Source organism: Notolepis coatsorum, assembly GCF_963971535.1.
Source record: "Notolepis coatsorum genome assembly, chromosome: 1".
NCBI classification, from domain to species: domain Eukaryota; kingdom Metazoa; phylum Chordata; class Actinopteri; order Aulopiformes; family Paralepididae; genus Notolepis; species Notolepis coatsorum.
The window spans coordinates 286,083,794-286,155,882 of record NC_140165.1 but is presented as its reverse complement, the minus strand read 5'-3'; the positions used below and the strand labels follow the sequence as shown (position 1 = coordinate 286,155,882).

Below are 72,089 nucleotides of genomic sequence, written 5' to 3'. Positions count from 1 at the left end.
GACAACTCTTTTGTGGACAGAGGCTTTTTTGCTACATATGAAGCCATCGACCTCAAAGACCGTGAGTGGGAAACATTGTCTTTGCCCGAAAGAAAATAAAACTACAGGAATACTATTGTGAAGCTGAACCTTTACAAAATATTCCACTATGGAAATACTATGGTGAATCTACAGTGTGTATGAAAAAAACAGCGAATACTATAAATCACTACAGTATTTCTGAGGTAAATTTACAGTGTGTATGAAAAAAAACAGGGAATACTATAACTCATTACAGTATTTCTGTGGTAAATCTTTACAGTGTGTACAGAAAGAAAACCCAGAGGAATACTAGAGGTTTAATTTTCCTAAATATCTTTTAGGAGCTATAGACCCTTTACAGTTTGTAGGCGATGGTGACAAAAAAGTGATGTATGCAGGCATTTTGGCAACAGGAAGACTGACCAGGGTATTATTAACCACTAAAGATCGGGAATACATCAACGGGAAGGGCGTGGAACACCAAATGAACATTGTCAAATGGTGACGACTTCCAGATCCTTGCAGTTAGTGAGTGTGTAAACCACATTATTAATCACTAATATTAGCATATTGATTCTTATCAGTGTCCTTGCAAAAAATCATGGTATTTCCATATTTTTTTGGTCGCTACAATGGTGATAAGTGACCAGAAATTATGGAAATACCATATTATTACCATTGGTATTATGGTTTAAATAGGATAATACCATGGTTTTATTTATGTGCAAAAGTGTTATCATAAATGTATGACTATCATAGCAAATTATTTATACAGTGGCCAGTACCACGGTAAAACTATAATAATTACTATCAAACTACCATGATACTTTTTAGTAAGGGTGACCAGGAATCTCCTACAGATTGGATGGGGCAAAGCGTTACTTCTGTTGCCAAAACGTGTGCAGATTTCTGTGATGACTTATTTGTGTAATATTAACTGATCTCAGTTTAAATCTGTTTGTCCTCTATGTCCACAGCCTGTCCACAGAAATTCCAGTGCAAGAATAAGCGCTGCATTGATAACAAGCTGAAGTGTGACGGCTGGAATGACTGTGGAGACATGAGCGATGAGTTGCAGTGCAGTAAGTAAACCCTCAGACCTCTTTCTTTACTGGAGTTAACACTAAGTACAAAGTCCATCAACCCTCAGACCTTTCTTTACTGGAGTTAACACTAAGTACAAAGTCCATCAACCCTCAGACCTTTCTTTACTGGAGTTAACAGTAAGTACAGAGTCCATCAACCCTCAGACCTTTCTTTACTGGAGTTAACACTATATAGCCTGTCTTTAGGGCTGGGGGGTATACTGAATATGAAGGTATACCGTCATGGATCCATGCAAATGTATGAATCTTTACTACCATATATTGCATATCATTAAACAAATATATATATACCGGTATATGTATATATATATACTATATTTTTAAGTGAACCAAAAAAAATATTGCTCACAGCAGTATTAAAATTACCAAGATAAAGATGTCATATCACATTGTAATTTTTACTGGAAAACTATACCATCAACTACCGTTATACCATCAAAACTCTGAAACACATGACAACAGTAATGTGTTTGTGATGTTTCAATGAGTCTGTTCCATGGTGAGAAGGAAATCTAATTCAGATTTGGGTCCCTGACTTGAAAGGGTTAAGAAATGCTCCATAGCCATTATTAGGGCTGGGATCATAGGATATCATATAATATCATATTTTCAGATTTCTGATGGTATAATGATATTTGACTATTTATTTATTTATTTTTCTCAGCACTAATTACTTCTTGTAACAATATTGTCATGATGTGACATTCATTTAAATGCTGGACTCTCGCTAAAATGTATTTTGTCTTTATAATACTAATGCAAAAATTAAAAAGCACTGAAATATTACTGACAATGGTATTGTAAAAATGCATGTGTTTGTACTTCTTGACAGTATACTGTAAAATACCTTTTATCTATAGTAGGGATGCACGATAATTATCGGGTCGATAATTATCGGGCCGATATCAGCAATTATGACGTCATCCCGATAAACCTGATAAGTATTGATAGCTCCGATAATAAAAAAAATAAAAAAAGATTGTCAACGTTCACACGCACAATATATGCTTACCGGTACTTAGGATTTGACTTGATTCAACAACAAAGCAGTCGGGGCAATGGCATGCCGAAAACGGTCAAATGTGGTTATTTGAAGTTTGGATATTTTTTTTCACAACTGAGGTAGGTAGATTACATTTTTAGAGACTAAAGTACCGGGGGAAAAAAGTACCGTTGGGTACCGGTATCGATTCACAGGTACCGGTACCGTATCGGTTCAAATGTGAATGGTACCCATCCCTACTGACAAAGCACAATACCTGTTGGTTTTTAGTTCACTCATTGCCCTCCACAGCCTGCCCCCCCCCCTACCTGACTGATCTCCTTCTTCCCTACCGCCCCACCCGTTCCCTCCGGTCCTGCTCCACTGCCTCCCTCACTGTCCCGACATCCAAGCTTAAAAACTTCGGAGATCGGGCCTTCTCTCGTACTGCACCCCGACTCTGGAACTCCCTCCCCCAGTCCATCAGAGACTCCCCTACACTCTCCACCTTCAAAGCTCGCCTCAAAACCCACCTGTTCTCCCTTGCCTTCAACCCCCCCTACCAATAACCCCCCCCCCCTCCAACCTGATTGATGTCTATCTCCAGTCTTTTTTGTGCTATCATGCGGTCTTCCCTGTTCCCCCCATGGTCTCATGTTCCTTTTGTTTTTGTTTCTTTGTTGTTTCTTTGTTTTTGTTTCTTTGCTTTTGTTTCTTTGTTTGTACTCTTGCTCCCGACTATTGTCAGCGACTTCGGGTTATTGAGAAGCGCTATATAAATTAAATGAATTATTATTATTATTATTGTTCAGGGAAACACATTGTTAATGACATTGACGGATTGTGAATTTTGTGATTGACTAAAATTATATTTATTTGGAAAAATAAATATAGTCACTTTATTTGAAGAGTCAAAACTGTTCTCTTGGCTTTGTTTTGTTCATGGTAGTAACGCTCATGTCATGATAAATCTGGTTAGGTCAAAACTACAGGAATATACATAAAAAAAAAATTATAATACAATAAATATATATAGTTATCGGTATCGACCTTGAGGAGCAGAAAGTTATCGGTATCGATATCTGGGTAAAAAAATATATCGTGCACCCCTAATCTATAGCCACTATAACACAAATTAAAGTAATCGTTTTGTATAGCTAAACTCTGTTATTGTATGTCCTTCTAGCATGCAAGGCAACGGACATTCAGTGCAAGAATGGATTTTGCAAGCCCATGTTCTGGCAGTGTGATGGAGTGGATGACTGTGGAGACAACTCGGATGAAAAGAACTGTGGTAAGACTTATGCTATTGATAAACTGAGGCTGTTATTGATGGACTGATACTGTTATTAATAAACGAGACTGTTATTGATAGACTGAGACAGTATTATTGATAGAAGACTGAGATTGTGTTATGTCTCTGATGTCTGGCTCGTCTTTCCAGGTGTGTGTAAGTCTGGAGACCTGACGTGTCGTAATGACAAATGTGTGTCTGAGAAGAAGCGCTGCGATGGCAGGGACGACTGTGGTGATGGATCAGATGAGCTGGACTGTGGGAGAGGAGGTGAGAATCCACTGATTGATTGGTTGATCATCATACAGCTGTCAGATAGATATATATTAAGAATTAAGACAAAACAAGTAAGTGACGTAACACTACACAAACAGCATGGTAAAACACTGCACATTCAAGGACTCTCCTCTCTAGCTTCTGATCTGAGACATCTTGGTCAGTGACTGTTTTCTCTAGCTTCTGATGTGAGGCGTCTTGGTCGGTGACTCTTCTCTCTTCTCTAGCTTCTGATGTGAGGCGTCTGGGACGGTGACTCTTCTTTCTTCTCTAGCTTCTGGTGTGCAGCGTCTTGGTTGGTGACTCTTCTCTAGCTTCTGATGTGAGGCGTCTGGGACAGTGACTCTTCTCTCTTCTCTAGCTTCTGATGTGAGGCGTCTGGGACGGTGACTCTTCTTTCTTCTCTAGCTTCTGGTGTGCAGCGTCTTGGTTGGTGACTCTTCTCTAGCTTCTGATGTGAGGCGTCTGGGACAGTGACTCTTCTCTCTTCTCTAGCTTCTGATGTGAGGCGTCTGGGACGGTGACTCTTCTTTCTTCTCTAGCTTCTGGTGTGCAGCGTCTTGGTTGGTGACTCTTCTCTAGCTTCTGATGTGAGGCGTCTGGGACAGTGACTCTTCTCTCTTCTCTAGCTTCTGATGTGAGGCGTCTGGGACAGTGACTCTTCTTTCTTCTCTAGCTTCTGGTGTGCAGCGTCTTGGTCGATGACTCTTCTAGCTTCTGATGTGAGGCGTCTTGGTCGATGACTCTCTTCTACCTTCTGATGTGAGGTGTCTTGGTCGATGACTCTCTTCTAGCTTCTGATGTGAGGTGTCTTGATCGATGACTCTCTTCTCTCCTAGCTTCTGATGTGAAGTGCACAGAGGTTTCATATATATGCAAAAACAAGAAGTGCGTCAACAAAGTGAACCCAGACTGTGACGGAACGTCGGACTGCGAGGATGGATCTGACGAAGCCAACTGTGGTATGTTTACAGATTGTAACTTAACATGTTGCCATAGGATCCAGAAATGTTGTGCATTGGCCTGTTAAAGCGCATACATTCTTAGGTGTGGGGGGGAATAATTGAGATTATATCTACTAAGATTAAAAATCCATTCGTTCTTTTGTTATGGTTTCAACTTTCTCATGACATAGATCTATAAATCGTTAGCTCTTTAAATCCTACAAATTGCAAAGATTAGCCAAGCACAAGGACTCGCAGTATACAGCCTTTGGGGGGGTGGCGAGCTGAGCTCAAATGAGCCTATTCAGTGACAGATCATCTTGTGCGTCTCACAGATTGCGGGAGAAGCATGTTCAAGACGTCGCGCATCGTGGGCGGTCAGGCTGCCGAGGACGGGGAGTTCCCCTGGCAGGTCAGCCTCCACATCAAGGGTTATGGTCATGTGTGTGGAGCCTCCCTCATCAGCCCCACGTGGCTGGTCACCGCTGCTCACTGTGTGCAGGACGACGGCAAGACAAGGTAGAGTCAATGTCTCCCCCTCAGCATACCCTATCCAGTGTCGAGCTATCACTATGTTGTCACTATCACTAGTTACGCTGCTGACCATACTGTCTTTATACCTTTATCACACTGTACATATTGGTATTACGACTCTGTACATACATCTGATTAGCAGTAGTTAGTACTCATTTATATATTTTATACCCAGTTTAATTACCTGTACATTCTATATTATTATTGCACTTTACTGTTACATTTGCACTCTGGTTGGATGCCAAACCTCTTCGTTGTACGGTACTTGCTGTATAATGACAATACAGTTGAATCTAATCTAATAATCCAATTCCTGGTAAGTATAGAGAAAATGTATTATTTATTCTGCGTGCAGATGCATTGGAGAGAAAAAAAAGATATGACATAATTTTGTGGCCGTTTTGTAAAAAAAATCTTCAAAGCATAAAACTTGCTGGCTGTTGATGCACTGTTCCAGTTGGGTTGTACTCCGGCAAAAAAAATCTTCAAAACATAAAACTTGCTGGCTGTTGATGCACTGTTTCAGTTGGGTTGTACTCCGGCTATTGAGTTGAGTTTATTGAATTTATTAGGATCCCCATTAGCTGTTGCATGACAACAACTAGTCTTCCTGGGGTCCACACAAAACATAAAACATTACATTCGACAAGACTTTTACAGAACAGTAAATGCATACCAAAAAAAATGTTTTAATAAAAGAAAATTGAGGAGTCCAATGTCCAAATTCACATGTTGGTTGGTTTATTTTCCAGTTCAACAGCAAACAAATACATCCATGGGTTTAGTGCTTGGTCTCTGGTGCTTAGTGCCCCTTGTATCTACAAAATAACAAACAAATGCTGAAATAATAAATGATAATAATGAAACTATTGAAGGGCGGTTAGGTGGTCGAGCGGAGATTGCGTTCGTCACCACCCCCGGAGCTGTGAGCTTGGTTCGCCTGTTCGAATCCAGCTCACAGCTCCGGGGTTGTCACCAGCTTGGCTGGCCGTCTGCACTGATACAATTGGCTGTATCAGAGGGTGGGAGAAGCTGGCGGGGTGGGTCCGGGTCGTTGTAAACAGCGACTCCTACAGTTCGGTCGGGGCGCCTGCTAAGCGCGGATTGGACGTGAGGGGGATAGTGTGGTCCTCCCACACGCTACGCCCTCTCAATGAGAATCCGCGCTGCCAGGTGAAAAGAAGCGGTGATTGGCTGGACGTGTGTCGGAGGAAGCACGTGGTAGCCTCCACTCTCCCAAATGATCTGACTGTGGGGGGTAAAGCGCAGCGACCAGGAAGGGACTGGGAATTGGCATACGACTAACATTGGGATGGGAGAAAATCGGAGGAAAATGGAGGGGGAAAAAGACCAATAAAAAAAAAATAATAATAATGAAACTATTGAAATGGCTCCTACACATAATAATGTCACAACAACAAGGAGGCTATGTAGGTGTATGTATGTTTGCATGTGAAGGCATGTATGGGAATTGTATTTGAACAATTTGGCTCTCCTGGCACATTACTGTTTTACTGATCTGATCCGCTTCAAATGCCTGGTGGAAATCTTGTCTTAAATTTTTTATATGTATAAAAAAAAATATAAACTAAGCTAAAAGCGCTTCTCAGGCCAACAATGACCTTTTAGGATACTGTCTACCTGTTTTCCACAGATACTCCCAGCCTGGCACGTGGGAAGCATTCCTGGGGCTTCACACCCAGCGACAGAACACCGAAAACGTAGTGAAGAGGAACCTGAAGAGAGTCCTCTCCCACCCGTATTACAACGCATACAGCTACGTCAACGACATCGCTGTGATGGAGCTGGACAGCCCAGTGACCTACACCGACTACATCCGGCCTATCTGTGTACCGGCGAAACAACACGTCTTCTCCCCCGGGAACTCTGTGTGGATCACCGGATGGGGCGCCACTCGAGAGGGCGGTGAGTTCCCGATGAACATGCATCTTTTAATTTTTTTTTTGTTTTTTGCCGCGTAGCCACGACACTAACGTTTTTTCCATTTTGGATGTCAAAGGGATATGGCGGCTAGCGAGTTTATTTAAGGCTAGCTGCTTCATTTATCACTAGATAAGATCATGGTTGGTTATGTACTCTAGTTCATACCTGCCAGCATTAGACTGTGAAAAATAGGGCAATTTTCTGGTAAATGGCAAAGAAGTACATAAAAATTACAAAATTAAATTATGCATAAAAATGATAAAGAAGGGAAGCGATAGACTTTGGAGTGGGCTATGGCCAAAATAACAAACAAACAATCTGACCTGTTAAAAAAAAACGTAAGAAATAAACCATGGAAAGAAAATACAATGATCTAAACCTAACTCTGCCTAAACACAAGAGAAACCAATCGCAAATAAAAAGGCTACAGCTCCCAAACTAACGGTGCAAAATGACCACAAACAAAACACAAGTTAAATCAAGAGGTCGGGTTTGGAAAGGCGAGAGGAAGATGCTGACAACATAGTGATAGCTCGACACTGGATAGGGTATGCTGAGGGGGAGACATTGACTCTACCTTGTCTTGCCATCATCCTGCACACAGTGAGCAGCGGTGACCAGCCACGTGGGGCAGATGAGGGAGGCTCTACATGACCATAACCACAGCAATCACTCAGCCAATTGTCCTAATAAGAGAAAGGCGCACTCAGCCACACACACACTCAAGACACACCCGGGAAGGAAAACCAATGGATTACAGAACAGAATAAATACACAATATAGAATATCAATATCGATCCCTTACGACCCAGGGTTGTAAACGGGTTTCAAACTTGACTTATTCAGAAGCATTTAATATTGTCAGTTACCCCCCTGCAATAAAACTGCAGACTTTGAGTGCTCCAGTGTTTTATTCTTGGTAGTCTATTTTGAAATGACCTGGTGAAAAGTTTCCTTGTTTTATTTTTATTTTTATTGATCTTTTCCCCCCTCCTTTTTCCTCCGATTTTCTCCCATCCCAATGTTAGTCGTTATGCCAATTCCCAATCCCCTTCCTGGTCGCTGCGCACTTACGATGTGATAGAATCCTATAAAAATGTGGAACTATAACACTCACCCCGGAGTTGTTCAGATGGTCCAATTCAAAATTTGTAAAATTGATTATTTGCATTCCAAGTCGAAATTCTATTCGCCGTGGCAGCGCCCCGTAAACATCTATTGAGATTTTGAAAAATTGGACCATTTCAACAACTCCAGGGTAAGTGTTTGACAAACAAGTGGCCCATACTTTAAGTTTAGGTGAAAATGCTTCTGAGTAAGTCAAATTAAATTACATGACATGCCATCACCCGGGAGATCAAATGTATCTTCCCCCCCAAGGGGATCAATAAAGGAATATCTTATCTTATCTTAATTTCAGTCTATGTTCATTTCCCTGACCGTGAAATAAGCTAGCGAAGCATAGCGGTACATACCGGTATACAGCCGGGAACCAGCAAGCTAGTGGCTAACTAAATAGCCACTTGGCTCCAATTGTATTCATGCTGCAAGTCCTGACCTGCTGATAATAACGTTGTAAAAGTTTGAGATCCACAAGACAACTCTGTGTACTATAGCTTTTATTTTAAGATGTTCATATTTTCAGATGGGCTACTAAGTTAGCAATTATTTAATGATAAGTATAGTAGTATTTAATGTACGCTATAGCCTATAGCAGGGCTATTCAACTAAATTGTTCAGGGGGCCACATTGTCAGAAACCCAAGGGGCCAGGGGCCGGACTGCCACGGCGCCTCCCCGTGCTATGAATATATGTACACTTGACACAACACGCAACCACATTTTCACAACTTTTATTTAACTACATTGCAAAAGTAGTATACTTTTCAAAAAAAGTGCTTCATTTATGTGCCACATCTGCAACATCTCCTGCAGAAAGTGCTTCATTTATGACTGTGCAACAACTGCAACATCTCCTCTTCAACATTTCAATATAAAAATAAAATAAAAAACAAACAAGTGCATGATGTGCATCTGAACATTCTAACATCAACACTTGAACAAAAAAACACATTTATAGTGCAGCTGAGCTTATGAAAAAGTGCTTCATGTCTGTGCAACAACAGCAAATCACAGCATCTTATTAGCACTTATTGTCCACTCTTAACTCTCAAACATCAGGGGGGTGGGGGGCAGACAGGCCTAGCCTACATACACACAGGGGTGTAGCTCCAGATTCTGGGCCCCATGAAAGAATTTATTTGTAGGCCCCCAGTGAATGCGAGCGTGCGTAAGCGCGTGAGCGGAATTTTCTTTGGCCATTTTTTTATTGATGAAAACGCATAATATGGTTTTTACCTATACATTCGGATCAGCAGTTCAGCACCTGCACTGTTGGTAGGTGAGCCTAGTGAAGGATGTCGCATTGCGTTCATCTTCAATGAATGGACCAATGCAATAGTCTACCAAAGCCCCCCCTCTCTCTCTATATACACACACACACACACACACACACACACACTTCAGAAACAAACATAGTATCAATGAGAGCATCAATAATACACGTGAGTGATGTCTAGTAAAAAAAAAAAAAAATTGGGCCCCCCCCCCCAGCCCTTGGAATCATCCTAAGCTACCCCCCCCCCCCCAGCTACGCCCCTGCATACACACATCTAATGAGAGCGATTGCACTTATTTGACTGGGCAATGGCAGAGAAAGAGGGTTCATAGGAAGTGAGGGCTACCCGCAAACAGTGATGCAAATGCTCATTTGTCAAGGAGGCACGGTTGCTTGTTTTAATGGCATTCATGTGAGAGAAACTGGATTCACAGGTGTATGTTGAGCCAAACATTGTTAGCACAGATATTGCCAGCGTTTTTATTTTGGGGAATGTCTTGACATGAATACACTTTATCCAAAATGTTGTGGTGGATTCATTCTCAAGTGCCTGCTTCAGAGCAGATGATGCTTGCATGTCAATTATTTCAAGTTGCAGGAGACCTTCATCAATGTGAAGTGATGCAAGGAACTCTTGTCCTTTTGTGGAAATAGCAGCTACATTGGCAAATGGGTTGCTCACAAAATGCATCAATTCTCTGGACATGTCAAATTCATCAAATCGACTTGCAAAGTTTTCCCTCAATTTATCAATGAAATCTGTCATTAATTGAGTGACTTTTAGCTAAATTGTGCGTGTTAACGTTGACATGAAAAGAAAAAAGTAAAAAAAAAAAAAATATTAAAAAAAAAAAATATATATTATTTATTATCATGTAATCTTTGGCGGGCCGGTCAGAATCATCCTGCGGGCCGGAACATTTGCTGTAATTCAGTTTAGCAGCACACGCCATTGTCCTCAAGAGAATAAGCTACATGTCAAATAAATTTGATGACTAAATAGTGATTTTGTGTAAGCTTCAATTAATTTTACACTTACTGTGCTTCGAGCGCCCTCTGCTGGCAAGATTAGAGTTGGTCTTCTTGATATAATAGCTAGGACTATATACTGGCTAGCTAGATACAGAATACTACAGATATTGTCAGGTTTTCATTACACGTGTAGGTAATTTGTAAGGTATACAGTGAAATACAATAGAGGGGGATTAATGGTTTAGAATTGCATGGCACTGAGTGAAAGTGCTGTCAAAGGTCCATTTCATTCATTGATTGCTGGCTGGCTATGTCACTTTTTGTTTTTTAAACGATGCAAATTAGTAGAGGAACGCTGCATGGGCTTCAAACATGTTCCACGGTGGCGGTGCTCATTGGAAATGTGGGCTATCTATATTGACGAATTAGAAACACTAAATGGTCTCTATCCCGGGTCCTATCCAAGCCCCGGGAGGGTCATCAAAGAGATGCCGCCTATTCTCAGTCCTTGCCCCACAATGGTGGAATGAACTACCCACCCCAGTTAGGACAGCCGAAACCCGTCCAATCTTCCGCCGTCGACTTAAGACTCCTTCTTCAACCATTATCTGAAATGATAATAAAAAAATATTAAATAAAAACTCTAACCCTAACTAACCTTACTGTCATGCACTTGTCCTAATAAACTAACCTACACTGTAACATGCAACACTTTGATGAACATTGTTACTCAGCTGATAGAGTTGTACCCTTCCTGATGACTTGTCGTACAGAACTTGTAAGTCGCTTTGGATAAAAGCGTCAGCCAAATTACTAAATGTAAAATGTAATGTATTTGTTTGGCTAATTCTATAATAGCCTTTATTATACATTACATATACATATTAGACACATTTTTGAGCTTGTCAAATATAATACATGTGTTTTTATGTTTTTGTAAATCACTAATATGGTTTGGCAATACCATATGAACTGAGACATTATCACATCACAGTAGCAAAGCGATAACCAGCAGGTTTGATCATGTTTTGAATCCAGGCTACGCTGCCGCCGTGCTACAGAAGGCTCAGGTCCGTATCATAAACAGCACGGTGTGCAACCGGCTGATGGGCGGGCAAATCACCTCCGCAATGATGTGTGCCGGAGTGCTGAGTGGAGGCGTGGACGCATGTCAGGTACTTATGCCCCCCTTCACTTTCCCTCTCTTTCTCGGTCTCTCTGATCAGACTATCACTCTTGCATGTCTATATATACTGTATGGTAAATGGCTGCTTTTTTATATAGCGCTTTTATCCAAAGCGCTTTACAATTTGTTACTCACATTTGACCCATTCACTCACACATTCACACACCGACGGCGGAGGCAACCATGCAAGGTGCCAACCTGCTCATCGGGAGCAATTAGGGGTTAAGTGTCTTGCTCAAGGACACATCGACACGCTGCCCGGGAGGAGCTGGAATCGAACCGGGAACCTCCGGATTGCCAGACGACTGCTCTACCTCCTGAGCCACTGTCGCCCCTATATTTGTTTATTTAAACGGATCCCCATTAGCTGATGCCTTAGCGGCAGCTAGTCTTCCTGGGGTCCAACAACATACATATACACAAGATAACATACACCAATAGAACATAAGAAAGCATATATCACAAAGAAAATTAATCATAGAATAGAGAAAAAACATATATCATAGAATAAAAAGAAATGTAAAACAGGAGATGAAAAACAAGAGATAAAAAACAAGAGATAAAATCCAGTTAGAACCAAATAAAACAATTTATCAGGGTGTGCATGTATTCAAGCTGTGCTGTATCATAAATTGAAAATGGGGGACCCCGATGCAAACAAGACGAAAGTCCCCCTCCGGTCCGCATCCCCCCCAACAACCGCGCGCACCGAGCCGCACTGCACTGTACCCACCCTGCAATCCACCAACGACATCCTCAATCAATCAATCAATCAGACTAAATTGTATTGTGTGAGTGTAAATAGTGTTTAAGATTTCTTTTAAAACTTTTAAAACTAGCCTTTTCTTTGATGTTTCGAACATAGCTGGGAAGACAGTTCCAGGATACCATCTCCCCACAAAATTCAAAATACCGCCCCATCCACAAAACCAGACTTAGGTAGAGGTAATTTTATGAAAAGGGTGGTACTCTACAGGGCGATAGCTCTACAGCTGAATTTCTGTTGTTGTTTTGACTTACATTTCAGTGACTTTTTCCTGTCAGATTTTTCCATTGACTTCCATAGTAAAATGGGACAGTCACCATCTGTACTTCTAGTGACAGGAGGGCGATGATTGATATACATAACACTCAGAAGTCAACTATATATCCCATACTGTGTTTGAGTATTCTGATGGATTGTCCACTGTACACCTAAAATCCCATTTTTAAGTCTCATTCAAATGTATTGAGGGGTCTTAGTCTCTGCTTTGTTTGCAGAAAGACTACTAAATCATTTAACAAATTACCATTTAAGGTTTGCATACTTCAGGCAATTATTGATTGCAAATAAGTTTATGTTAATTTGTACAATTACTTTTGGTTCCTCTAAAACGGGGGAGTATGTATAAAATTCTACAATTCCTACAAAGTTGCATCCGATATGGATGTAAACACTCAAATTAAAGCTGAACGTCTGCACTTTAACCTCATAGTCATTGTTCCATTTCAAATCCAAAGTACAGGGCCAAAAAAACATCTATGTATAAGATATTCCTTTATTGATCCCCTTAGAGGAATTCTGGAGTCATAGCAGCATGGAGGAGGGGGGAGGGGGGATACAGGTATTGGCAGGGTAATGGTAGAAAGACATAAAATATAGGCAATAAAATTTGATCTGAATATAAAAATCTGAGAAAAATAAACGTGTAAACAATATAATTAACTCTGAATATAAAGTGAGAAAAATAAACGGTGTAGATGAGGGTCTGTATGCCCCTCTATTATATTATACGTTACAGTATAACATTTTAATCTGAATATATATATATATATATATATTTATATATTAGAGGTGGGCATGGCGGCTACGTGGCGTAGTGGGCAAGGCGCTCACCACGAATGACGGAGATGCTGGGCTTGCCTGTTCGAGCCCAGCGCTCCACATTGCTTTCAGTTTAGCTGGTCGTTCATACTAATACACATTGGCCGTATTAGGGGGTGGGAAACTGATTGGTGGGGATCGGGCGTTGTGGACAGCGACTCCTACAGGTCGGTTGGTGCGCCTGCGCAGTAGAATCAGGAAGTGTCGGGGGCAGCGTGAGCCTCCCATGCGTTACTCCTCGCCGCTGAGAGATCGAGCTGCGCAGGTGAAAAGATGCGACTGCTGTTACCTCAAGTACCGGAGGGGACTTGTGCTATGTATGACTTAGTCCACATTGCAGTCGGCTTGTGGGAGGCAAGAAACAGCGTTCGTGACAGGGGAGGGTTGAATTGGATGATACGAAATTGGGATGGGAGAAAATATAGAAAATGGGAGAAAAAATATTAGAGGTGGGCATAGATTCATTTTTGTAATCTAGATTAAAATGGCTCAAAAAAAATAAAAATAAATCTGCCGAAGGCATTCAAAATATGTATGTTCTACCCAAATAATGACCAGAAGTAAGTCCTTACTTTTTCTTTCCTCCTTATGTTTCTCAGGCCAGGTGGCCCATTACACCATGAGCCCATCTCCCGTTTCCAAAATGCATTACAGACTGTTTGAAAAAGCTGTTTTGCTATGATAATTGGTAATGAAATATCAAAATAATGTTCAATAAGATGTACTTGTGTTTAATAAGTTGTTTTATTCAGAAGTTAACACAAATAAATAATATTACCAGTACAGTACAGTATCTAGCACACTCTCGGGAGCAAAACAGAAAGAAGCATTTCAAATTTGAACTATGTGACATGGCTTGACTCAATCAGTCCAATCTCTATTTCTCCTTCTTCCACCAGTCACTCAGGCAGACCAGCTTGTTTTATGTAGCGGTGTCTACTTATAGTGCCTATAATATTTTTCCCGTTGGGTGCCAGACAGGGCCAAACCCTGCCAATGCAAATCAACTGCTCCAGTGGAGTTGCTCAGTGGCCAATGGTGTCAACTGTGGTTGTACTGGGAAGCTCCCAGGTGTGAATGGAACTGTGTGAATGTGAAGCAGGGCGTTCCTGAAAAAGAGCATCTGCTCAGCGAACCTACCCTGGGTAAATAAAGGTAAAAAAAAAAATTTAGATTAACTGCGTCAATTATATTATCGCAACGCAGCACGTTAACGCCGTTAACGGCCCAGCTCTAATATATATATATATACATACATACTATGAGTAAAAGTAAACGGTATACACAAGGTGCAGTATACACAATGTACCCTAACTGGCATGATATATGTCATACATTGTAGTCCGTGCAGGTTTTGGTGGTTAAGGTGGTATATCCATTTATCGATGTGTCTTTCTGTCTTACCTACACTAACACACTTTCTCTGTGATGTCCGTTAGGGGGATTCTGGTGGCCCTCTGTCCAGCCCCTCCCCTGGAGGTCGTATGTTCCTAGCTGGGGTGGTCAGCTGGGGCGATGGATGTGCCCGCAGGAACAAGCCTGGCATCTATTCAACGGTCGCCATGTTCCGTGGCTGGATCAAGGAAAACACAGGAGTGTAAAAGCATTAGGGAAATGGCTGCCGACGTGGAATGACATGGACATGAGGATGACATGTGCTGAATACAAGATTGTTTCATTCAAGGAACGCCAACACTTTTCAGTTGATGGACTGTTTGCTTTGAAAGCGTTTGCAACAAATGTTATGTCCAATGCAATTTTATGATGGGAGATTTCTGGGTTTTGGTTGAATGTTTTTTTAATGTAAATAAATGTAATTTTGTGTTTTTAGTTATTGTGTTTTTATTTTTATTTTATTTTTTAAAGAGTAAATATGTACCACATGTGAGAAGCACATTTTAGGTAAAATCTTTTTGGAAATGTGTTACTTGAACAACAGTAATCATGACTCATTCTGCTGTCCTTGACCACTGGTCATGACTCACTGCTGTCCTTGATCACTGGTCTTAATGTGAACCGACTCCCCCGTGTCTTTTGATAATTTATCTTGTCGTGAGTTTTCTTGAGGATGGCAACATGACTGCAAGCTCCTCTTCTTCCTACCTCCCTATGGTTTATCATATGCCTTCAGATTATAATGTTCAGATATGGTCAATCAAAGAACTCTTGACACCAAGAATGGAAACGTGTGCCTTTTGCTGTCCATCTGTGATGTAATTGTTTGCGTGTGAGTGGCTCTGCTTCTGTCTTTCTTCAGGGAACCACATTTCAGTTTCAATTAACAGTTTCAATTTCAAATAATTTGATATCGGAATCAAACATGCAGAGTAAAATATCTCGTTTGATTGTTTTAGTTATATGTTAAACTTATATGGTACCCTTATGCACTAAAACCAACAGCATATATGGTGTAGATTGGCGATATAGGATCGTTTCCCTGATCTCCTGTGTAAATATGTATGTTACTGTGTTTTTAAATAAAATATGAATACTCTTAACAAATCTTTCATGATTATTTACATGAAGTACATGTACACAACTTTGCTTTGAAATGGTGTGTATACTATTACTTGAGTAAGTTCAAACAAGAATGAATGTGAATCTAGTGCTGTACAATATTTGCATTTCAAATAACTGAAGTCTCTCCACCAGGTCTTATCAGAGTGTTATAACAAAAAGCTCCGGTAGAAGAGGGAAGAATGTTCTAACAAAAAGCTCCGGTAGGAGAGAAGAAGAGTGTTATAACAAAAGGCCCAGCTAGGAGAAGAATCCTAAATGATCTGCACTGGTAGGGAAAAGCATGATATTACTCTTCTACTGTGACTTATATAGAAGACACATAGAAAATAGGGAAACAATTCCAGGTTTTTCAAATTTATTGGCAGCCTGAAATCATGATGTTTCGGTGAACACACCTTCAGAAAATGGCTTGCAAAACCTGGAGTGCGTGCCTGGAATTGTTTTTATATAGAAGACACCAAATTGTTTTTGTTTATATATTTCTCATATATCAACACGTAGCGAAATGCTGTTTTGCACATAGCAACCATTGTCTCTTCCAATGCCATAATAATAATAATAACTTACTTTTATATAGCGCCATTCATGAGACCCAAGGTCGCTTTACATAGGGCAATAACCGACAAGAGACAAACATGGTAGACAACAGGGTTAGAAATAAAAATAAAAATCCAGGGCTTTTTTTGCCTTTGAAAACAATATGTAAAGATATATAAGATGGGATATATATATATATATATATATATATATATATATATATATATATATATATATATACATATTGTTCACACTATGGTGAGGCATAAGACATGGTGTGTTTACACATTCAAGTGGTTTCGATTTTTTTTATTTTTTATTTATTTTTTTAAACAAAGTTAAAACACAAATATATACATCCTCTCCTCAAGTAGATAATGTTTTTTTTCGGTTATCAATTAATTAAAAAAATTACATGTATTAACTCTAGAATTGCCACAGTTATCTACAATAGCAACAATAAAGGAGTGCCAACCACATATTATTATAATAATTCATCCAGTTTTCTTTTAAGTGTTTTGGTTAATCGGAGTGTTTACCAATCGTATATTATCGTTTATTTTTGTTCCAAGTGTTATTTTTGATTACATCAATAACAAAATAATAAAAGAAAAAAAGACTAATTTAATCAGATTAATCACTTTATTCAAATTGAAGATTTAGTTTGAGGATATAATAAAAAAAAAATTATTTACATTTTTTTAATTAAAAAAGAAGGTTCGAACGTCCGTTTGAAGAACCCTGACGAAGTTTGAATCACAAAAACAGGCTTCAGGGACAGCCTTACGAAACATATTATTTATATTATTCAAATGGACTTAAACATGTTCCGTTGTGATGTCACAGTATGATGATATAATAGCACATACTAGAACATTTGTGATGTCACAGTATGATGTCCTAATAGAACATTTGTGATGTCACAGTATGATGTCATAATAGACAATTATATAACATTTGTGATGTCACAGTATGATGTCATAATCAAACATTCTAGAACATTTGTGATGTCACAGTATGATGTCATAATAGTACATTCTAGAACATTTGTGATGTCACAGTATGATGTCATAATCAAACATTCTAGAACATTTGTGTATCTATATTATTCTCTCAGAATATCTCATTGTGCATCTTGAAACAGCTGAACAGTACTGTTTTGCTGTGGAAAGGTGAGTGTCCACAACGGCTAGCTAGCTGTTCTACTTGAATACTGAATGTTAATATTGAATCAGACAATATTGAATACTGAATGTTAATTCAGGTTGACAGTTGACATCATTTGACAGTTGACAGAGGACCGGAAAGTTGATTTAATAAAAGAAAAAAGACTAATTTAATCAGATTAATCACTTTATTCAAATTGAGGATTTAGTTTGAGGATATATATAAAAAAAATGAATTTATAAAAGAAAATGAGAATAATTTTCTTTTATTATTTTTTTTTAATTAAAAACAAAGGTTTGAACGTCCGTTCGAAAAACCCTGACGAAGTTTGAATCACTTTATTCAAATTGAGGATTTAGTTTGAGGATATAAAAAAGAAAAAATAATTATAAATTTTCTTTTAATTTTCAAACATGAAACAACACAATTCACAACATAATAACAATAATACATAAAAAATACACCAAAAGAGCTAGAGCATCATGCCTCTTTAACACCCTGACCCGCCGAGGGCCCGAAATAAGGCCCTAGCCTGTGACACTCCGACACAATCAAAAGGGGCCCAGAACACAAACATAATGGGTTTCCTGAGCCCCCTCCATCTACAGGCCCGGCAGCTGCGAACCCCGACCTCGGAGGACCCGCAGTCCGGCGCCCCCACGAGCCAAAGCATCACGCCTCTTTAATGCCTCGACCCGCAGAGACCCCGAACCACGGCCCCCCCCAGTCCGAGCCCACAACCTCCAAACCCACATCTAAAGGGGCTCAGAATATATACATAATTAAAAATACAAACAACAAAAAGAAAAGACAAGTGGACAATGGTCTTCGCTCGCTCTTCACCCACCCCCCACACACACTCGCCCCAGGACGCCTATTGCTTAATAACAGCGGAGCAGTGCTGCCGTTGCTTCCGCGTTTTCCCTGATTGGCTGCGACACGCCCCGCGGCAGGCGCGGCAACCGCAGAGCGGAGCTCTGCCGCGGAGCGGAGCGGCAGAGCTTGCGGAATTATGTAACCGCCCTAATCCGCCATGATTTTCATTCGGCGCTCAGCTCACCTGGCAGCGCAGCGGTCCTGCGGTCCGTTGTTGACGAGTTCGAATCCCATGAAAAAAAATTTTTAACATGATTTTTTTTTTAGCGTGTATTCTTTCGCCGGTTAAGGTTAGGCATGGTTAAGGTTAAGGTTAGGCATTGTTTCGGAGTTGGTTAAGGTTAGAACGGTTAAGTTTAGGCGCTGTTAATGAATGGTTAAGGTTAGAGTTTGTCTTAGAGACAGCCTATTTCCGCACTGCCGCTCTCCCGCGTTGCCGCGGTCACATGGTCAAATTGTCACATTCTTGCACTGCTCCGCTGTTAAAAAGCAACACGCCCCCAGGACCCCAACGTGAGTTAAATACATAATATATGGTAGATTATCTAACAATTGACCGTTATATGCGCTCTTTAAGTTTTGCAACCGCTGCCAACCAGATAGCAATATTCGCTTCGTTAACCCCTAAAACTTGTGCAGTGGATATCTCCAGATATATCACATCGAGGTAGGTAAGAATCCATACCTTCGGGGCATAGCTTGTCTGGGTGTATCCATCGTGAGGCAATCAATTTATTGGTGGCTGTGAGGCCGGCTAAAATGAGTCTCTTCACATGTGTAGAGGTCGGTAATTGGGAAACCTCATTCAATAATAATACAGAAGGCAGGACAGGTATAGTCAGAGAAAATATCTGATAGCTGGTTGGCAATCTCTTCCCAGAAAAGCTCAACAGGAGGATATTCTAGTACATATGCAGAAATGTTCCGATGGCCCCGTTTGGACATAAGGTACATCGAGAGTCAGGTCTGAGACCCATTAGATTCAATCGTCTAGGGGTCAAATAAGTCCTATGAATAAAATGTAGATGAATCTGTTGGTGATCTGGGTTGCGTGAGGACAGCCGGACATTTTCCCAGACTGCATCCCAATCAAAATCTACATCCAACTCCGGGATATCCTTTCTCCAAATCGTATCCAGGGGGAGGTCCTTATACGAGGCGATATACGTAAGTAAATGGCGATAAAAGTCAGAAACGAAGCCTCTCGATGGTCTCTTTGTCATAAAATAATTTGTGAAAGCGGTGACGCTCTAGTGGAGCATCCCATGGAACGCCATGAGCCCTCAGGGCCGCTCTTATTTATAAATAAAAGAAAAAGGAGGTTCTGGGGAGATCATATCCATTGGATAGATCTTGGAAAGATTGGAGACCAGAGTTATCGAAGATGTCCCCCAACGTATGGATACCTTTCTTTTCCCATCTAGGGTACCTAATAGGTTGTTGTCCAATAAGGAGTAAATTGTTATTAAATAGGGGAATGTGTGTGCCATTTATGGCGGTTAGTACATGCTTTCTGGGTATCACGCCAGGTCTGAATCACATGTGTGATAAGCGGGCCAAATCGTAATTTGCATTGCTTAATTGAAATGTTGGTATACACAATATCTTGAAGTCTATGTGGGGACACCATCTTCTCCTCCAATGGTCGCCAAGACACAGCTGCTTGAGTGTCAAACCAAGTGATCAGAGGTCTCAGAGAGAAAGCTTGAAAATAATATTTAAAGTCTGGAAATGCTAAGCCTCCATCGAGTTTACCTCTTTGGGCAGTTTATCTCTTCAAGCGCAGGCGTTTATTATTCCAAACGAGTTTATATGAGGCAGAATGCCATTTCTGCCAGTAACCAACAGGAGGAGGCAACGGGAGCATCGAGCTGATAAAATTAATTCTGGGTAAAATATTCATTTTAATCATTGACGCACAGGCCTGTAATGAATTTTTTTATTTTGACCATCTGTTGAAGTCATTTGTAATCCTGTCACCCAAGCTGGAGTAGTTATACCGTATCGTCTGGCTAATAGTAGGGAATATTTCTATTCCGAGACATTTAAAGTGCTCCACCATAAGTATGTTTGCAGGCAGAATGGTAGCCTTCGCAGGCTCATTAAGTGGAAGAAAAGCAGATTTTGGCCAGTTGATCTTAAAGCCGGATAGGCTGTCAAACTCATCTATCACATTGAGAAGATTAGGTAGAGAGACGGAGGGATTCTGCATAAACAGGAGTACATCATCTGCGTATAAGCTGATATGGTGCTGTGTGCCCTGAATTGAAACAGGAGATATAATTTGGGATTGTCTTATGTATTGAGCTAAAGGTTTGAGAGATAAGGCGAAAAGGCCGGGACTAAGAGGGCAACCCTGTCTGGAAGAGCGCGAGACAGAGAAGAGTGGCGAGCAGAACTTTTCTGTTACGATCATGGCCGAAGGCCCTGTGTAGAGAACTTTGATCATATGAATAAAATCCTCTCCCAACCCCATCCTTCTAAGAACTGCCCACAAGTAAGACCACTCCAATCTGTCAAACGCCTTCATTGCGTCCAAGGACATGACCGCTGTAGGGACTGCCACATCCTTGCTGGCATCAATCACATGCAGTAACCGTCTGATGTTATCAGTAACCAGGCGGCCTCTTATGAAGCCGGTCTGATCAGGATGAACTAGGGATGTCATATGCTTTTGAAGTCGGGTGGCTAGAACCTTGGCATATAAAGCTTAAGATCGGCTCCGAGGAGACTTAGGGGCCTGTAGCTGCCACACTTGGTGGGGTCCTTATCTTTCTTGTGTAAAACAGATATAAGTGCCATATTGACATCTATGGAAAAATGGCCCTCTTTGATTGAATGTAAAATCATTGAGAGTAATAAGGGACCAAGTACATCCCAGAATGCGAGATAGAGTTCCGGTGGGATGCCGTCCCATCCAGGAGCCTTGCCCCGTTGCATATCTGCAATCGCCTCTCTAAGTTCAGCTAGCGTGATAGGTGCAGCTAACAATTTAGCACTATCTTCCGAGATCTGTGGTAAGTTGATTTGATCAAGGAAATCCTCCAGCTTGGTATGATCAAAGACCACCTCTGACTTGTACAGATTAGAATAAAAAGAGCGAAATGTATCATTAATCTTTTTGGGGTCGGTGGTTACCTCCCCCTGTTGGTTCTTAATGGATGGGATATCCGCAAATTGTTCACTGGCACGTATCTTCATAGCTAATAGGTGACTAGGCCTGGAACCGTGAAAGTAGTAAAGTGGGCAAAACAGAGTCCATTCTCTTCGGTTCAAATAACAAACTCAGCAAGACCGACGGCTTCTCAGTTACAGTGGGTGACAATATTGTCACAAGGAAAGATGAAATTACCTACCTGGGTTCCATCCTAGAGGCTAATCTTTCCTGTGACAAAATGGCATCCAATGTAATAAAAAAAGTCAACCAACGAACTCTATTCTTGTACCGGATCTCCTCTCTGGTAAACAAGAATACCCTGAAGACTCTGGCAGGAGCACTCATTCAAGGGTACTACGACTATGCTTGCACCTCATGGTACCAAAGCACCTCAAAGGCACTAAAAACCAAATTACAAACATCTCAAAACAAACTAGTCAGACTACTGCTTGACCTGACTCCTAGAACCCACCTCACCCCTGCCCACTTTGACAACCTAGGATGGCTTAGAGTAGACGACAGAGTACAGCAACTTGCAATGGGCCTGGTCTACAAGATACACTACACGACCAAGGTACCCATGTACATGTCAAAATACTTCCCAAAGGTCAGTGAATACCACGATCACAACACCAGAGGGAGCTCCACAAATCATGTTAAACCCAGATTCGGCTCAAACAAGGGACTAAACACGTTTTGCAATTATGCCACATCAATGTGGAACGCCCTACCCAAAGCTGTAAAGGAATGTGAATCACTACCCACTTTCAAAAACACTCTCAAAGAACACCTACGGGAGACTGCAATTCAAAACTGGCCCCTACAAATGTCCTAACCCAGTTGTACAGTAAATTATCAAGTATGGCTTTGTCAGTATTCTAATGTTTAATCGGCATTAAAATGTGATATCGGAAAATATCGGTATCGGTTTAAAAAATATATATATATATATTTTTTTACATTTCTATAGAAATGATGTCCGATATTATCGGCCTACCGATATTATTGGCCGATATCGGCATTAAAATGTGATATCGGTTGATATCGGTATCGGAAATTAAGAGTTGGACAATATCGGTATCGGTAAAAAAGCCAATATCGAGCATCCCTAGTAATAAGTCAACATCAAAGCTATCAAAGAGCCGTGGGGAAGAAAAAACATAATCAATCCTTGAAAAAGTCTTATGTCTTGATGAGAAAAAGGAATAATCTCGCGGATGGGTTGAGGGATCGCCACATATCGATTACCCCCGTGTCCTTAGACCAGGCTCGTAGGGCCGTGGTAGCTTGCTTCTGATCAGGGTTTCAGCGTGACCGGACCTATCAATAAATGGATCCCAAATCGGCTCCTACTATTAATGAGTAATCAGGTAGTTTCAGCATTGCTGCAGTGAGAACAGCATAAAAGTTAGCGTCATACACATTAGGGGCATAAGCAGAAATCAGCAAAATTTTCCGGTTGGAACATTCTATTTTAGCAACAGTAATTCGACCTGCATCGGACCACACATCTAACAGTTTAATATTCAATTTCCGCTTCGCTATTATGGCTACCCCACGGGTCTTGGTGTCAAAAGAAGAATAACTTATGTTATGGTAGAATTTATTTGCCAGTCTTGTGTTATCCGCCAATAAAATGTGTGTTTCACTAAGTAACGCAAGATCCACTTCCTTCCTTTTTAGCCACGTTAGTACACTTGTGCGTTTATGCGGTATATTGAGACCCCCTGTATTCCAGATCAATATGTTCAAATTAGCCATAGTCTAAGAAGGCTGCAGTATGACTGAATGTAATTTGTTTGGAGTAGAGTACCATAGCAGTTATATAACCATTTGTTAAGGTCCTATTGAGATAAGAGCGTGAGCGTGAGAACAAACATAAAACAGAGCGATTCGAATGGAAAGAAAAACATAAAACCACACAATCCCCCATTCCCACCCCCCTCCCCCCATTCAAAATACTTGTCCGGTAACGATCAAACATCAGTTGGTCAACCCTGACCGAGCACAGCAACCACAGCAACAATATGTATCTTAACCATACTAATAACTTGTAAGGTATATTGTAACAAATCAGAAAAGTAGAACCCATTTCACTCAACCGAGAGGGGAAATCAATACAACGTTCAATGTGCAGTTTAAAGTGCCGACGGTGACAGCAGAAATATTAAAACACAATTCGTCTGAGATGAACTAGAGCAGACAATAAAAGGCTAATGCGTTAAAGAGCGCCGGTCGTCCGCATTATACTTGAAAAAAGAAAGTCAGTGTGCAACTGACTGCCAGTCAGGAAGTCCAAGACCCACTGGCAGAGGTCATAGTTCAAGCCCAGGTCCCTGAGCTTGGCTATGAGTATGGAGGGGACTATGGTATTGAATGCCGAGCTGTAGTCGATGAATAGCATTCTCACATAGTTCCCCTGCCTCTTGTCCAGGTGTGATGCTGCTGTGTGCAGCACATGGGCTATGGCGTCCTCCGTGGACCTGTTGGGGCGGTATGCAAATTGCAGGGGGTCCATGTTGATGGGGAGGGAGGAGCAGATGTAGCCCTTTACTAGCTTCTCAAAGCACTTCATGGCTATGGAGGTGAGAGCTACAGGGCGGTAGTCGTTGAGGCAAGCAGGCTTGGATTTTTTGGGTACAGGGATAATAGTGGACTTCTTCAGGCAGCTGCCTTCCTGATATTCACTTTTTTAAAGGTCCGCCTCACCTCATGCTCTGTTACCCTGAACACTGCGCCTCCATCAGCAGCCGACCCCCCCCCCCCCCCCCATTGCCGTGGCTTGTGAGCTGGTGTTGTTATTACCAGCATCAAACCTCGCATAGAAGGTATTGAGGTCATTTGCTAAGGAGATGTCACTGTTCAGTTTGAGGGAGGCGCCTTTGTAGTCTGTCATCGTTTTGAGCCCCTGCCACATAGCTCTAGAGTCAGCTTGTTCAAACTGGAGTTCAATTTTATCCCTGTAGCGCCGTTTGGCCTCTGACACTGTCCTCCTTACGTTGTATCGCGCCACCTTGTGGTCATTCATGTTGCCTGCCACTAGGCCGTCGTTGTATGCTTTGGTGCGCTCTCTCAGAGCTTCACGGACGGATTTGTCTACCCAGGGTTTTTGATTTGGGTAAACTCTCATTTTGGTAGTGGGGATTGTTTCTTCCACCCTAGTACAAACATAGTCCAGCACTGTTTCCGTGTAGACATTAATGTTATCTGTGTCGCGGAACACATTCCAGTCTGTGCAGTGAAACACAGACCGGAGCGTCTCCTCTGACGTCAAATCCCATTTCTGCACCTCTCGCGAGACTACAGGAGTACTTTTAATTCTCTGTTTGTACTTTGGTGAAAGAAAGATTGACGCGTGATCTGATTTACCAAAGCCACTATCAGAATGAGCCTTGTAGCCACCTTTAAATTGCGTGTAACAGTGATCTAGGATGTTACCGCCTCTGGTGTTGCAAGTCACATGCTGATAGAACTCAGGTAATACCTTTCTCAGATTGGCGCTGTTGAAATCGCCCAGCACCAAAATGGCGGCGTTAACGTTTGTCGCTTGTATTCTATTTACCTCGTCGTGGAGTCTGGAGAGCGCGGCGTTGTTGCTGGCTTGCGGTGGAATATACACTCCTACAAGGATGATCGCCGTTAACTCCCTCGGGAGGAAGAAAGGACGACACTTGATGGTTATATATTCCAGGTCTGGGGAGCAGTGGTTGGATAATTCCTTCACGTTAGTTGGATCGCTCCAATTTTTGTTAAACATGAAGGCAATACCTCCTCCACGTTGTTTACCAGACTCTGCTGTCCGATCCTTGCGATGGATAAAGAAGTGATCGGCTGGTTGAATTGCGTGGTCTGGAACCTCCGGCGTGAGCCACGTTTCAGTGAAGCAGAGAACGTTGCAGTCCCTAACGTCTCTTTGGTATTGAATCCTTGCTCGGATGTCATCCAGTTTATTGTCAATTGATTGTACATTGGCTAGCAATATACTGGGCAATGGTGTTCGGTGGCGTCTGGATCTCAGCCTGTTACGGATCCCAGCTCTCTTCCCTCGCCGTCTGGTTCCTCTGTTCCTGGGATCAAGGAACAAAGGATCTGGTCCTAATCTCCGGAGAATCTCTTCAGGCCATTTTTGCGGTTCGGAAAGCTGGTCCAGTGAGTAATCCAGTTGGTAAGTTTCCCGTAATCCAATGTCTATGAGTGACTGACGGTCATACACATTGAATGCACCAACAGTTGGTACAAACAAAACTCTAAAAACTATAAATATTAACAAAAGTAAGCACAGTCTCGACGGAGCGCACAGACAGGCAGCCGTTCGTTGCGGCGCCACCCCAGGTGGTGAGAGCAGGCAACTGCACCTCCTCATCCATCACCCTCAACATAGGGGCCCCCCAGGGCTGTGTTCTGAGTCCCCTCCTCTACTCCCTGTACACACACGACTGTGTGGCTCAGCGGAGTAGCAATACAATCATCAAATTTGCTGACGACACAGTGGTGGTGGGCCTGATCTCTGCCAACGACGAGAGGGCCTACCTGGAAGAGGTCAAGGTCCTGGCGGGATGGTGCCAGGAAAACAGCCTCTCCCTGAACGTCAGCAAAACAAAGGAGATGATTGTGGACTTCAGGAGGTCGGGGGTCAAGGACTACAGCCCCCTCAGCATCGACGGGGCACCGGTTGAGAGAGTCAACAGCTTTAAGTACCTCGGAGCCTACATATCCGAGGACTTGACATGGACCACACACATTGACAGTGTTGTGAAGAAGGCACGACAACGCCTCTACTTCCTCAGGCGCCTAAGGAAGTTCCAAGTCAGTCAGAAGATCCTTAAGAACTTCTACTCATGTACAATAGAGAGCATCTTGACCGGCAACATCACCTCCTGGTTTGGGAATAGCACTGCACAAGACCGAAGCAGACTACAAAGAGTGACACGTTCAGCCGAACGCACAATTGGAGGGGGGCTCCCCACCCTCCAGAACATTTACAACAAGCGTTGCAAGGGCAAGGCTAAGAGAATCATTAAAGACTCCAGTCACCCGAACAACTGCCTCTTTGAACTGCTGCGGTCAGGCAAGCGATACCGGAGTCTCAAGGCGAGCACAGAAAGACTCAGAAGAAGCTTCTATCCCCAGGCCATCAGGCTGCTAAACGAACAATGAATGAACACTACACAACAACAACCACCAAACGCACATAGCACACACATCCACACGCACACACTCACTTTAAACAAACACACTGTAGCACCCACTCCACACACTTTATAGCACACACCCACTTTAAACAAACACACTGTAGCACCCACTCCCCACACTTTATATTTATTGATGAAGGATTGCACTACAACTCGTACACCTTACTGTAAATTGTACCTAAAATTGTACCTCATCCCATTTCTGCTTTGCACTAGATAGTACTGTACATTAATACACTGCATAGTATTGTATATTATATGGTAAACTCAGAACATTGTACATATGTCTATACCGAACACTGTGACCTCATTTTTCTTCTTCTAAATTACATGCTATATTATGTTATTTGATACTATCTTGTCTAGCACAGTCTCTGGAGCGTAACAGTAAGAAGCATTTTGTATGAAAGTATTCTGTACTTCTGTATGACAACTATTAAAGAACTTGAACTTGAACTTGAACAACTGTAGCTAAAGAGCCACAGTAAACATGTGGCGAGGTAGTGTTAGCTAGGAGAGCTGGTTAGCCGGCATGTCTTGAGCATAGCTTAATTAGGCTAAGGCTTGTTAGCCCGATTCACGTAGATAGCTCCGCCAAGAGAGATCCTTCCCTCCCGACCGGCCGATACGTTAGCATATAGCTCGTTCGAGTGAAAGTTATGAAGTACAGTTCGTCCAAATACAAACTCGAAAAAAGATAGTACCCATAACAGTCAATGTGAAGTCCAGTTGCGAAGTTCAATGCTCGGACAATAAAAAGACTAGTGCGTCAAAAAGCACAAGTCGTCTGAATTATATTAGAAAATAGTCAATGTACATACATACCCATTTCTGGAGATATATAGCGTAGATAATACCATGAATGTTACCGTTCTGTTGAATCGAAAAGCCGTGTAGGGAGAATGGAATGAAATAGTTAGTTGAAAGAGCCCGATAGCCAGCATAGCTTGCGCTAAGCTAACCAAGGCCCGAAGCTCTGCTACTCCCCGGTGCTCGTCGCCTGCCCCGCCGGGGGCGCCTCACCATCCTCGGACGGGGTGGACGTCGTCGTCATGTCATGTCTGAGGAACCGCTCCGCTTCAGACGCCGATGTGAATATGTGGTTGACGGACCCAACTCCGCGGCCCTCCTTGATTTTCAGAGTCGCAGGGTAAATTAGGAATGCTTCTATGCCCCTCTCACGAGCAATCCCCATGGCTTTCGAGAAGGCCCTGCGGCGCCTGGTGGTATGGTCGCTGAAGTCTGCGGCGAATCTCAGTGTATAGTTGCCCATTTTCGGGGGGTGTTTTCTTGCTTCTCGTAAAATAGCCTGTCTTGTAGGGAACCGCAGGCAGCAAAAGATAAAAGTGCGTGAGTGTCCGGCTTTATCCGAGGGGCCATTTCTAAAAATTCTATGCGCTCGCTCAATCTCCGGTGTTTTAATGGATGGAAACCATTGAGGAATCATCTTTTCTAGGTATGAAATCGGCTCGTCTTCTTCAATGTCCTCGGGCAAGCCATAAACTCTAATATTACACCTCCTGTTCCGGTCCTCCAGATCCGCGATCTTATTTTCGTAATAATGGAATTTCTCCCCGACCTCCGACAGTTCAGCGCAGTTGGTTTCAGTCACGATTGCCACCTCCACCGTCCTTTCCTCCACTTGGGTGATCCGCGTGGTCGCGCTAGCTAGCTCCTCCTGGAGTGAATCCAGTCTGCTGGTTAGCAAGAGCATGCTAGCGTCGAGCTCAGCGAGGAATAGAGTTCTGATAAAGTCACCATCCGCTTCATTCAATGTCCCCTTCTTATTCGATAATTGATTCGCCATCACTGTGAAGCAATATATGAATGTATGTCGTGAATTCATGAATGTATGAGCTCGAAAAAATCACGCCACCATCCGACCTGAGAGAGAGAGAGAGAGAGAGAGAGAGAGAGAGAGAGAGAGAGAGAGAGAGAGAGAGAGAGAGACTGCAGAAATGTGTGTAATGTGTGTGCGCGCCATCTCTCTCCCTCGTCGGGGACACACACATACACAAACTTGACCTTAAATTAAATTAGAATAACAGGAACAGTGTATTGCACTACCAAAGCTACCTAGCATGTCCTATATGCTCTGTAAATAACTATGTACAGATACCGAGATGTCACACCATGTTACCTGTTACCTGTTTATTGCACAATGTTGTTTTTTATTGGATTCTATTATATGTTGTACCACTGTATTGCACATCGTTGCGGGCAAGACCACCCGCATTTCATTGTATACTTGTATGCCGTGACAATTAAAACTCTTGACTTGACTTGACTGCGTACGTGTCGGAGACGTAGGCATAGTGTAACCCGACACTTCCTCAAACGGGGTTTGACAGGCAGAGAACGAGGGAGGGAGAGAGATAGAGAGAGAGAGAGCGACTGCAGAAGTGTGTGTAATGTCAACTGAGCTATAATTTATACGTATAGCTACTGTCCATCAATGTCTTCCTTTTGAATGAAATAGGTTCAGGAGAGAGATGTAGAGAGGGAGAGAGAGCGAGACACACACACAGATAGACACAGATATTCTCAGCCCCCCTTTCCTCTGAGCGTTCCAGTGATGGCTTACTATGTGTGTGTATGTGCGTGTGCAAATGGGACACACATCTGTGCAATAGCACACACCACCAAAGTCACTGGCTAACTTCGCTAACGTTATCCGCCTCAGTAACATTAGCTGCCTCGCCGGATTCCTCTTTCTCCTCGTCTCTCTTTTGCTCAAAATAAAAATGAATGGGCTTCATGGCTGGCTGATTTTTTTGCGTTGTCTAATTCTGAATGTATAACTTGCCTATGCCGGTACCGTGACTTTATTTTCCAGCCCGTACTGTGTTCTCATTTCCTTTCACTCGCATGAAACCAGCCGCGTCACCGCAGAAAACTCTACTGTGATTGGACGTTTATGCGCCTTGTGGAATGTGGGACTTGTAGTTTCTGAACTATTAACAGCGGAGCTGTTTGTAATCTTCACTCGCACACTGCGAGTAAATGATTTTTCCGGTTCGCACACACGTATTATTAGGGGCAAATACGAGTGAAATGCTCGCACTGTAGAGCATATATATAATTATATATATAATTAGTAAACTGTCTGGGGCTTTTCTTGCCCCCCTTAACTGATTTTCGAGGGCATTTGGTCAATTTTCGAGGGCATTTTGCCCCAAGCCCCCCTTAATTTCGAACCCTGGTAGACAACATTAAGTATCGGAAGCTAGAGGTCAAAGGCCATGTACAAAACATGTGGTTGCTATATGTTACAGGCAGCCATGCTGGAAGAAAACTATCCCGTGCAACCATGAACACATAGCAACCTTTGTTTTGCATATAGCAAGCGTTGTTCCTTCCATGAATGTGAAGAGATTATTTTGCCCAATGTTGATTGATTGATTGATTGATTGATTGATTGATTGATTGATTGAAAACTCGGCTCAATACAAAACAACTGCTAAGAGGATGCAGACCAGAAAAATACTTTCGTCTTGTTTACATCGGGGTCCCCCATTTTCAATTCATCAGGACATTTATGACATACAAGACATACAGATACAGAACTGTGTAGTAAAAAGAGATCATAAAAAATATATACATCCGAAGGGGAAGAAACTGCACATTGGTAGAAACTGTACAAGTTTCAAGTTTCTTTAATAGTTGTCATACAGAAGTACAGAATACTTTTATACAAAATGCTTCTTACTGTTACATTGGTTTATAATTGGATGACGATGTGATAGACACGAAAACGCATATCCCTGTTGCATCCTTGGTTACCATGGCAAACTACTTTAATAATTAAGTGGATACCTTCTTTGTTTGAATGTTGTTGATTTGTTGCTTGGAAACAGGGTGTTTGACTGGAACAGGACAGGACAGTTACTAACAGTTTGACTGGAACAGGACTAACAGTTACTGCAGGCGAGTACAAAAGAAATACAAAATTTAAAGTCAAGTTAACTTAGATATCAGTCATGTAGGCATAGGCCAGGCCTATAGGCGATTGACTAGTGGTGTCATATGTACGGTATACCAGGCGATTGGGCATTTCCCATTTTCTATGTAAACGTAAACCTCAGCATGAAAAAAAATAACGTTATAGACGAGCTGGAAAACACCTTCAAATACATCATGAAGATGTATGTGTTCTTCATTTGTTTTCAAAACTGCAAAATTACATTGATTCTGATAGCGGCTTATGGGACCCAATTTGTCACTCGGAGTTAATTGTTCTACAGTAGCATGTTTATTAAAAAGATGAGGGGTTGTTTTGTAAAAGCTGCGCACTGCGCAGCACATCAACTGTCATGTCCGTCGCTATGGACGTTTTTTGTAATGATTTTATGCATGCACTCATACAACATAGCTGTCAACATTGGGATTTGAAAAAACGGGAGATTTCAAATGTCAGTGTTTCTGTAGAGGAGATGGAACGCCTGCTCTTGTCGGCACTGTGCAGCCGTGGAATCGCAAGGCCATAGATTTAGAATAGATATAAAGGGCACATTGTGGTGTATCATAATTCATTTGTTGAATACAAATAGGATTTTTATAACGTTGACACAAATTAAGGAATATTTACACTAAGTTCTCTTTTACCTCTTATTTAATTCATTCATTAATTTAATTGTAGGTACTGTTTATATTGTACATAGTCCTGTGTGTTGTATATTGTGTCCTATGTTACTTTTGTGTTTATTGTCTCTTTCTATATACACCGTGGGAAGGGGGGCACGTAATTACATTTTTCTGTATGTCTTGCACAAATTGGAAAATGACAAAGTTGACTTTGACTTTTAACATGTGTCTATAGTGTCAGACACTAATTGTAATGTTAAAAACGGATACTGCTGTAATATAAAGTGAAATTCTACCATGCCTCAATGTATCAACTTTAAACATACACTAAATGTTAATGTTAGAAATGTTCATTTCCATAATTTCCACCATGTGCAACATTTCCTAAGAACAGCAATGTCCATTCTATCAACTCCAAATCTGTGCTATAAGCTCAATTCTCCCGGTGCATGCAGAAGTAGAATTGGTGTCTTGTTTTGGGTGAATGAGTAGAAATGAAAAACGGAAATCTTGTTTTATTGAAATAGTTTTGACATGTGATATAGATAAAGATATTGTTTCATTGTGTATTGATTAACTTTACATTTGCGCTTCATTACTTTACAAAAGTTATACTGGCACATGGGTCTAATACAGCAATGGATTATGGGTAAATGCAACGTTAAAGCAGTGCCAATGTAAGACTGACTTTACATTAAACGAATGACAATAATATAGTATAAAGTAGGGTATTATTTGGACTAAAGAATGGTGTTGTCTCACCCTACTCGCATGTTGAGGGAGAGCACCTACATTATACACTGAGAAACCACGGCTGAGAGTGAGCTCTCCGGGAACAACCCCACTTTGCCCAACAGTTTTTCTCAGCAACCGGACTTCCGGTCTCACTTCCTGTTCTAATGTTCTAATCTACACTGTTGCCACCTGTCGTCACGGAGGGGAATTGCAGCCATTTTGTATAAAAAATAAAACGGGGGAAATACAGGGAAATATTTTAGCGGTGGGAGAGAAGGTTGAAAAACGGGAGGGTTGACAGGTATGGCACTGTATCCAAACGTTCTGCGCAAAGCTAACTTTAGTGAAGGTTCTGTGTGATCAATAATGGCCATGCTCCATTGGCCATGGATAGTGGAGAGGATGCTATACACATTTAAATTCCCTTGCTATTAGAATAAAGTACAGTAGCGACTATGTGTACCGATGCAATTTTGTGGTATTAGCTGCACGTGTGTGTGCAACTAAGCCAGACCTGGAGGCATTTATGCCACTTAGTGAGTCTCGAGTATAATCCTTCACTTTTCATTTAATATGAAAAAACATGTTGCAGAATGAATAGGCATTTACAAACTACAGAAAATATAATAATCTTACCTCCAGTATCGGTCGGGCTCTACTGTATAGCCTAAATGATTCTGCTGCGGATGTTGACAATTTCTTAAACTTATTTGTTTACAGTTGTAGGATGTCTCACCTTCCTACTAAACCCAGTCTGCACTACAGTGTGTCAGACTGGTACAGCAATAATCAGCAGTTGTCTGCTACAGCAGAGTATGAGAGAACCGTCTCCAATGGGATACGGCAGGAAGGGAAGACTCTACGGAATGAGACCACCATCAAGGTAAAGCACGTGTGGAGCGAGAAAAACCAGTGTAGTGTTCACAATCCTACATCATTTTCAATATGTTCACGTATTAAAACTATGACACTGATATTGAAACATTTGTCCTCCTATGCTTGATTGGTTGATTGATTGATTGATTGGTTGATTGCTCTCATTTGAATGGAATGAATGGTAACAAAGGGAGCACACATCCCATAGGCTACTACTAATATATAATATATTAATATGAATAATATTTACAAATACATTTAAAATATAATATTATTACATTATTGTCGTATTATCTTATTTTTTTGGATCAGTTTCCCATTTTTTAACAGTTATGAGCACAGGTGAGTGACCTTGTAAAATGTATGTTTGTTTGCATAATAACAAAATAAATTCAAACACAAAATCGTATTTCCTGCTCACAAGTTATCGTGCTCAAACAATGATGGAAATAAGTTAAATCAATATCCTGACATAGTAGAAATTCAGTAAATATCTGCACATGCACCCCTCTCATAAAGCTACAATTCTGAGAGAGAACCCTCCAATATGTGATGGATGTAAAATCTGTGAATGCGCCATTGATGATAAATTGGAGCCCTAAAATACTAAATTGAATTCTCACACCCAAATGAGGTTTATGTTCTAGTATTGCTAACAGGTCTGAACCCAAATTAAAACCTCATTTGGGTGTAAGAGCACTTGGACTCATAAAGTCAGAGGCCCATTCATTGTCTATGGAGAACCCCCAGATTTTACATCCAGACAACATCCATCACAAATGTGAGGATTCTCCTTTTAGTGCATATTCACAAATTTGTGCTGGAACACATGGAATAACATGTGAACTCTTAAAATGGGTGACATTCCCCTTTAAGGTAGGAAGGCTTGAACTTTGTAAGTTGTATCATTTTCATCAACTTGTTTTTCAGGACATGTTTTGTATACTAAACCTTCAGTAACTACTAACAGCAGAGATCAGATAAATGTAATAGTAAAAGTAATATATTTCTATTGAAATGTAGTGGAGTAAAAAGAAAAAAACATCAGAACTGCTCCTAAATGCATATACTTGATAAAAAGTTTAACTTGAAAAGCTTATTTTTCACATCTCATCACGCCTTGTCATTATCTCTGCAACATCTTTCTCTTGCATCAGACCATGTGTGACGAGAGTGACAGCTCCCGTCAGCTGAGTAACAGGATCTGGGATGTCACCCGGTTTAAAGAGGCGTTGGAATCCTGCGGTCAGGAAGTGGACAAGGAGATGGAGGCTCTGACCTGGGTGATTATTACAGCTGTCAATAAAACATTTACATTTAGTCATTTAGTTGACACTTTTATCCAAAGCGACTTACAAGTTCTGTACAACAGGTCAGCAGGAAGGGTACAACGCTTTCAGCTGAGTAACAATGGTCCTCATGCACCAACAGACTTACAACAAAAGTCAAGAGTTAATTTCATTGTAGCACCTTTTCGGGCCGATTTTGGCATTCACAAACGGTTCCTTCTCGGGGATAACAGCCAGGAGAGGACTGCGGTGGTGAGGGAAGCGCTTGCGGCCACCCTGGCCCACATAAAATGCACAGTGCTACAGTCTTTTTTTTTTTATCCACTTTTTCTCCCATTTTCTATTTTTCTCCCATCCCAATTTCGTATCATCCAATTCAACCCTCCCCTGTCTCGAACGCTGTTTCTTGCCTCCCACAAGCCGACTGCAATGTGGACTAAGTCATACATAGCACGAGTCCCCTCCGATACTCGAGGTAACAGCAGTCGCATCTTTTCACCTGCGCGGCGCGATCTTTCAGCGTCAGGGGTCTGCGCTTTGGAGGAGCGCCGCCCCCATCGCTTCCTGATTCTACTGCGCAGGCGCACCAACCGACCTGTAGGAGTCGCTGTCCACAACGCCCAATCCCCACCCATCAGTTTCCCACCCCCTAATACTGCCAATGTGTATTAGTATGGAAGACCAGCTAAACTGAAAGCAATGTGGAGCGCTGGGTTCGCCTGTTCGAACCCAGCGTCTCCAGTATTCGTGGTGAGCGCCTTGCCCACTGCACCACGTAGCAGCCTGGGTGCTACAGTCTTGAGTGCATAGTAGTAAAGACATATTAGCATAGTAGGTAGTAATATAGGCAAGAATAGAAGATTATTTCGTAGCAAAGTGCATGATAGGAAGTAGGAAGGTTATTTTTTTTACAATACTTTTTTAAATTTCAGATATTGATTGAAGAAATGGTTTTAGTCAACAGCGGAAAGTTGGTTGGTTTTGGCTGTCCTGACTGTGGTGGGACGTTCGTTCCACCATCGTGGAGCAAGGACCGAGAATAGCCGGCTTCTCTTTGATGAATCCCCCGGAGCTCAGATAGGAGTGGGTCTGAGGCAGCCAGAAGATGCAGAGTGGAGGAGGGTTCTTTTTTTCTTTAAATATTTTATTTATAGCATTTTCAGCTTTTTTGGTCAACGCAGGACCCTTTGGCCACGCAGGACCGACAGAGGAGAGAGGGTGAAACGGGAGGAGAAGAGGGGAAGACATGCGGCATATGGCCACCGGGTCGGTGAATCGAACCCGGGGTGACCGCTTTGCGACTCAGCGCGCTATGTGGTGTGCTACTGGAGCGCCCCAGTGGAGGAGGGATCTTGAGGGTCTGTAGTTTGACCGGAGGTAGGCGGGAGCCATTCCCTTCGCTGCACGATGTGCCAGGGCACGGTAATGCGGCAATTGGAAGCCAGTGCAGCTCTCTAAGAAGTGGGGTAACGACCAGCAAGGGACACACGACCGATTATATAAGGGAGAAATGGGAGAGAGAACTAGAGATAGGAATAACAGGGAAGGAATGGGGGAACATATGCGAGGTGCAACATTCAACAACAGGATCGAGGATATGGAAAGAGTTTGGATGGAAAAACATAATCAGATTCTTTATAACCCCAGAGCTGAAGGGAAAATATGCACCAACACAAAGAGCATGCTGGAGGATGTGTGGGAAGGAGGGGGCAAATCACACACACATATTCTGGGGATGTCAGAAGCTGAAGGGGTATTGGGAGGAGATAGGGGAAGCAATGATCAGAATATTAGGATACGGGCTACCACAAACAGGACTGGTGCTTTACTTAGGAGACCTGACACACGAGGGAATACAAGGGGGGGACAAATATTTAATAAAGATAATGTTGATAGCGGCCAGAAAAGCAATAACAAGACTGTGGTACAAAGAAGACCCACCGACAATAGCACAATGGGTAGGAATAGTGGAGGAGATACAGGATATGGAGAGGATAACACACATGCTGAGGTTACAGGAAGAGAAATTTGGAGAAAGATGGGGAAAGTGGGAGGATTACAAGGGGAACGAAAACGACATCACAGAGGAAGAACCAAATGCATCACAAGAGGGCGAAGGGTAAAGGAGGAAAGAGGTTCAAGGAGGGTCTCTGAACCCATGTCACACATTTTTGACTTAGTTAGCATTTTCTGATTTTATTTTTTATTTTTTTGGGTATTTCAATTGTATTATATTTTTTGTACTTTATTATTTATGTCTGTTTAACAATGTTGTATTATGGGTTCCATTTTTGTGTAAGTGTTGTTTGTCTATAAATGTTAATAAAAATTTAAGTTTAAAAAAAAAAAAAGAAAAAGTGGGGTAACATGGGCTGACTTTGGTAGGTTGGAGATCAGGCAGGACGTTGCATTCTGTATGAGTTCTGTTCTAAGTTTAAGTAACTTGGTGGCGGTAGTCGGTAGACCAGCTAGCAGTGCATTGCAGTGAGGCGAGACATGACTGTTGATTGCAGGAGGAGTTGACTTATTTTGTCAGGAAGGGGTGGATCCTTCTGACGTTGCTCAGGAAGAATCTGCAGGTTCTGGTTGTAGCAGCTATGTGAGCGGAGAAGCGGTCATCAAGGATTACACCTAGGTTCTTGGCGGTCGGGGATGAAGCCACGGCTACATTCTACAATGTGATCGAAAGGTCTGTCAGTGGGGAGAATTTGGCCAGTAGGTGAAGTAGGTTGGTTGTCATCCAGGTAGAAGTGTCGGACAGGCAGGTCGAGATCCGCTCAGAGACTTGGATATCTGAGGGAAGAAAGGAGAGAAACAGTTGAGTGTCATCAGCATAGCAGTGATATGAGAAGGCATGAGACGTGATAATGTTACCAGAGATTTGGTGTAGAGAGAGAAGAGGAGGGGTCCAAGGACCGAGCCCTGGGGAACACCTGTCTATAAGGGGTGGGGGGCCAACAGGGTACCTCTCCATGAAACTTGGTACTGTAGGAGCGGTTGTCAAGGTAGGATGACAGCCATGCCAGCACAGAGCCTACAACTCCCATTCCTGCAAGGGATGTGAGGAGGATCTGATGGTTGACTGTGTCAAAGACTGAATCTTCTCAGAGAAACACTGCTTTTTTAATTTCTTGGTCATTGATTGTTAATATAAAATAAGAAAATACCTTTATTGTCAGCACCACATGGTAATGAATAGGAGAGAGATATAGATAAAGGTAAAGAACACACAAATAATAAATAAATAATACATAATACATCCACAAATTATTAATGAATTGATCATTTAACTAATGTTGGCGGGTCCAAAATGAATGTTGCTGTTTACATGTGGCAGACATGTACCCCTCCCTACTTCCCATTTCCCCATGTGAAATGCACCTCATACAAATGACATGCAGGTGCTCTAGTGCGACATCTAGTGGCTGAATGTTATCTGTAGCACCTTTAATGTTAGCCTGTGTGTGTGTGTGTGTGTGTGTGTGTGTGTGTGTGTGTGTGTGTGTGTGTGTGTGTGTGTGTGTGTGTGTGTGTGTGTTCACATTACATACTTGCATGTATGTGTCTGACAGTCTAAAGAACAGACTGAACAGGCCTTGGCTGCCACACCACTGGCCCTGGAGGTCAGCGTGGAATGTTTGAGCCATAGGGGGGGCCGCCGTGGCCTTGAGCTCGTCACTGACCCGGTGGAGGAGCAGTTGAATAAGGAGGTGAAGCTGATAGAGAGGATCCAGCAAGTTCTCCAGCAGCTCATAGACAAGGCCTTCGAGCAGCTCTGGTAAGGAAGGTGACGGATGTAGAACAGAGAAGAATTCTTCTTTTATTTATAGTAGGCATTTTAGAGCACTCAATTGCCATGTTACACATAAGCCACATTAGTGTATTTCTTCACATATCCCTCTCTGAGACACATATATTACACATTTTATCAGAGGGGTTTCAGAGCACAGGTTCGGCCATTTTGATATTGGACATGAAAGGCTTTTGCAGGGATTGAATCTATGATCTTCCAGTTTTGGAAGACAATGCTCTCTCCTTCCCTGTTTTTGTCCAACGCTCGTTTTGCTTGTTTCCAGCATTCTGCAGGAGGCTCGTCACCAGCTGACCCTTGACCTCCAAAACAAGATGGATACTATGAACATTGACAGTACCTGCTTGTCACTGACAGTACTATCAACTCAAATCTCCCTGAAGACCAACCCTACACGCATACCCATTGGGTAAGCTGGTATGAGGGTACATATTAAAACAACATACAGAAATACAACATATCAAAGTACACCAAGAGGTAGGCAGAACCCATGTAGTTAGGGGTTGTTAGGAAATATTTTTAGAACTTGCAATTTATGTCAATAGCTCATCTTAATAAAAGAAAATTTACCTTTGACTGTCAAATTCAACATGCCCCATTGAGAAAACTAAATCCACTGCTTTTGGGTAAATTGCAAATACATTTAATATACTGATAATAGTAGCTAAAGGTTTGCCAAAGATGGTATATAGTGGTTAAGAGACATACTGCTCTGGAAGCACATGCTGTTGTTGGCCTAGGAGCACACGCCCCCCAGAGTCTTGATCGTATCTACTCTGTGGAAACAATGAGGTGTGCGGACTGCCTTGAAAAGAATAGCCCAGAAAATATTACAATATTGCAATCTTTATTTCACATGTATATTTTATGTATGAGTATCATCTAACTGTCAATCATGACTGTTGTAGTTCCAGCTCGCCTCAGGAGTGGGTGGAGTTCAGCCAGTACAACATGGATTGTGCCCAGGAGGCCATGCACGTGTCCCAACAGATGAGAGGGGAAGCCGTTCTCACCAGGGCCGAGGTTTGTTTCCCAAACAAGGCACAAGGGAGGGAGGGAGGGAGGGTCCTTTATATTATGGTCAATAATGTCCACTTAATTTACCGTACTTCCTTGTTTCAAGATCAAGATCAAGATTCATTCTAGATTCCACCCATTTATTTATCTATCCCTTATAGGGAAACTGTTTGCAGACAGACCCATAAAATAAGAGTCAAGACACATTAAAACAGGCAATATACCAGACACAATGCAAAGATAACAGATAACAGTACAAAATAAAACACACTTCTTCAATCAATATCTGAAATAAACAACTAACCTTCGTAAGAAAACAGGAGCATGTTCTTAAGTCTTGCAGTTGCACAATATATTGTACGGTTGTCTGAACTTAACAAATGTCCTGGATAATAGTTGTATCGTTCCTGCTGACTTGTTGTACAGAACTTGTAAGTCACTTTGGATAAAAGCGTCAGCTAAATGACTAAATGTAAATGTAAATGTAAATAATATGTTAAAGGCATCATTCAGATTTTTGGACATTATGTTGTATGAAATACTTGCCAGTAGTGTAGTAGGATGCAAAGCTCTTAACTTACTTACCGAGTCCTGTGGTCGGATTTCTGGCCGGGTTCCGAACAGACTAAACAGGGTCACGAAACCTAAAGGTTTCATGCAGCCAAAGAGTTATCCCTACATAATTTTGAAACAGCCGCCAGGCCACATTACCAGTTAAACGGCTTTTTCCAAGAAACAAAATAGTACCAAGTGATCTTAATGTCTGCATGCGCAGATTGATAAACCTAGATCTACATGAAAACCTCCAATCTGTGCAAATATATTGATGGGCTGTAAAAGTATTTTTTTGTTACCAAGGTGCCACACAAGAAACATCTAATGATGTGTAAAAGCAAAGAGCTCTCAAGACCTTCACGAACAGATTGTTGCAAATCATGAAATGGCTACAGACGTATTTCACAACTTCTGAACCTTCCAGTAAGCACCATTGGGGGCATTATCCGTAAGTGGAAGCAACATCACTCCATCATCAACATCAGCATCGGGACCCCCCTATGTTTAGTTTAACAGGAGGCGTTGTTCCCTTAACCCACCAAGAAAACTCAGAAACATAACTGCGCATATACACAGGCTATACAAGCAGTACAAGTGTTTCAGTTTTCAAAGGGTTACCCCAGGCCAACATGACGAGAACGAGTTCGGACCTGGACCTGGCGGACCGGGGCATTCACAGGGATGCCTAGAGGGGTTGACAGTAACCTCCTCGACAGCCCCCTCCCATCCCCGCCCAGCAGGGGGAGGGAGGGGTGAAACAAATGGAGAAGGACCAGGCCCCCTAACACAGCGCAAGGTACAACACAGTATGGACCAAGCACGTCACGGTTAAGGGGCAACTCGTAGTGGCATACACATGACACACACATCCACGACATCAATCCCTGCGACGCCCGGGCCGACCCGGCATTTTCCCCCCGGAAAAGCACAAAGTCCTTCGGGGTACCAGAACAGCAGATCTGCGCCCCGGCGGACAACGGGTTAACTGACCTGGTCCGGCGCGACCAGAACCAGTCCTGCGTCCTAGTCACGCCGCCATCCCCAGTCCTAAGAAGGGGGTAGGGGGGCGGCTACGTGGCGTAGTGGGCAAGGCACTCTTTAGCTGGTCGTTCATACTAATACACATTGGCCGTATTAGGGGGTGGGAAACTGATGGGTGGGGATCGGGCGTTGTGGACAGCGACTCTTACAGGTCGGTTGGTGCGCCTGCGCAGTAGAATCAGGAAGTGTCGGGGGCAGCGTGAGCCTCCCACGCGTTACTCCTCGCCACTGAGAGATCGAGCTGCGCAGGTGAAAAGATGCGACTGCTGTTACCTCAAGTACCGGAGGGGACTTGTGCTATGTATGACTTAGTCCACATTGCAGCCGGCTTGTGGGAGGCAAGAAACAGCGTTCGTGACAGGGGAGGGTTGAATTGGATGATACGAAATTGGGATGGGAGAAAATATAGAAAATGGGAGAAAAAGTGGATAAAAAAAAAAGGGGGTAGGTACGCGTGTCGATCCAAAACATCACAGAGGGCGCCACCAAGATGGTCAGTACGTGAATGCACTGCTCCTGGTGGCCCACCTCATGGGCGTGAGACCCTTTCCGCCAATGTATTGATCTACGCCGTCATCTCCCCCCGGAGATGTATGTGAGCCGTCGAGTATAACCTAGTGCACTGGCGCTTGGTAGAGATAAAATCTCCTTCCCAGCTGCCTGCATAAAAAACGCTGTTTCTATGAATTCGGCAACCAAGGCGCGCCAGCCCATAACGTGGTGCCACATTGAAAGCACCCAGGGCCAGCGCTATATGCACGTCGAGAACCCGAAACACATCAATGGTGAATTCTAATAAGAAACACCAGACAACGTTCCCTCCATGCTGTCTGGGACGAGCAGCAGGAAGCCGGTCAATAAGACACAGACACAGGTCTCATATGACGCGTCTGAGGGTAAACCCTGTCAATTCTGCTCTTTACACAAGAGGGGAAGACAGAAAATCCCCCAGAGAGACCTCTACGTGAGTAACAATTGAAAAAGATATATGTAATAATTGGGCCAAGTGACCAAAGGCCCAATACACACTTTAATAGAGAGCAGAGCAGAAAACAAACAGTTTTCAAATGCATCGCATCATCCAACTTTGACAATGACAGCGGTCCGCAGCACAGAGCCTGAAAAACTCACGGATGTCTCATGGCCAATAGAAAACGCTCCTAGTGACGTATTCCATGGCCGGGGGAAATCCTGTGACCCACCCATCCTAATATGGAGTGGAACCAGGGAACCCCCCCCCTTACCCCTCCCTGTGACGCGCTGACCCCACAGCCTGACAGGGAGACTGACGGACAGGAGGCCCAACCCCCTGGCCAATCAGTAAAGGGGGGAGGGGTTTATCAGTTCACCCCATATGACCCCTCACCCCTGATACGATTCAACAACAAAGCAGCGCCATGACACCAGTTGTTAGCGCGCTACATGAAAGCGCATATACCTGTTAGGGTAATAGCTTTACATTCTGCACGCCAGCCACAGACGATAAACTCGTTTGTGTAAAAAACTGGCTTTTATACAAGGCTTAGGCTCATGTGCGAAAACGTACCACCTGCATTTTTATACCTTTACCCTAAAGTAAAGAAAAAACAACAGATTTAAAGAGAGGGTTCAAAGGACCTTGGTACAATAGCTATATTTAAAACACTTCTGCAGGCTAACACTCAACCCAGTTGTGGACTCAATGCCACGTTTACTTAAACGTAGAACATGAACACACACAACCCCCTAGCTACAGGCCTTGCTAAGCTCATACATAATAGCGACCAAAAAACTATTTTCAGAGAAAACTGCCCCACTCCCTAAGCAAGAACACAACCCCAACAGTAGTTGAGGGTTTACACCGTATCCTCAAATATATAGTGAATAAGCACACGTTTTGTAACAAAAAACAGTCCCTCACCAGGAGGGACCCTTTATTTAAAGGGGAACTATTTTACAATTTCTTTCACTATTTGGGCACTTTTACACAATTCATGTGAGTCTATGGAACACCTCTGTAATTTTTTTTTCATTGTTTTGTATTTCTAATCAAGTACTCAAAAACAGCATTTTTCGACCTCAAGATCTTAAGTCGTTTTGAAGCTGGGCTCCAACCACGGTGTGGCCTGGTGCCAACTGCCACATCAACTGCCACATTATTATGCAGCTGAGAAATCTCTGACATCACAGATATGCACATTTTCAGATGACTCAGTTCAGTGAGGGTGAATATTGTGAGAGGAGAATTGGAAGAATGCGCCAATATTAGAATTAGAGACAGATCCTATTAATTTAAGTCCATATAGCTAGGAAACAATGCTAAACACTGAAAAAGGCCATTTATAAGATAGTTCCCCTTTAATAACAAAATCATATTTTGGGGGGGGCAAACAGGGGAGTCACTAGCGTCGCCTGCCGCGTGCAGAACGCTGTTTGCCCCCACGGGAAGCCGGCCCGGAGGGACGGTGCTGAGGAGCCTCCTGGTCACGTCGATCCCTACCGTTCCCTCCGGGCGCAGGACGACTGGCTGCAGCGGTAGCGGCACTTCCTCCACTCCTGGCCTTCTTCGCGGAAGGCCCAACAGCGGCGGTGGTGATGGTGGCAAGGGCCTCTGCCGGCGTTGCCTCCTCCTCACGTCACCGGTGGCATCGGGTCGGGGAAAATGGGGTTGGAGCACGGAGCGCTCCTCCTCCATCTCTCTGCAGGCTGCCGTCATCTGCTGCATGGCCGACCCGAAAAGTCCAGCATCGGAGAGGGGGGCCGTGAGCAGTGGAATCCTCCTCTGGTCCGGCACCGCCGCCTGCTCCAGCCAAAGGTGGCGCTGGATGAGAGTGGCCAGGGCGTGCTCCTTCCCGGCGGCTATCGCCTGCAGCTAGGTCAGATGCAGGATGGCTCCAGCCTCCTGGGCGTGGAGGTACCGTTGATGGTCATCTAGTACCGCCCCGCCCGCCATCAGCCCCGACATGTAGCGCGCCAGCCAGTCACTCCATGAAGCCAACTGCCTAGCCGACTTCCCCTGGGGAACTGGCTTTCTTAATGGCTCCCACACCATCTTGGGGCAAAGGATGGATGCCATCGGGCTATCAAGTCGAGGCACCCCGTCCTTTAGCCCCTGGACCAAGCCCACCACCCGCGTGACTGGCACGTAGGCAGGGGTAAGGCCAACGATGCGGGATATTACCTGTCCCCGCGCCACGTAAGCCTCCATTGATGGGAAGAATGGGCAGACAACGCTCGTCTCTCTCACAGGACGACGTTGCCAGAGATGACCTATCATGTCATCGGGAACAGGTGCCGGCAGTGGCTGCAGCAACGCCACGCCATTAGCGGCTGCGGTGGCCGCCATGAGCTCGGGGAACAAGGCAAGCAACTCCCCTTGCATACCTTCTTCCATGTCACTCATCCCTCGCGTAAGGAAGGCTGCACCGAGCGCCATCGTCCGACGCGGCAGATAGCTGGGCATCTCGTCTCCGGGGTGGAGGTTTTAATGCAGTCCCAGAGTACGAGGGTCCCCAGGGAGACGTAGCACTCCCTGCCACTCCCTGAAGGGGAGAGTGACACGTCTCCGCTGGGCCTTCGAACAAGAGAGCCCCCGCCCCCTCCATGTAATCCTCAGTCTCCATCGGATATGGAGAAGAGGCGAGAGAACTCTCGCTCGGCTCCAGCACAACACTACCCCCAGGCCGTTCACCCCCGCTGCTCGCCGTCTTACGACGAGAGCGAACCGAGGCGAAGAGTCTGCAACGCAAGTCCCCGGCCACCAGAGGAACTGTCTGCCTATCGGCCAACTGCCCTCTGGCAGGGGAACCAGGGCCAGAACTCGGCCACCTCACAGGAGATGGGAGCTCAACGGCCCCTCCCTTCAGTGCGCCCTGCTGTTCAGTTTTAGTATGTTGTTAAGCTTTCTCTTCTGTGTAAGCTCTCTTGCATCAGCGAGCACCCCTAAGAGTAGACGGACAGGAGGCCCAACCCCCTGGCCAATCAGTAAAGGGGGGAGGGGTTTATCAGTTCACCCCATATGACCCCTCACCCCTGATACGATTCAACAACAAAGCAGCGCCATGACACCAGTTGTTAGCGCGCTACATGAAAGCGCATATACCTGTTAGGGTAATAGCTTTACATTCTGCACGCCAGCCACAGACGATAAACTCGTTTGTGTAAAAAACTGGCTTTTATACAAGGCTTAGGCTCATGTGCGAAAACGTACCACCTGCATTTTTATACCTTTACCCTAAAGTAAAGAAAAAACAACAGATTTAAAGAGAGGGTTCAAAGGACCTTGGTACAATAGCTATATTTAAAACACTTCTGCAGGCTAACACTCAACCCAGTTGTGGACTCAATGCCACGTTTACTTAAACGTAGAACATGAACACACACAACCCCCTAGCTACAGGCCTTGCTAAGCTCATACATAATAGCGACCAAAAAACTATTTTCAGAGAAAACTGCCCCACTCCCTAAGCAAGAACACAACCCCAACAGTAGTTGAGGGTTTACACCGTATCCTCAAATATATAGTGAATAAGCACACGTTTTGTAACAAAAAACAGTCCCTCACCAGGAGGGACCCTTTATTTAAAGGGGAACTATTTTACAATTTCTTTCACTATTTGGGCACTTTTACACAATTCATGTGAGTCTATGGAACACCTCTGTAATTTTTTTTTCATTGTTTTGTATTTCTAATCAAGTACTCAAAAACAGCATTTTTCGACCTCAAGATCTTAAGTCGTTTTGAAGCTGGGCTCCAACCACGGTGTGGCCTGGTGCCAACTGCCACATCAACTGCCACATTATTATGCAGCTGAGAAATCTCTGACATCACAGATATGCACATTTTCAGATGACTCAGTTCAGTGAGGGTGAATATTGTGAGAGGAGAATTGGAAGAATGCGCCAATATTAGAATTAGAGACAGATCCTATTAATTTAAGTCCATATAGCTAGGAAACAATGCTAAACACTGAAAAAGGCCATTTATAAGATAGTTCCCCTTTAATAACAAAATCATATTTTGGGGGGGGCAAACAGGGGAGTCACTAGCGTCGCCTGCCGCGTGCAGAACGCTGTTTGCCCCCACGGGAAGCCGGCCCGGAGGGACGGTGCTGAGGAGCCTCCTGGTCACGTCGATCCCTACCGTTCCCTCCGGGCGCAGGACGACTGGCTGCAGCGGTAGCGGCACTTCCTCCACTCCTGGCCTTCTTCGCGGAAGGCCCAACAGCGGCGGTGGTGATGGTGGCAAGGGCCTCTGCCGGCGTTGCCTCCTCCTCACGTCACCGGTGGCATCGGGTCGGGGAAAATGGGGTTGGAGCACGGAGCGCTCCTCCTCCATCTCTCTGCAGGCTGCCGTCATCTGCTGCATGGCCGACCCGAAAAGTCCAGCATCGGAGAGGGGGGCCGTGAGCAGTGGAATCCTCCTCTGGTCCGGCACCGCCGCCTGCTCCAGCCAAAGGTGGCGCTGGATGAGAGTGGCCAGGGCGTGCTCCTTCCCGGCGGCTATCGCCTGCAGCTGGGTCAGATGCAGGATGGCTCCAGCCTCCTGGGCGTGGAGGTACCGTTGATGGTCATCTAGTACCGCCCCGCCCGCCATCAGCCCCGACATGTAGCGCGCCAGCCAGTCACTCCATGAAGCCAACTGCCTAGCCGACTTCCCCTGGGGAACTGGCTTTCTTAATGGCTCCCACACCATCTTGGGGCAAAGGATGGATGCCATCGGGCTATCAAGTCGAGGCACCCCGTCCTTTAGCCCCTGGACCAAGCCCACCACCCGCGTGACTGGCACGTAGGCGGGGGTAAGGCCAACGATGCGGGATATTACCTGTCCCCGCGCCACGTAAGCCTCCATTGATGGGAAGAATGGGCAGACAACGCCCGTCTCTCACAGGACGATGTTGCCAGAGATGACCTATCATGTCATCGGGAACAGGTGCCGGCAGTGGCTGCAGCAACGCCACGCCATTAGCGGCTGCGGTGGCCGCCATGAGCTCGGGGAACAAGGCAAGCAACTCCCCTTGCATACCTTCTTCCATGTCACTCATCCCTCGCGTAAGGAAGGCTGCACCGAGCGCCATCGTCCGACGCGGCAGATAGCTGGGCATCTCGTCTCCGGGGTGGAGGTTTTAATGCAGTCCCAGAGTACGAGGGTCCCCAGGGAGACGTAGCACTCCCTGCCACTCCCTGAAGGGGAGAGTGACACGTCTCCGCTGGGCCTTCGAACAAGAGAGCCCCCGCCCCCTCCATGTAATCCTCAGTCTCCATCGGATATGGAGAAGAGGCGAGAGAACTCTCGCTCGGCTCCAGCACAACACTACCCCCAGGCCGTTCACCCCCGCTGCTCGCCGTCTTACGACGAGAGCGAACCGAGGCGAAGAGTCTGCAACGCAAGTCCCCGGCCACCACAGGAACTGTCTGCCTATCGGCCAACTGCCCTCTGGCGGGGGAACCAGGGCCAGAACTCGGCCACCTCACAGGAGATGGGAGCTCAACGGCCCCTCCCTTCAGTGCGCCCTGCTGTTCAGTTTTAGTATGTTGTTAAGCTTTCTCTTCTGTGTAAGCTCTCTTGCATCAGCGAGCACCCCTAAGAGTAGAACCATACTGCCAAGACAAACTGTATTGCCATTGGTATGTATTTAATCTGCATTATAATAAATGATAAACCGAAGTTCATTGTATAACCACCTTTTATTTGACCACTGCATCACTGAAGGTGATCAAACCAACACGTAAACAAGAATGCTAAGGAGAATGTTTTATTTATTTTTTGTTTGTTTTTGTCTTTATATCTTTTATCCCATCCACCAATTTAGTCATTATTATGCCAATTCCCTTCCTGGTCGCTGTGCTGCCCTACTGTCGGTCTGGGGAGGGAGTAGTAGACTATCACATGCCTCCTCCACTACATGTGGAGTCGACTTCTTTTCAGCTAGGAGTTTCACTGGGAAAGCGTGACGTGCACGGAGGTTCACGCACTATCCCCCAGGCCTGCTGAACAGACCGACCAGTAGGTGGCGCTGTTGCAACAACCAGGACTCATACCCCACGGTTTCCCACCTGCGAACACTGCTGTTCATAGGGACAACTGAAGGTGTAAAAAGTACCCAGAAATTATACTTAAGTGAAAGTATTGGTACAGTCTCAAAATCTTACTCAAGTAAAAGTCAGAGTATCTGGCTAAAAACACACTTGAGTAAAAGTTTAAAAAAAATTTCTACTTTTAAATGTACTTAAGTACTAAAAAGTCAAAGTTAAAACTTTTTTTCCCCCTGACTGTCTATTTTTCTGATAGCAGGTGTGTCACTCATTCACGGCCACTAGCTTTCGCCATGTGCACTGTTTGGCGCCAGCGTTAATGACCATTTTAGCTATGTTTGCAGACCCACCGTGTGTTCTGTATTATAGCTATGGAGACAATAGTATGGCTCATTTGACAGGCATTGTTCATAGTCCATTACTGACTAATCAGCTCATTTCTACACACTAGTTTGTTACACGCTACACGCTAAACAGCTCCCCATTTCCGGAATAATATTACCCCGAAAATCCGATCGTTAGAAAAAGCTTGGTTTATGTCCGGTAAAGTAAGCCACTGTGATCGTTACAGAAACATGTTTCAGGTTCGGTAAAATAGATATAGGGGTCCTTACCTTAGCCAGGAGGTACTCCAAAAAGATTAATTCCAATGATCCCATCGGCGATCGCGATTACTCGTTTATATGTAATTAGACACGTGTTTACGGGACACTATAGGTTTTGAGGCGAGCAGATCTAGCGATTGCTTTACAGGAGCTCCTCCCCCTCAGAGCGAGTCTTGATAGTCCATTTCATTCATTGTCTCTCCTGTTCCCTTTCTATCAGAGTTTAAAAGGTAGGCGATACTGCCACCTGGTGATATTTGATCATCATTGCAATTCCAACGTAGGTAGATGAATCATAGACACCTAGATGGCTCCGGCTGACCGCATAGAACGGGGATAAAAGGAAAAGATCAAAGGATAAAAACCGAGTATACTCTGGTTTTGGCGCTCAACCGTTGGCGAGATAACCCGACTATACTTGGGTATGGCCCTTAAAGAGTTAATCAAAGATCCCCGCTTTCTAGTCTTGCACAAGGACCAATCAGCATGGGTATGGGCGGGTAAGTTTCCCATTGATGGGGATTTGATTGGCTGTTTTTAAATAAAGCGCGGCCGCAGGATTAATAACGTTAACGTTAGTTCGGCCAGAGAAACAAATATACTAATTAAAATAGTTGGACCTGCGAGATTTGTACTTTGTACTTTGTAGGTCTGCATTTTAAATGTAAGGAGTAAAAAGTATGTTTTTTCTCTCTGAAATGTAATTGAGTAAAAGTACAAGTATACAAACCTAATAATACTCGACTAAAGTACAAATCCCCAAAAACAGTACTTAATTATTGTAACAAAGTACAATTACTCAAGTACTTTACACCCCTGCAACTGACCAAGTCAGCCCAGAGGTACCGCTGACAGCGAGAATCGAACCCAGAGTGTCTGCGGTGGTAGGCGAGTGCTTAGACGTCTCAGCCACACTGCTCCCGCATTTCACTGTATGCTTGTATGCCGTGACAAATAAAACTCTTGACTTGACTTGACTAAGGAGAATGTTTATCCAATAAAAGATTTGTGGAGGAATGCTCTTCCCTTTTCACACATTCTGTGAGATCTCTTGTGCACCTTGTTCTTCTCTCTTAGTCTTTTTTTGTGAGATGTTGTTCTGCTTTAGGTGGCTCATGGTTGTGTGAGCCGTTGGTGACTGGTGGTGGTGATGTGTGTTTGTTCTTCTATCCCGTGTTCCTTCCTCAGCTGCAGAACCAGTTGGAGACTCAGCGCCGTGCCACTGAGTTTTCCCTCCGCAGGCGGAACCACCAAGAGCAGCAGGCCCACGACGAGCTGGACTGGCAGCTCAGAAAGGTGTGTTCCGACTCGTCCCTCTGCGTGCCCGGCTCTCTGCCTCCACCCCCAGAATCATTTAGCAAAGGATAGTCCTTGAAAGGATGATGGATATAAGTTGTACAGTATTTCACTGTCTGTACTCACCAAGGTTGTTGTAGTTAACTAAAACTAATCTTAAAACTAGGTGTGAAAAAAAAGACATTTCAGTTAACTGAAATAAAAAATGTAACTAGACGTTAGAAAACTAACTGAAACTATATTGTGGACTTACAAAACTAACTAAAATATAATGAAAATATACAGAAAATGTTTTGGTCTTTGTCAATTGGGTCAAATTTCTCAAAATCAGTCACGTCACCCCCGTCCTACGCCAACTACACTGGCTTCCCATTAAACACCGCATAGACTATACAAGATCCTCCTCCATGTCTGATTTTATTTTATTTTTTAAATGTATTATGATTGTTAATGAACTGTTTTTTAAATTGTTGTACGGCGACCTTGAGTGTCTTGAAAGGCGCCTTATAAATAAAATGCATTATTATTATTATTATTAAAACAACAAACATGAGAAGGTGCATAATGTTCATTGATGACTGAGTCAATTGCCTTCACAAAGTGATGAGTTAGTATTACACAATACCTATTCTGAACATCTTAAATCTTGCCCCTGACAAATACCCCTAATATTATAATAACAAAAAACGAAATACTAAAAACTAATACTGAAACTAATAAAAACTGAAACTATTTTAAAACTGAATTGAAAACTAAAACTTTAATTGAAATAAAAATACAAAACTATAATAACCCTGGTACTCACACTGTGATTCATCAAAGAACTGAACCCATACTGTCAGAGTTCCAACTGGTATGATGACCTCTAATGTGTTGTTAGAGGTCCCAAATATCTTTTTCTAGACAATTTGGTGGTCAGACAAATCCTATGACTCCAAAATAAAAATAAAAAGTATATATATATAATACACACACACACACACACACACACACACGTGTCACATGATTTGACAAAGAACAACTCTGCATTTTTCTCTCTCACAAAATAATAATCAATGTTGTTAACGTCAGTGGTTTTTAATTTGCATGTCTAGACTCTAGATGAGATGGCAGATATGGAGGCAGACATCCGTGGGCTGGATGAGGCCCTCCGGGTTAAGACAGCCTCACTGAAGCTGGCCCACACCAGACTGGAGAACAGGGCCTCCAGGCCTGGGATGGACCTGTGCGGGGATGAGGTAAACAGCCTCATCATCATCTTGATGATATCATGTTTACTGTAACAGTTGTTCATACTGTAGCTGTATGGGGAAATCAGGGGAACGATTATGATGTCTTTATCAGAAACAGAAACAACAAATTTGCCAACAGGAAGTTGTGAAGAGCAGAAACCCTATTGTTTTTGTGTGAATTTCTCCTTCAGAAATGCTTTAGCAAATTCCAGTGAGATGGTAAATGGTAGCAACTTTGACCCATTGGTTGGAAGTTGGGTGTAAATGCTTTCCAAAAAGCATTTACACCGGCTTGTGGGAGGCATGAAACAGCATTCAAAGACAGGGGAGGGTTGAATTGGATTATACGAAAAATTGGGATTCGAGAAAAATAGAAAATGGGAGAAAACGTGGATAAAAAAAAAGTTATTCGTGTTTTACACATGTTTTTCTCATGTTTGTATCTGTAATAATTCGGTATGCTTGTTACAAAGAATGAAATCAGGAATGTCCAATCGTTGCTTTTCTTTTGAATCAAATCTTAAGGTCCTTTATTTTCTATTAGTTACAAATTCTAATTCAGTTCAGTTCTTTTTCTTTCAGTTCAGTTCAGTTCAATTCAAAGTCTCTTTGCATTCTTTCAGTTCAGTTCAGTTCAGTTCAAAGTCCTATTACATTTCATTTCCATTTCATTTCATGCTGTGTGCTCGAAGAGCACGCCACCTATATTACACAGCTGGTTCTAATAGCAATCAAAAACAATTCAGCTCAGCTGCAGTGTTTTGGAACACGTTGGCAGGAGCTGTCCACTCTTGCGTGGTGCTGAAAGACAAACTGCATTAGTTTTGTTGGCGAACAAGCATTGCACTTTCATTGTCAATAAAGAAAATAAAACAAATAAGACAAAACGTTATCACCAATTAACTATGTGTGTGTATTATATTTTACTTTATGAGTCTGAAAGAAAATGTATATTATTTATAATAATAGTTGCAACAAACTCCGGCCCGATGAACACTGTTCATCAATTAATCTCAAGGTTATACAATAACTGTATTGGCCGTCTGATCATTTTCCTTCCTGGTAACTGTATTGAGCAACTTCTAGTTTACCGGTGATATTGGTTTCGACTGGTTCAATGATTTTCTTCTCCAAGTAGTCTTTGATCACCTCATTGTATCTTGTGAAGAGTTTCCCATCATGTTTGAATCTTCTCATCAGACGTTGAAACCTGTTCTCTGCAATTCCGTAGTTGGATGACAGTTTCAAATTATCTGTGCGCCATGGTAGTTGCACTTCATAACGTTCTCCGTTGTGCGTAATGGTTTCTTTGAATTGTTTCAGAGCAATTTCATCATTGGCGCTCAACTTAGTTTCTAGTTCAGGGTTGATTCCCAGGGATTCTAGCTCCCAAAATAAACGTAACTGGTCAGACAGTGTTTTATTATCTACATTGACATGCATCACTCCGACGTTGGTTATAGTGCTGACGTGCATTGTAGTTACCGTTCCTTGAATGAGCCATCCGAAGCTGCTCTCGACTGCCACTAGTCCATCTTGTAGTCTTTCAATCTTCCCAGAGACCACTTTCCAATAGTAGTCGGATCCGATTAATATTTCCACGTCTTGATTTTCCATTCCATGGACCTTTACGTCGGCCAACAGCATTCCTTTTTCTTCCATCTCCGTGCGTAATGGCTCTCCGGGTACACTCATTAGTGACGTGCACACTTGTGGTGATTCCAGTAATTCAATTTAGATTGTTTGGCCATTTCTTACATCGGATAATTTTGCCCGTACTTTATTGCAATGCACTCGTTTTGGTTGTAGGCTGCCAAACGTGTGTAATTGTATTACCTCTGAGCCTATTACCGGTAGATTTAGTTTGCGTGACAATTCTGTCCTTATAAAGCTACGTTGACTCCCACCGTCCAACAGGCATCTGGTCAATTTACTCCTGGTTGCGTTTTGGCCAACCAACCACACTGTTGCTGTTTGGAGTAAAACATTGCTATTATTGCCCGAATTATATCCGACGGTAGTATCAGTTTGTAGGTTTGTGGGTTGTTGCGCTACGCGCTGTCTTGGTTCATAAGGGCGCATATCATGGGGTTGAGCGCATACTACTTTGTGGTGTCGCCGGCCACACTTCTCGCATAAAACCTGCATTTTACAAGTTCTGGCCATATGTCCTGTCCCCAAACACACAAAACAACGTCCTTGTCTTTTAAGGAATTCTCTTCTTTATTCGACTGTATTTTCCGTGCAGTATTTGGATATATGGTTGGCTTTGTTGCAAAATATGCAGTTCTGTGGCGCTCCCGTATATAATGCAGCGGTAGACGCTCTAGTCTATAGGCTGCGGTAGGCCTATGTCTTTGCTCATAATTTTGTTTGTCAATTTGTGGGTTCAGATCAATCAAGTTTGCCGTTCTTTCTCGGCTTTCAACTTCTCTTTTCAGGAATTTCATTAGGCCATCTACTTCCAACATGTCGTCTTCCTCTCTTTGACGGCTGAACGCGAGCGTTATGCTCTCTGGCACCATTTTCATTAGGATAGGGCAGAGTAAACTACCATACATTTCAGAGACGACTTGAAGCGCTGACAGACTTCTTACTTGTATTTCGATCTCATCATATAGTTTTCGTAGGGCGACTGTGTCGTTTGCACGTTTAACCGGGGTCAAGTTCAATAACTTATTCATATGGGCATTGATTAAAAGATCTTTTCGGCCAAATCTGTTTTCCAACATTTTAATCGCAGCATCATAATTTTCATTGGTTAATGCGAGACCCGTGATTGCGTTTGCAGCCCTTCCCGTGAGATAGGACTTTAGATAATTAAACTTGTCAGCCTTGCTGAGGTCTGGGTTTCTATGAACTGCCATGTCGTACTGGCTCCAGAACGTTTGCCATAGGCTAATTTCTCCGTTAAATTTATCAATGATCAGTCTCGGGAGTTTGACTGCAAAACCATATCCCTTGTTGGAGCACACTGATGAACGGTCATCTTCTTTTCTTCTCATAGCCTTTTTCAATTTGGTTTTACGCACACATATATCCTCTTCATATCGTTGTACACCCTGAAGTTCATCTTCAAAATCCTCTTCCTCAATTCCGTCTTCAATTTCTGTGTTCAAGGCTTTCAATGCAATTTCTTTTTCCACAAGCATGTCCAGCATTTCTTCATAATCCACGTCCACATCTTCTAATGACACTCTTGTCTTCTCATCTATCACATTGAGTAATTTTGTTATCGCAGTCCTTACCACACCTCTTTTCAGAAGTAGTTTCTTTAGTTGTGTCTTGGACATCGCTGCTGTAGGCATTTCTGTACATTCCCTTGATCCTTCTTTGTCTTCAAAGCACTTCTTTTCTTTGTTCCTCCCTGGTTTCGGCACCAGCTTTTGTTACAAAGAATGAAATCAGGAATGTCCAATCGTTGCTTTTATTTTGAATCAAATCTTAAGGTCCTTTATTTTCTATTAGTTACAAATTCTAATTCAGTTCAGTTCTTTTTCTTTCAGTTCAGTTCAGTTCAATTCAAAGTCTCTTTGCATTCTTTCAGTTCAGTTCAGTTCAGTTCAAAGTCCTATTACATTTCATTTCCATTTCATTTCATGCTGTGTGCTCGAAGAGCACGCCACCTATATTACACAGCTGGTTCTAATAGCAATCAAAAACAATTCAGCTCAGCTGCAGTGTTTTGGAACACGTTGGCAGGAGCTGTCCACTCTTGCGTGGTGCTGAAAGACAAACTGCATTAGTTTTGTTGGCGAACAAGCATTGCACTTTCATTGTCAATAAAGAAAATAAAACAAATAAGACAAAACGTTATCACCAATTAACTATGTGTGTGTATTATATTTTACTTTATGAGTCTGAAAGAAAATGTATATTATTTATAATAATAGTTGCAACAATGCTTATCCAAAATAGCCGTCCGCTCCAATACATTTCGATGTGCGAGTGAGTAATTCTCCAAACAACCAACTTCTTTGTCTTCTCCCTTTATCGTAGTAATTATCCCTCATGTAAGATACCGTCAGCTCCAGAATTTCATTGGCTACAAAAACGGTCAATCATTTTCACCGTCAGAGGTGACTGGTCCGTTTAGGGCCAGGCGAAACCGGACGTGGGCACTTGTCCGAAACTGATGCTCGTTGGTTGTTTGGTCTTGTAACCCGAGATTGGAAGCACGTACTAGGTAGAGTAGGGTGTCAATCAATCGGCGGCCATTTTAGCTTTCCAACAATGTGTTGGTTGATCAGCAATAACACAGTGCCGCGACGGCCCGCCGTCGGCCCACGAGATGCTTCCACATGTGTTTAACACTTTCAAAATGGTGTGTATTGAATAACAATTACTTTGGTATTGTTTTTTCCACCAAACATGTTCAATAAACTACTGAAATGGTTTAGCAGCATCTCTACACCTTTGCACTCTTTGAGAATCCAAGGATCTATGAACCGTAGAAAAAATACGTATTTTGAGTGGAGGGGACCTTTAATTAGTTCCATCCCGTGTCTAATACTTGCCGTTTGTCTTCAGGTTCAGCGTGGGCTGGTTGCTGAAGTGAAACAGCTGGAGGCCACCATCATGGCTCTGAAACAGAAGCTGTCCGAGTCCCAGTGAGTCAGCAACCATTGTGATTGGAGTTGATTGATTGATTGAAAACTTTATTAACAGATTGCAGAATGGGTACAATACACTATAGTAAAGCGCAATACACACAATTGTTAAGGGGATGCAGACCAGAGAAAGACTTTCGTCTTGTTTACATCAGGGTCCCCCATTTTCAATTCATCAGGACATATATGACACACACGACATACAGATAGACAGTACTGCTACATCTATACATTTATGACATACCAGATTTACAAATACAGTACTGTTTGTGATACAAAAAGAGAGTATATACATTTGACGTAAAAACTGTACATTGGAGGTGGTTGGGTGGGTGGGATGGGGTGGGGGGGGGTTGGGTAGGAGGGGTGGGTGGGGAACACTGTACAACTGTACAAGCAAAACTGTACATTGGAATATTGACAAAACCATACATGGTCATTTACTGTACATTGGTGGGGGTTGAGTTAGGACATTTACAGGGGCCAGTTTCGAATTGCACTCTCCCGTAGGTGTTCTTTGAGAATGGTTTTGAAAGTGGGTAGTGATTCACATTCCTTTACAGCTTTGGCTAGGGCGTTCCACATTGATGTGGCATAATTGCAAAACGTGTTTAGTCCCTTGTTTGAGCCGAATCTGGGTTTAACATGATTTGTGGAGCTCCCTCTGGTGTTGTGATCGTGGTATTCACTGACCTTTGGGAAGTATTTTGACATGTACATGGGAGGATCAAGAAAAGAGGGTGGAGTTTGAGATAGGTCCTATCTCTCCTCTGCTGAACCCCCATTTTATAGCATAATAGCATGTTTTCCTTGCACCATCTTACTTACATCTTAATAACCTTTTCTTTCTGTTACACATTGACTACACTGCAAAATTATGCTCACAGCAAAGGGGAAAATAAAAGGTTAAAACTAAAAACACAAGAACATAGGAGCAGTAAAAACAGGCCCTAGTGGAAGGTAGAGTAAAATAAACAAGTCTTAAGGCTGGCCTTGAAGGCAGCAAGGGAGTCTGAGGCCTTCACAGATCCTGGCAGCCGATTCCACAGGCGTGGCCCCAGTTGTCTCTTGAAACCAGTTAATTTGTATTGAACAAAGTAAAAAATATCTTCTCACACCATTGGCAGAAATATAAGATTGTAAGATTCAATAAAATGAGAAATGAAGGTCGCTTTCATACCTGAGCTCTTTGGTCCGCTTTAATCAAACCCTGGTTAGTTTTCCGTGGATAAAACGTGGGCCCTGGTGCGGTTATATTTCGTAATAGCTATAACGGGTTATATCCTATAACCCTAGTTATATGAGTAATAGCGAGCGCTCTGCTCTATGGGATGTTCCCCTGTCCCATAGAGCAGAGCGGGAGCTATTACGAAATATAACGAAGGTTATCCTATAACCCTAGTTATATGAGTAATAGCGAGCGCTCTGCTCTATGGGACAGGGGAACATCCCATAGAGCAGAGCGCTCGCTATTACTCATATAACTAGGGTTATAGGATAACCTTCGTTCATTTGAGGTGTGAGAGCAATCCGGACCAAAGGCAGGAAAATACCATAAAAATCATGCATTTAACACTTTGGTCGCCAGGCTTATATTCTTAATATACCATCCTCCGCCAGCTCTATTTGTCTATGGGGATGTTTACCTTCTTTGCAGGGCTATAACTTTTTAAATTGTATTGCTAAATTGACATTACTATGGCCCATTCAACGTCAAGTATCTATTGTTCAGGGTGTAGCAACGTTATACTTTTTCATTCACATATTCATACTAAAATACGGTCTAAAGTATAAGTATGTTTTTATCGTTTTCTGCAGCTTTCTCCAGAACGTGATTTATACCCCCAAATGCATTATATTGATGATCAAATACAGTTTGATAGGAATCTGCGCGAGATAAAAAATGTCAAATGGACGTGCTTCTAGAAGTTACTACTGATCATCTGATGTTGACCGGATGGGGGGGGGGTCGTTTATAATTCCGTGGCCAACGTTAGATGATTCATCTAGTGTGGGTGATATGATCATTAGAGCAGTTAGAATCGAACACGTTAAAAAATAACGCTGAATCTTACCGTAGCTTCCTCATAGCGTTGGGCGATGAGCGTGGAACAGAAATATTCCTATTATGGTATGTAGAAATATGCGATCCATTTCCAGGTTGTATAATAGTATATACGTCCAAATCATGTTGTTTATCGAGTTATTGGTAACGGATTGCTATCCGTTGTGTCTAGCTCGAGTCCTGGGACTATTACCGAGTGATCGGACCGAATTGGAATGAGCACCAGCTTCCATTTCCTGTTTCCGCTCTGGGCGATCCGCCGATCGGCCACCAGATGGCGCTCTTGAACCGTTGGAGAGTTGAGAGGGGATCAACAGTAGATCTCAAGTCTCCGGGGGAGAAATATAATTTCGATCACAGATTTTTGAAATATTGATATCAAAGACGTGGTACGGCGTCTTTGGCAGAATGAGCATGGCGGGGAATGACGTGGTACGGCGTTTCTTGCGACCATAGTGTTAATGAAGCTGATTGGGCAGTTTGTTGATGTATATTTCCAAATGTGGGATTTTTCATCATCATAACGCTATATTCACACCTGGTAAGTTAAAATAGCCAAATAATATTGTGATAATAAAGAAGCACCTTGCATGCAAAATTCAGTTTGACAGTAGCCTAGACAGTGGTGCATAATTAATTACTGACAGTGAATTGGAAAACGTATAGTATTTCATAACATTTGTGCAACAAGCCAAGGTGGAGATCACAAGATTTTTTTGTCCACATATATCATCTCTAACCTTGTAATGCAGCTAGATTCGGGAGATCACGAGATTCTGTGTAACAAACCATCTGGTGCATCAGGTTATATAATCTCCAGTTTACAGAAAAGGTTTTTAGTTAAGTTACTTTGAAATTCATTAGAAGGATAAACCCCTTGAGATATGCTATCTCGTTTTCGAGGGGGTCCTTAACATAGGATACAAAACATACAATACAATACATAGCTAAACAAAACACAGGACAACAAAATACACTTATACACTGACACTCTCCCAAGCTCACCCCCACAGTCCACACTGATTCCTCCCAAGAGGATCACCAATATATATGTTCCCATATAAAACACATACAAAATTATAGTTTGATCTGTAAACAACATGTAAGCCCTAACACAGTAAATCAGTAACATGTGCAAGTACTTAGTTACTCAGCTGATAGAGTTGTGCCCTTCCTGATGGCTTGTCGTACAGAACTTGTAAGTCGCTTTGGATAAAAGCGTCAGCTAAATGACTAAATGTAAATGTAAATGTAAGTAGTCTGTAGATGAGTGAACAAAGATATCTTAAATAAGTCAAGTCAAGAGTTTTATTTGTCACGGCATACAAGCATACAGTGAAATGAGGGTGGTCATGCCCGCAGCGATTGTGCAATAATACAAGTAATAAAGAATAAGACATAACAGGTATAATGTACATAAAGTTTACAAAAAGCATGGTAAAAGACCTGCTAAGGTCCTGCGATAGTGCAATACAGTGTTAGCTACGGATGAGGCACTGGGTCTTATGTACACTACTATACAATACTATACTATACAATTTACAGTTATACTATATATCCTTATGCTATCTTGCTATATTCATCTATTTACTATACAAGAACCACTCCTGTTCTCTTTTTTTTCTTTTTAATGACCTTTTCATTGTGTAAAGTGACGGTTGAGTGTGAGCGTGTGCGTGTGCGTGTGCGTGTGCGTGTGCGTGTGCGTGTGTGTGTGTGTGTGTGTGTGTGTGTGTGTGTGTGTGTGTGTTCGTGCTAAAGTGACTGTTAGTGTGTGAGCGTAATAGCATATACAGTATGTGTGGCCTGGGGGAAGAAGCTGAGCCGAAGTCTCTCTGTCCTAGTTGCTGGTGTGTGCAGGCGTTTGCCTGACTGCAGCAGCTTGAACAGGCTGTTGTTGGGGTGGTGAGGGTCTTTCATTATTCTGCAGGCTCTGGATTTGCACCTTTTGTTATATAAGACCTGCAGGGGTGGTAGTGCAATACCCGTAGTACGCTCAGCTGAGCGCACCACTCTCTGTAGGGCCTTCTTGTCCTGTGCCTTGCTGTTTCCATACCAGGCAGTGATGTTTCCAGTCAAGATGCTCTCTACAGCTCCGGAGTAGAAGGACTGGAGTATCTTCCCCGATACTCTGAACTTCCTTAACTGTCAGGTTGTAGAGGCGCTGCTTTGCCTTTTTTACGACTGAGTCTATGTGTGTTGTCCATGTCAGGTCCTCTGAGATGTGGACCCCCAGGTACTTAAAGCTGCTCACCCTGTCCACGGTAGCCCCGTTTATCCACAGTGGTGTGTGTGTCCCCTGCTGTGTTCTCCTAAAATCCACGATCAGCTCCTTGGTTTTACCAATGTTCAGGAGCAGGCTGTTGTCCTGACACCAGCGTGCCAGTACATCAACCTCCTCCCGGTAGGCCTTCTCGTCGTTGTCAGAGATCAGCCCCACCACCACTGTGTCGTCCGCAAACTTCACTATGGAGTTTGAGCTGAACCTGGCCACACGGTCATGTGTGTAGAGTGAATACAGCAGGGGGCTCAGAACACAGCCCTGGGGGGACCCGATACTCAGGGTGATGGTGTTGGAGGTCTGACCCCCAACCCTGACCACCTGACGCCTTTCACTCAGAAAGTCCAGTATCCAGGCGCTCAGAGCGGAGCTCAGACCCAGCTCAATCAGCTTGTCCACCAGTCTGGTGGGGACTATGGTGTTGAACGCTGAGCTAGTCAATGAACAACAGTCTCACATAGCCCCGCTTCTGGCTGTCTAGGTGAGAGAGGGTGTTGTGTAGTACCGAGAGAGAGACCGCATCGTCAGTGGACCTGTTTGACCTGTATGCAAATTGCAAAGGGTCCATATCACTGGGGAGGGAGGCACAAATGTAATCCTTAACCAGCCTCTCAAAACATTTCATGACCACAGAGGTGAGTGCCACCAGTCTAGTCATTAAGGATTTTTTTGGTACCGGGATTATAGTGGACACCTTGAAGCAGGCAGGGATAGATTGAATATGGTGGTGAACACTGGGGCTATTAAGTATCCGTCCTGTTATCCCATCTGGGCCAGCTGCTTTTCTGGTGTTCACCCACATAAATGCTCTTCTCACACTGTTCCGTCAATGAGAGAGTGTGTGTGTGTGTGTGTGTGTGTGTGTGTCCCCCCCGTGGATGCCCCCCCCCCCCCCTCCACGACGGCCGGTGCGTCGGTGACGTTGTTAGCCGGTGAGCTAGCGTCGCCACTGTTTGCATTGAACCGCTCGTAAAAGGAGTTGAGTTGATCCGCGAGAGAGGCGTCGGCACTCCCGATTGAGGGGGCGCTGACTTTGTAGTCAGTTATTGTCCGTAGTCCTCACCATAAACCTCTTGTGTCGTTCTGGGGCATTTGTGCCTCCATCTTGCCAGCGTATGTCCTCTTAGCAAGCTTTATGGCCTTGCGCAGAGTATAGACTAGCCTTATACTCATCCATATTTCCTGACACTGCCCAGGTTATAAGCAGTCGTGCGAGCATTCAGGGCCACTCAGATAGTATTGTCAACAGTGGCGACCGGCCGATAGAGGGCGCTGGGGCGCCGCCCCCCCCCCCCCCCCCCCCTGGTGAAGAGAGCAGGAGAAGAAGAAAATGTTTTATTTTAATTTTAATTTTAGACCCCCCTAAAAATAAACGAAACATGTTTAAAATGAATAATATTTACTCATTTTAAGTATGTATGTGTTTCAAATGCACAATAACGTTAATATATCAAATATGAATCATTGTTTTGTGCGTGATTCACATGACGTCACTGTCTCTCCTGATATAGAGAGTACCTCTAAAGCTGGGCGCATAGACGTAGCGCGCACACTGCGCGTCACTGTATCGCCGCAGCCAATGTAAATAGGTCAAGCAAATACATTTCGCCTATCAGTGCATTCAAATATGATGTAATCGGGGCGCGTTTTTCTAGCGCTCGAAGCAAGCTGCGCCACTGTACTCCCCACGTGGTCAGACAGAAAATAATGCGAGGAGGAGCCAGTCAGTCCTATTTTATTTATTCAGTTTCGATTCAGTGCGTTAGTTTAGCTAGGCTCGTGGTTCGGTAATAAGATATAAGAAGTGTATTCTCAGGAGTTGGAGAGATCAGCACGAGATACTGTACATTATTGACAGTGTTGGATTTGGATTTATATGGAGTCTGGACAGTGGACACTTTTTTTTTTATCCACTTTTTCTCCCATTTTCTATATTTTCACCCATCCCAATTTCTGTTTCTTGCCTCCCACAAGCCGGCTGCAATGTGGACTAAGTCATACATAGCACAAGTCCCCTCCGGTACTTGAGGTAACAGCAGTCGCATCTTTTCACCTGCGCAGCTCGATCTCTCAGTGGCGAGGAGTAACGCGTGGGAGGCTCACGCTGCCCCCGACACTTCCTGATTCTACTGCGCAGGCGCACCAACCGACCTGTAGGAGTCGCTGTCCACAACGCCCGATCCCCACCCATCAGTTTCCCACCCCCTAATACGGCCAATGTGTATTAGTATGAACGACCAGCTAAACTGAAAACAATGTGGAGCGCTCGGCTCGAACAGGCAAGCCCAGCGTCTCCGTCATTCGTGGCGAGTGCCTTGCCCACTACGCCACGTAGCCGCCCAGAATTTAGCCTTTATTGTAGTCATTCTTGTTTTAGGCTACTGGCATTATTCTACACATAAACTCCCTTAGTGGAGGTTTATTGTTTTACTTTTTCAATATAAACTCCGTTATTAGGAGGTGCCTTTGTGGCTTATTTACTTTTATACTATACCTCTTTATTGAGAGTAGTCCTGTTTTTTGGACTTGATTTATTTTCTTAATTACTCATTTTGAGACTTCCACCTGTAAAGGTTGTTTTGTTTTGTTTATTTTTCCCCTTCTCCTAAAATGTATGCGTAAGCAGTCTAGTGGTTATTCGTTTCACGGATAACTTTAAGAGTCCCTATTATCTGCTTGTGACCCACACACACCCACAGCCCTCACAATGGTAAAGAAAGGATGATCCGTGTGTCTTAAATTATAAGTTGAACTATATGGAATTAGGAACTGCTTTAGATAGGGGGGGTAATTAAAGTAAATACTAGTGATGCACCGATGTGAAAATTGTGGCCGATACCGATAACCGATATTAATATTGCTGTTCTGGCCGATACCGATATTTACCGATGTCGATATCTCTGTATAGAAAACACTTTTTTATGATAATCAAATAAAGAGCTATTTTCCAAAACGCATTTTTTTTTACTTTTGTAACTTATTTTCAGAAATGACTGATATTTTGAAACTATTTAAGGCCAATACATGTAAAAAGAAAAGAAAAAGATAAAAAAAAAATAATAATAATATCGGCCCTATCTTGATATCGGACCGATACCGATGTGTAAAAAAACGGCCATATCGGCCGATATTATATCGGCGGCCGATATATCGTGCATCACTAGTAAATACATTTGTAAACAAAAAGCAATCAATGAAAATGTCTTCTGAATTGAGGAGAAAAAGTGACGTATAGTGACTTAAGTTGTATAGTGACGTGAATATATGTGTTGCCAGATTAAATTGTGAAACCATCTCCTCAGTGCCTATGTGCAGTCAGCCTCAGGTGAAAAGGAATGAGAAAAAAACTACCAAAATGAAAGAAATGTTTCTTCTTCTAAGTTTGAAGCATCTTTCACAGCATGGGATTCCAAATGATGTCCAATTAAAGGCTGACCTGCGTGATCACATGGCTTTGTTTAGAAAGTTTGGTGCACTTGACAAAGTGCAGTGTGAAAGCTAACTGAACCAAAGGAAAAATGTGTGTGAAGTGCAGTCCTGAAGCCTGGCTGATTAGGGTCTAAGTCTAGGAGGTCATTCTGTAATAGATAATCAGTGAGTTGGTTGGATACGGCACGTTCAAATTTAGAGAGGAAAGGGAGAAGAGAGACAGGGCGATAGTTGTCTATAACGGTGGGGTTCATTGATTGGGTTTCTTTTATGAGCGGTGTGACTCTAGCTTGTTTTAGGGAGGTGGGAACCACCCCAGAGTTGATGGTTGCAATTAGGAATGGGAGGTTGTCTGGTGCTATGGTCTGGAGGAGTGGGGAGGGTATCGGGTCCAGCTGGCATGTAGTGGGACAGTTCGATGTTACCAGTGTCAGTGCTTCGGCGTCTAATGTGAGAGAAAGATGATGTTCTTGATTCAGCATTTGGAATGGGTGGGGATTGGGAGAAGCAGCTGTGGATGTTCTCAAAGAATATGGCAAAGTCTTCGGCAGAAGAGAGGGGGTGAGGGGGGCCTGTTACTGTTCCGCAACTGTAAGTTACTTCCGGGGTAGGCCTGATTGGCCCCGACAGGCACGTGACAGGCGCGGCCACGCCCCGCGGCAGCCTCAGGACGCGCAACTTTCTCTGCCGCGCGGCACGCTCCGCGGCAGCATTATGTAGATTATGTAGCAGTAATACGCCCTTTTTCACTATCCAGAAATAGCTCAATTGGCAGCGCTGCATTGGTGTGGATCCTACCGTCCGTTGCTGGCAAGTTCGATTCCCTTCAAATTTTTTTTTTTTTTTTTTTTTTTTTAACATGCATTCGTTCGCCGTTAAGTTTAGGCATGTTAACTTTAAGCATTGTTTCGGAGTTGGTTAAGGTTAGGCATTGTTTCGGAGTTGGTTATGGTTAGAAAGGTTACGTTTAGGCGCTGTTAAGGAGCTGGTTAAGGTTAGAGTTTGTCTTAGAGAATGGCAATATTCTTTCGGAGTTGGTTATGCCTTATGGTTAAGGTTAGGCATGGTTAAGGTTAAGGTTAAGGTTAGGCATAGTTTCGGAGTTGCTTAAGGTTAAAGGGTTAAGTTTAGGCGCTGTTAAGGCGCTGGTTAAGGTTAGAGTTTGTCTTAGAGAATGGCAATATTCTTTCGGAGTTGGTTATGCCTTATGGTTAAGGTTAGGCATGGTTAAGGTTAAGGTTAAGGTTAGGCATAGTTTCGGAGTTGCTTAAGGTTAAAGGGTTAAGTTTAGGCGCTGTTAAGGAGCTGGTTAAGGTTAGAGTTTGTCTTAGAGAATGGCAATAGACAGCCTATTTCCGCGTTGCAGCGCGAGGCAATAGACAGCCTATTTCCGCGCGACAGCTCTCAGCAGCCTCGTTGCGTGTCCTGAGGCTGCCGCGGGGCATGGCCGCGCCTGTCACGTGCCTGTCGGGGCCAATCAGGCCTACCCAGGAAGTAACTTACAGTTGCGGAACAGTAACAGGCGTGAGGGGGAGTGAGTACATCATTTCATCTGTGGCTTTATTTAAACATTTTCATTGTGGATATACTTTTTTTATATTGATTTATGCAAAGGAATGTATGCAAAGTTGAAAAGTAGAGTAAGGGAGAGAAGGAGAGAGGCTGATTAAGAGTTAAAGTGCCCGATAATACAGCAAAACACACTCAAAGGCCCCCAAATCAAATCTGTTTAGGGCCCCATAAAGGCTTGGGCCGGCCCTGTGTGCCAACATAATCTGTGTTTTTAATGTATTTTGATGCTCTAAAAGTTTTGTTTACATCTGTAATGTTTGTGAACATTGGCAAAAAATGTACCTGTATTTTGAGATATGACGAGTTACGAAAATAACTCGAGAATTGATATGCATATTGCCTAAATTTATAGGATCAAATAAATTACAAGAGTGAGCCTTTTTAATAAAGTTAGAAAACTAACCACCCCATCTACTTCTCCTCTCCACTCCTCTCCTCCTATTCTTCCTCCTCCTCCTCCTCCTCCTCCTCCTCCTCCTCCTCCTCCTCCTCCTCCTCCTCCTCCTCACCAAGACACTCTCTGCAGAAGATGCAGCTCCACCACGCTCGAATGTCCCAGGACTTTTCCCGCAAGCAGGACGCCCTGTCCCTGGAGCAGCGCACCATGTTTACCCGAGCACGCCTCACATCCACCGACAAGGCTCCTGGTTAACTCACTGGTTAACTCCAGTGGGAGAAGCAACCTGCAGCTGTTGGCTTCATAATACACACATCATCACCACCATTACTGATGTATTACATTTGATATAGATAATTATAATGATATAAATGTGGTTATTAACATGCATAATAGCTCCTAATGCCTACATCAAAATTCCAACTGTGATGGGGCAGTTTGTAATATGCCTCATGAGAGTGCATTGCATGTTACAAAACTATTATGAGAGCTTTTGAAGGCTTATAGACTATTGTAAAAATCTAAATAAAAAACATTAACACTTTGAGTGCCAGTAGGGGGCGCACGTTTTAGCGCTTGAGTGCCAGCGCTGTAGTCAATGGGAGGGCGAGCACATTTGCGAACGCATAAACTATATCTTAAATTATGGCTATGTGTCTAATACGCCCGTCGCTTATCAATGACTTGGTTGCAGTCAACATTGTCGAAACGGATTGTTTTTTAATCAGTACATTTCCGTTTTATACCATTTTGAAAAACTTTCGTTTTTTGGAAACTTCCAGAAAAAAAGGTGATTCTGTAGGAATCGCGCTTTAGTGGAATCCACAAAACACGTAATTTCTCGGCCTGAATCGTTTTCAGATAAACGCTAGATTATCGATAGTATATGTACTTATGCACGCTAGAGAAGTGGGCTGAAAAATTTATTCTCTTATTTCCTGATCAGCACACACACATATGGGACACGCTGAGATATAGGTGAAAAAAACTCTGATTATCCCAAGACTGGTAAAAAAAAGATTCCTTACCTCAGATCAGATGTTCTCCAAAAAGATTATTCCAATTCCTGATCGCCATTCCAAATATCGATCGCGTTTATTGATCCAATGCTGGGTACTGGAAACACATTCCACGCTGTTCTGCGGCTCGGCAATGAATGGGATTGTCTCTGGTTACATGCCTGACAAGTAAAATGTGGATTCCGGATTCTTTTTTTCCCATCCATTTCATTCAGTCCAATCCAATGGGTGCAATACCATCCGGAGAGACGATAGGGGGCAGTATTTTCCCTGTTCGAGCTCAGATAGATCCCCAATGGTAACGTGAGGCTAGATTGATGAAAAATGAATGGAAATCGCGAATAAAAAAAAACAACGATTAAATAACGAGATTTCTGTACTCTGTACAAAATGAAAAATAAATAAATATATATATATACATTTATATAATTAACACTTTGAGTGCCACGCCGGGTTTTCCTTTTTACCCCCTTGATGCCACGGTCCACTTCAATGTTAACGTTAATATCGCCTAATCTATGTTTTAAATTATGGCTATGTGTCTAATCTGCCCGTCGCTTATCAAAGAACACTTTTCCAGTCAGTGCTGTCAAGGCAGATTGTTTTTTTATCGCTTCATTTCCGTTTCAGAGCATTTTGAAAAGCACCCGTTTTGAAATAAAAAACAGTTCATTCTAGACCATTCTGTGATAATCGTCTTTTACTGGAATATTCCAGAACGTTGATATTCGTCGGCCTATTTATGAATCGTTTTCAAATAAACGCTAGATGATCAATATTATACGTGCACGCAAGCACATTTGCGCCGCGCACGGATAATCGTCGTGTTCATTTCCTCTTGGACTTTTCCAGTGAAACCGAAAGAGCCCATTTCACAAAACAGCCTATATCTTCATCAAAATTAGTCTGATTATCCTAACACTGATAACATAGATTCCTTACCTGACATCAGATGGTATCCAACTGGTATATTCCAATTCCTGATCACCATTCGAAAAAATCGATAAGTGTATGGATCCAACGTGATACAGTAGTACACATGATTCCGCAGGGCTGAGAGGCTCCAGAATGAACTGTGGTAACCCCGGCTGGATCAGTGGACTGGAAAATGTGGAGTACCGGATTTTTTTCCCCATCCATTTTCATTGAGTCCATTCCAAAATCCCTTATGTTATCTGGGAGACGATAGGGGGGCGCTTTTTTCCACATATGATCGCCGGCGGTGCTCGGGTATACTCGGGTAGGCTCGCGTGATGCAATATGATTTCATATCGCTAAAAAAAAAAATTTAATCCGAGAAATCTCGTGAGTGGCTTTCAACATAACTATCGGAAACCCGAGATATCTCGTGTGTGGCAGTGAAAGTGTTAAGGTACACTCATTATGATTTTTGATCATTTGGAATGAGGACTGTGTAGACTGAACCATGACAAATCTGTGGAATAAGCACATAATTTAAAGGTAGAATCTGTAATGCAGTCAAACAGCGACCTCTAGGCAAAATATCTGCTTGGTACTGCACTTTGTTTACATTTTCTTTGTTTTGGTCTGATGTCTGGATTGGAGTTTAGTGGGGATAGGGGAGGGATTGCTATAGCTATATAAGTGTAAGTTACTATATAGATATTATATTATCTATATTATACTGTGGCTTGACGAGAAATTAACATTTAAGTTCCATGTGGACAATCTTGCCTCTAAACTGCGACAGAAAATTGGTTTCCTGTACAGAAACCGATCCAATTTTCCTCTATTTAATAGAAAAAGAATTGTTGAATCAGTCTTATCAGTTTTGGACTATGGTGATGTAATTTATAGGCATGCTGCGGCATCAACTCTTAAACCTCTGGATTCTGCATATTACTCAGCTATCAGATTTATAACTGGTGACAGACACTCACCATTGTGTCCTGTATGATACGGTGGGTTGGCCTTCTCTTGCAGAAAGGCGCAACAAACACTGGTATTTATTTAATTTTAAAGCCCTTATTGGTAAACAACCTGTTTATATCTCATCACTGTTAGATTGTAATATTGGAACCTATTCAACTCGATCGAATGACTGGATGGTTCTTAAGGTTCCTCAAATTTTTTCTGAGCTAGGGATCAGCATTTTCCATGCCTCTCATGGAATGTCCTTCAACTCACACTGAAATTGGAGGTTCTCCCTTCCCTTGGAATGTTTAAACGTATGATTTCAGACCATTGTGTGCCTACCTGTAACTGTTTTAGTTGATATTTTTTTTATTATTTTGAAACGTTTTTTATTTTGGTGTTTAAATTTCTTTGACTATTGTTTTTATTATGTACTGTACAATCGTCGTTTCTGTAAATGAGGGAAACCTCAGATGCTTACGATTTTAAATAAAGGTTGAAATAAAAAATACATTTATAAAAACAGGTAGCTCAAATCTAGCCATTTGATTGGTTCATAGCCGTGGTATAATTACTAAGGCTGTCAAAGTTAACGCGGTATTAACGCGCTATCTCCCGATTCTATTAACGCCACTATTTTTTTTAACTCACGATTAACTTTTAAGAAAACAAATATATATAATGTTTAACTAGACTTCACTCAGGTCTATTATTGATGCTCTCATTGATACTATGTTTGTTTCTGAAGTGTGTGTGTGTGTGTGTGTGTGTGTGTGTGTGTGTGTGTGTGTGTGTGTGTGTGTGTGTGTGTGTGAGATATATATAGAGAGGGGGGTGAGAGATGAGGAAGGGGCAAGAGAGAAAGAGAGCTTGGAGAGTGTGTGAGAGAGAGGGGGGGGGTGTGATTACTCACCCCTTGTGTGGGTGAATGTAACAAGTTCCTAACGTTTTCTTTCCCCTATTATTTCATGCACACTTTATTCATTTTAAATTATTATTTTCTTCTAAGTAATTTTGTGCATCACTGTTTTGAATTTGATGCAAATTTGCAATGCATGAGGGTCAACCTTTTGTGTTAAATGGCTGCATAAAGCAAGCATTTGTTGACTCATGTTGATAAGAGTATTAAAACTTGGAACTTGAAAAAGATCTGTTTAAGTATATATATTTTTTATGCGATTAATTTGCGATTAATCACGAGTTAATTGGACAATCATGCTATTCATCGCGATTAAATATTTTAATCGATTGACAGCACTAATAATTACGTATAATTGCTTTGCACAATTCAGTATCACTGTAAAAATAAACTAAACAGCTAGAGTAGTATAGGACACTGATGCCCCGATACACACTTCAAATAAAAAATCAGCGGCGGCGCACAAGTGACAAGTGGAAGTCCCCTATTCGTCATGGCAACATCTTTGAGGGACTTTGTGGCTACTAATCATGTGTTTGGTATTTCCTTGTCAACTTGTACAATTCTGAAATGTCCGAGTTTGTCACCAGGAAGTTGCACTCGTACCACTCATAATGGCCAACCGAGTGGTAAATACCAGTGGTAAACTCTGGTAAGCTACGAGTTATGATGTTTCACTGACCCTTCACATTGACATTTACATTTAGCTGACGCTTTTATCCAAATCGACTTACAAGTTCTGTACGACAAGTCATCAGGAAGGGCACAAATCTATCAGCTGAGTAACAATGTTCATCAAAGTGTTGTGTGCTACGTGTGTAGGTTAGTATATTAGGACAAGTGCATGACAATAAGGTTAGTTAGGGTTCGATTTATTTTATTTTCATTTCAGATAATAGTTGAAGTGCGTCTAGTCGACAGCGAAAGATTGGACGGGTTTCGGCTGTCCTAACTGTGGTGGGCAGTTCATTCCACCATTGTGGGACAAGGACTGCGAATAGGTGGCTTCTCCTTGATGACCCTCCCGGAGCTCGGATAGGAGTGGGTCTGAGACAGCCAGAAGATGCAGAGTGTAGGGGTCTTGAGGGTGTGTAGTTAGAGACCATTGACCGGAGGTAGGGGGGAGCGGTTGAGGTGGTTGGTCGTCATCCAGGCAGAGATGTCGGACAGACAGGCCGAGATCCGCTCAGAGACGTGGATATCTGAGGGAGGGAAGCTGAGGAAGAGTTGAGTATCATTGGCATAGCAATTACGAGAAGGCATGAGACGTAATAATGTTACCCAGAGATTTAGTGTAGAGGGAGAAGAGAAGGGGTCCAAGGACCGAGCCCTGGAGGGTCCCTCTCCATGACACTTGGTAGGAGCGGTCATTGAGGTATGATGTCAGCACAGAGCCAGCCACTCCCATTCCTGCGAGGGACGCGAGGAGGATCTGATGGTTGACTGTGTTGAAGGCTGCAGATAGGTCTAGGACAGGGCTATTCAACTAAATTGTTCAGGGGGCCACATTGTCAGAAACCCAAGGGGCCAGGGGCCGGACTGCCACGGCGTCTCCCCGTGCTATGAATATATGTACACTTGACACAACACGCAACCACATTTTCACAACTTTTATTTAACTACATTGCAAAAGTAGTATACTTTTCAAAAAAAGTGCTTCATTTATGTGCCACATCTGCAACATCTCCTGCAGAAAGTGCTTCATTTATGACTGCAACAACTGCAACATCTCTTCAACATTTCAATATAAAAATAAAATAAAAAACAAACAAGTGCATGATGTGCATCTGAACATTCTAACATCAACACTTGAACAAAAAAACACATTTATAGTGCAGCTGAGCTTATGAAAAAGTGCTTCATGTCTGTGCAACAACAGCAAATCACAGCATCTTATTAGCACTTATTGTCCACTCTTAACTCTCAAACATCAGGGGGGTGGGGGGCAGACAGGCCTAGCCTACATACACACATCTAATGAGAGCGATTGCACTTCTTTGACTGGGCAATGGCAGAGAAAGAGGGTTCATAGGAAGTGAGGGCTACCCGCAAACAGTGATTCAAATGCTCATTTGTCAAGGAGGCACGTTGCTTGTTTTAATGGCATTCATGTGAGAGAAACTGGATTCACAGGTGTATGTTGAGCCAAACATTGTTAGCACAGATATTGCCAGCGTTTTTATTTTGGGGAATGTCTTGACATGAATACACTTTATCCAAAATGTTGTGGTGGATTCATTCTCAAGTGCCTGCTTCAGAGCAGATGATGCTTGCATGTCAATTATTTCAAGTTGCAGGAGACCTTCATCAATGTGAAGTGATGCAAGGAACTCTAGTCCTTTTGAGGAAATAGCATCTACATTGGCAAATTGGTTGCTCACAAAATGCATCAATTCTCTGGACATGTCAAATTCATCAAATCGACTTGCAAAGTTTTCCCTCAATTTATCAATGAAATCTGTCATTAATTGAGTGACTTTTGGCTCAATTGTGCGTGTTAACGTTGACATGAAAAGAAAAAAGTAAAAAAAAAAAAAATATTATCATGTAATCTTTGGCGGGCCGGTCAGAATCATCCCGCGCCGCCAGTTGAATAGCCCTGGTCTAGGAGAATCAGGACAGAGGACAGGCCTTTCGCTTTTGCCAAGTGAAGTGCCTCTGTGACCGCAATGTGGTGCAAATATACTTTATTATGAATATGAAGTATCATGTTGACATACTGGAATTACAAAAAATCTTCGAAAACCACTTGCATTAAGAAATGAACATTGAATAATCTGGCTGGATCTGCCGCCTTGCATCTCATTGACTTGACAACCTAACTAGGACACTGATGGCTATCACCTCATATACTGTACCATTTGGTCACATGTATGATAAATGTCCAACTTTATGAGT

At 43.0% G+C, this 72,089-nt stretch overlaps 2 protein-coding genes across 2 annotated transcripts in view; both read left to right on the top strand.

Annotated features, from left to right (window-relative positions):
* The window catches only part of st14a (ST14 transmembrane serine protease matriptase a), a 44,751-nt gene extending 28,735 nt beyond the window's left edge, over positions 1-16,016 (top strand). The window contains exons 11-19 of the mRNA XM_084324570.1: positions 1-61; positions 999-1,103; positions 3,296-3,403; positions 3,554-3,673; positions 4,519-4,641; positions 4,959-5,142; positions 6,812-7,083; positions 11,509-11,645; positions 14,960-16,016. The exon at positions 1-61 is cut by the window's left edge and continues 76 nt beyond it. Coding sequence (XP_084180696.1) covers positions 1-61; positions 999-1,103; positions 3,296-3,403; positions 3,554-3,673; positions 4,519-4,641; positions 4,959-5,142; positions 6,812-7,083; positions 11,509-11,645; positions 14,960-15,121 — 1,272 coding nt within the window. The 3' untranslated portion in view covers positions 15,122-16,016. The remainder of the gene's footprint in view (positions 62-998; positions 1,104-3,295; positions 3,404-3,553; positions 3,674-4,518; positions 4,642-4,958; positions 5,143-6,811; positions 7,084-11,508; positions 11,646-14,959) is intronic.
* A 16,999-nt stretch (positions 16,017-33,015) lies between these two features.
* tekt2 (tektin 2 (testicular)) lies at positions 33,016-65,633 on the top strand (the record flags this gene model as incomplete). Its single annotated transcript, XM_084310304.1, has 9 exons — positions 33,016-33,171; positions 34,322-34,447; positions 38,026-38,231; positions 38,530-38,673; positions 39,173-39,287; positions 49,685-49,792; positions 50,887-51,030; positions 55,555-55,634; positions 65,495-65,633. The coding sequence occupies 9 exons, from the start codon at positions 33,016-33,018 to the stop codon at positions 65,631-65,633; spliced, it is 1,218 nt and encodes a 405-aa protein (XP_084166430.1).
* Between the last annotated feature and the right edge of the window lie 6,456 nt (positions 65,634-72,089).